Genomic DNA, 72,089 nt, shown 5'->3' with positions numbered 1-72,089 from the left:
GTTCTTTAAATTAACCTTTTACATGCCCAAATATGAATGTATTCACATTCAGGCTCCAGAGTAAATCTGAGTGTCAGTTTATCCTCCTTCACTTGATAAACTTCACATACTCTGTCTCCCACCAATACTACCTAACTCCCTGACTCCCAATTACTTTGATTCTATCACTTTTTAAATTTTATTTTATACTTTTCTATGGCTCTGTAGTCTTTACTCACTCTTGCACTCATTTTGGTTGCTTGCCCCAGAATAATCTTTTAGTTCCAAGTTTTAGCATTTGTCCTCCGACTTTTGGCAACCATGCAGAAGGAATGACATCCTCCCAGTTGGTTCTTCTCTGCCTATAAGTAATTAGCTCCAGCAGGGGAGAGGATTTGGATTCTGCTTTTAAACTGGTATACAATTTCACCACCATACTTCTTCTTATCCCAGGTTTCCAGCAGCACTGGAAAACCAGGCCTCACTTTTATCATCATCATCATCATCATCATTATTTTATTTATTTTAATTTTTTGCTTGGGTCTACTTAAATGTAGATTTTTCTTTTTTTAATTTAATTTTATTATTAGTTTCAAGTATACAGTACATTGGTTAGACATTTATATAGTTTATGGAACAATCCGCCTCATTTCTCTTTCCTCTGGCTCTACACATATCCATTACAATACTGCTGATTACATTCTCTATGCCATGCTTCCCATCTCCATGACCAGCTATCAGCTACTAATTTGTACTTCTTTAATTTTTCACCCTTATTTATTATGCTGACACTAGTTAACGAAATCCAATGTTTCAAGTGTACAATTCAACAGTATGTCATATACATATTGCATTGTGTGTTCACTGACCAGAGTTAGATTTTCTGTCATCACATATTTACCCCTTTTATCCCTATCTACCTCACCCCTCTACCCTCTTCCCTTATCCTCTAGTAACCACTAGTCTACTGTCCATGTCCATAAGTCTCTGTTTGTTTGTCATATTTGCTTGTTGCTTTTAGGTTTATATCTCACATATAAGTGATATCATGTGGTTTTTGATTTTTTCTGTCTGGCTTATTTCATTTAGCATGATTATCTTGAGGTCCATCTATGTTGTCACAAATAGCAACATTTCATCTCTTCTTATAGCTAAGTAATATTCCATTGTATATATGTACCATAGCTTCTTTATACAATAATCTATTGAAGTGTTGTTTGGGACAACACTCTTCTCTTGACCTCTTTGCATTAAATACTTTGACAGTTTAAAAGAGAACAGACATTTCCAGTCAATAGAGGTTCTGCTGCACTTAAAACCTTAGTTCTTTTTAACGTACTGCTCGGAAGTAACTCTGTCCCTGTCTAGTTGTCAATTGTTTTGTATCTCACTTTTCTCTTCTTTTATTGTTATTCCTGTTGTTGGCTATTGTAGTAGCTGTTTTTTAGTCCCTGGACTATACCAATGTCTTTTCTGAATCTAGACCTTTATAATAAATACTTCGCCTTCTTGAAATATGCTTTCTCCCACTATGTGCATGGCCATAGGTCTCAGTTCAGAGAAGATATCCTTAATTGTCCAATCTAAAGTAAACTCTCTTATTGTTCTCTTTCATAGAGCCCTGTTCTTGGATACATAAGACTAATAATAATATATATTGTTAGTTTATTTACTTAGTTAATGTTGCAACATTATTTTAAGCAACTTGGAGAAAAGACATCTGATTTGCTAATCATTTTATATCTAGCCTATTATACTTTAAATTTTTTTTTTTTAATTTTCAGTTACAGTTGACATTCAATATTGTTTTATATTAGTTTCAGATGTCCAGCATAGTGGTTAGACATTTATATAATTTACAAAGTGATCCTCCCCAATTACTCTAGTACCCACCTGGCACTATATATAGTAATTACAATATTATTTACTGTATTCCTTATGTTCAGTTGTGTATTCTCTTGACTATTTTATAACTACTGATTTGTAGTACATCATTTTTAGAACACTAAATAATTATTTGTGGAATAAAATATGAATTGTATTAATAATAAATTTTATGTTTTAAGAGGAGTTGGTACTTATTTACTTATGTATTTATCTGTAACAATGTCTTAAATTAAGAGCTTATTGCTCCAATCTGCCAAATTTTACACCAAAAAAGTCAATAAAAGATAAGAACCATTTTTTATGTTTTCAGTCAAATTTTTATGTTATCAGCCAATTTTGTTGTTTTCTACAAAATTCTTCCATTTTTGATTATACCTGGAAATGTAATGGACTAAAATTACAGTTTCTCTATATGCCTTAGTTATTGTACTTTCAAACTTCCATTATATGTTACCAAATCTATTCTATTTTCTTTAAATGGAAATCAAAAGTATAATAATTAATATGCTGTGTGAATAATATTATAAAATTATAATTCCCAGATGGTTTAAAATTACCTGAAGTTCTTAGTCCAGGGACAGCCATTTCCAACATTGGAACTTTAACAGTTATAAAATCTCTCTTACATTTTTCAACATCTCCATCATTTAGAACCATGTCCGCAATTTCACTTAGCCAAGTGGTACCTGTGGCAAAAGGCAACATTTTTTATAACTGTCACCTGGATCTGAGGGAAGAAGTACTCGTCGGAAGCCTGCCATCTTAATACATTCTGTTGGAAATTTAATTCTGCAGTTTCCCTGTCTATGCTCCAAATGCTCATTCTAATGTACTTGAAATAGATGGCTAGACTGGCTAATAGAAATACTAATTTTATTTAAGATGATAATGATTTTATAAAGGAGTTGATTTTAAGGAAACAAAGGTAGAAGTCAGAGCTGCATTTTCAGGCCACAAAACTCACCTGATTTGGGGTAAGTGGCTATCACAATGTCATCTGGTCTGCTGTGGAACTGTTCACACTTTTCCAAGTTGTTCGCAAAAGCATAGGTAATGGGATAACTGTGGACCATCTTCAAATTTTTTCTCAGCACGTCTTGTGGTGAAATCATTTTTGTATCAGATTGTGCAAGTAGTTAATAGAATATTTACTGACAATCAAATCATGGAGAAATAAAGAGAATAAAAATCAGAAGCTGAGTAGCTAATTTTATCCTTAAAATATTGTAACTTGACACAAAGTAAAATTAGCCTTTAACTGAGCACACAGAGATCTAAATACAAAGGGCGTTTTTGTGGTTGTAAAGCTGTAGATTGCAAGAGCAGCAACTGGCTCAGTGACAAGCAGAACAAAGGTCATTAGTGCAAGCTTTGGAAAGGAATGGAACTGCATATCCTACTTTGAATTAAAAATCACATGTCACAGAAATATGCTAAAAAGTATCTGGACTTAAAACAAAATAAATCCATCCTTCATTACATTTCAGTTTACCTCATTTTTCCTTTTAGGAAATCTATTATCTTTCTTCCATTGTTTTTCTGTACATCATGCACCTATTTTCTCTTTCTGCTTGTGAGATTTTTTTTTATCACTGATTTTGAGCAATTGAATTATGATGTGCCTTGGTGTGGTTATTTTCATGGGTGTGTGTATGTATGTGTGAGCTTCAGGTTTACCAAGCTTCTTAGATATGTGGGTTTATAGTCATTGTTCCTTCAAATGTATTTTCTGTCTCTCCTTCTTCCTTCTGAGATTCCAGGTCCCATGTAGTTGTCCATAGATCACTGATGCACTATTCATTTCTAAAAATCTTTTTTCTCTCTTTGTATTTCTTTATGGATAACATCTAATACTATGCTTTCTTATTCACTAATCTTTTCTTCTACAGTGTGTAATCTGATGTTAATCTCATTCAATAGCATTTTTTTTTTCCTCAGACGTTGTAGTTTTCATCTTTAGAAGATCATGATTATATTTTTTCTGTCTCAACTTTTTAAACATATTTAATACAGTTATAATGACTATATGCAGAGTCTGCTTAAAGACACAAAACAAATGAGTGGCAACTCAGAAACAGATTTAGTTCTCTCAGCTCTACTCACTTGGTCACAATGCAAGTGTACCATGAGTGGGCTTGACCCAGAGTCAAAAAGTGTCTCTAATTTATCTTAGTCACAGTTTATAATGAACTTTTTCTTTGAAAAAAAAAAACAAAAAACAAAACGAACTTCCTTCTGACAAAAAGCTCTCACACTGCAAAAATATCAGAAAAGAATGGCTATGAGTAACAATATGAAAATAAGGCAGCTGATTCTGAATACATACTAGTCACATCTGGGAAGTGGGTGTAACCAATTCAGCAACCTCGGAGGATTAGTCCTGAATTAGCATTGCTTCATTGTGACCAGTGGATGATGACAAGTTCAGAATTATAGGGGGAAATGGGTGTAAGGGGGAGAGCTGGAAGACATAACTAATGTCATTGAACTAGATATCTTGGAAGATGCTTTATAAATAATATTTACTTTCCAATATAGAATTAGTTCATAAAAATCTTTTAAATCCTACAAGGAAATAATAATTTATGTGGTTATATATTATAGCCTACCTGACACAGCAAGTCTTGCTATTTAAGTTAAGCCATAGACTGAAAGTTAAAATGTTGAAAACTTGATTTTAAATAAGATTAAATAAGATTTAAATAAGATTAATGGAAAAAGAGAGAAAAGTGAAATACAATGGCCCTCTTAGGGAAAACCAAGTCATCTGACATTAAAATTGAATGATTCTTCTAATGAGAAAAAATAATTCTTTCTTTTATTTCACCTTATACAATGTCCAGCTTTATTTGGTACATATCAAATCCCAGATACTTAAATAAATATAATAAACAATATAGTCTATATTCTCGAAAATGCCTTAAAGTAGTGTGCATGTGTGTGTGTGTGTGTGTGTATAGGGGTGCAGAGAAGATGGGAGCAGAGAAGCGTGGACTTGAAGTGGATTCCTTTCTTCCTTTTAAGGCTTAGTGTTTCACGAGAAGACAATCCTGGCATGCTTTAGAAAAATAAAAGTGGTCATTGAGAACTCTGAGAGATTCTGCATAGCATAAACAATATCTGAGTTTCCTGTGGGAAAATTGGAATTAGGCAAAAACATACAAATTATAAATATATTCAAAACAGAAATCATTCAAAGGGCATAATCCTTTGTAATGCAAGACAAAAACTTCAAGGAAAGAGATTTAAAAAGTAAATTTTATCTGACAATTTAATTCCCTTTTTAAATTTTTAGTCAGTGGTGCTGTCGCTTGCTGAAAGAAACCTGGGAGCTGGTGGTAGTGCTGGAAGAGCAGGGCTAGGGAGCCCAGGGAGGGGAAAAAAGTAAGTTCAAGGATATGATCTGAATGTAGTTAGTGACTTCACAGGCAGTTAAGATATCAAAAGTTTGAGCTTCACACACATATATACACATAAAGGCAAGCCCTGCTCAGAGCCAGGAAGCACTGAGAAGGAAATGGATCAGGGTAATAGCCACAAGGGAACAAAGTTAGTGATTGCCTAGATTTGAAAGTTCCCATGGGGCTTTCAAAAGATCTGAGAGAAATGTATAGAGAAAGAACATGAAAGGTCAGTGGATGGAAAACTGTTGCTTCTTTACAGTATAGAAGAATGTCTTCTATTAATTTTGATCATGATGAAAAGTCATGGTGTGTGTGTGTGTTTTCATCCGAAAGAACATGAGTTCTCAATATCATGGAAAGAGCAAACATATACTGATGATGAAATAAAAATTTTGGCAGCAGAAACAGAGAGGGTTGAACTAATGGTTTCGGAATGTACTTGTTTTCTATCACTCTAATCATTTCTACAACCTCTCGACTTTTTTTTTTTTTTTATGCTGAGTCACAGATACACAGAGAAGGAGTAAATAAAAAGTTTGTGTGTGGAAGAGAAGAAATATGCTTCTGTTCCTTTCACACACACACCTCAACCACCCTATAAGATTCTCTTATGATCTAGTTTCTGGTATTGAACCTTTTGTTAATGTCATTTGTCATAAACTCAGATACAGCTGCAATCATCAAGTCTTTGTTGTAGTGGTTATATCTGCGTAGGCCTGGGGAAGTCAGAAAACTCAGAAAGAAATGAGCACATTCTTAATTACATATTTTTAAGGAAATTTTAAAGACATATTTGTGTTTCTAAAAGACCTTGCAATTGCCAACAGATTTTTAATTTTTTTCTTTTTTTCTTTTTTGGCCAACTAGCATTTAATTTTTAATTTGTATGGAGGGTAGAAGTGTGTGAGAGAGAACACAAAGGAAAAATATTTACGTATACATGGTATAGTGGTATTTCATTTCAATTATGGGGATCCACAGTCCTCAGGATGTCTGGTACAATAATCTGGAGAGCATAAAAATCCATAATGTAAAAATCAGTCTGGCTCTCTTTGAGAATCTGGAACATTTGATTTTTCTGAGATATTCTCTAAGCTAGTTTGTTCATTTTTTGTATGATTTTGTGACTCTGTAGACTAAGGTAGTCTTTTTTCTTCCTTTTGATGACACTTAAAGGCATTGGTGCCCACAAATCACTTCACCTTCCTGCTACCCATACAATCAGATAAGATGTTCCAAAGACACAAGGTCAGTATAGTTCTATCACCTGTAGCAGTGGACCGCCAAAAACAAAAGTTCAGGAAATTATATTTTCAATTGGGTATACAAATCTATGATTGAAAATTATTTTTTTCAGTGTTAGTTAAAAACAAATTGAAATAGGCAAGGTATTAATGGACATCTAGACAACCTGATATCAGGCAGAGTTTGGAGACCTGTGGATTCTCTTAAACTTATCAGTATAACAGACAATGGTACTTTCCAGCCACTATTAGTGAAGCTATCCAAAACCACAGCAGGCACACCGAAAGTAGCAGGAAGGGCCTAGTGGGCAAGAGTACGGGCTCTAGAACCTTACTTTTTCGGCTTTATATCCAAACTCAATAATTTATCAGTTTTGTTCATTGGAATTGCAAATTTAACCTCTCTGTGAATGCACAAGAAAAAGCAAATTCTAACAAAAATATTTAAAAGTCACTTATCTTAGTTGAAGCCAACTTTAAAATTATCTTGTAATATGAGTTTATGCAGCTTAAGATCATAAGGAAAAAATGACAAGGCCCAATGTTGTAAATATGAGTCATGCTGTTTGGGCAACAAAGAGGAAGGTGTGTCCATTAACTCAATTTGTTGTGTCAGATATATGAAGGGTAAAGAAGCCCTGATAAGGAAATTTTCCATACAATAATTAGTTTCTTGTTATTCTTATTTGTTTATTTGTTTTCACAAAAGTGTACACACTGATAAATGTGTATGAGCTTATGTACTAATGTAATGATATTTTGTGCAGAAACCAAATACCATGAATAACAATTTATATCAAAGCGGCACACAAAATGTACCAGTATCCATTGTATAGCCTGCTTCTAAATATTGGTCTTATTATGTTTAACAGATTTGTTTAAAAAGAAATACCACTTTCTCTTCCTGACCCTGGCACTTCTGGAGCCATGGGCTTTGACCAGAGCAGCAAAGGTAGGCCTGGCCTACAAGCCCAGTTTAGTCTTCCACATGCAGACATGGCCATGTCCAAGAACCACACCACGCACAACCAGTCCCAAACACGGCACAGAAATGGCATCAAGAATCCTCAATCACAAACATATGAATCTCTTAAGGGGGTGAGTATGTGTGCTGAATCACATACAGTTATGTCTGTTTGGCTCCAGCTGCACCATTAGGCCTTTCATGCAGTCTTTCCAAGCTTCGCCATCTGCCTATGTACCATCCTTAACTGTCCTTTGTCAGTGTGGAATGGAAGGCTTATAGGTTCCTGACCTACCAAAGCCTGCAATTTTTTCTCTACCCAGCCAGCTTTTGCCTGGACTTCAGGCTTTGCCGGACCCATAATAAAGCTTTATTTGGCCTTTTCCAGCCTGGAATGCAAACCCCTGGTCAGGTGTAACCTGCCTCCTGAGGGCAGTTTGTCTGACTATCTCCCTTGCCCAACCATAGCACGTGAATGGAAGGAACGGCCTTGTCTGTGTATATCGGGGAACCTATAAGCCTTCCATTCCACACTGACCAGCCACAGGGTCTTGATTTTACCTGGGCTTGAGACAGCGTCCCCTTCCTAGTACCAGGCAATTGTAAAGATCATCTGGGAAAACCGAGGAGGAGAGTAGAACAACTGAGCTCTGTCTCCAGTCTACTCCTCCTCTGTACTTTTGATCTCTGATCTGTGGAGTGAATCATTAAATCGCTGATCCTTGGGAAAATAAATAAATAAAATAAAAAGAAATATGTCATAGAAAGGATTCTATTTTTTTTTTTTTTTTTTATAGTACAAATAGCCTTTACTGGTTGCAATAGGAAGTGGCGGAGAGAAAGGGACATGACAGCTACCCCTCTTGGGGCAGCTCCATAGATTGTCACATCCCTTCAAAAGCAAAACTCTTTTCTTAAGGAGAAAAATATTGAACATTCACTGTACTATACTGATATTAATTTGGTGAGATTTCTTTATTTGGATTGAATTGTCAGTTTTTTCCCATGAAGAAAAATAATGTTCCAAATAAAGAACAAATCTCTGAAATAATAAATTAATTAATCTTTAGAAAATATACTAATGACTTTTTATTTTTTTAAAAAATGAAATCTCAAGCAACTGCTTCAATATGAACTTAACTTTTTTTTTCCCCCATGGGAAAATTGCAGCAAAACAGATTAAATTAGTGGCTTGGAAGAAACTGTGGACATTATGAGAAGTTTAAGATTAAATTTAGAGTGTCGTGTAAAATAATAATAAAGATGTTATCATCAACAATATTCCCTCTCTAAAAAATCCTTATATTTATAAAGAAAATAAAAACTGACCCATGGACAATTTTTAGTACCATCACCAATTTATGCCCCCTTTTCTCTCCGCATACCAAGGGTCACGTTTACTTTCATCTCTTATTAGAGGATCTGCAATCATAACTTTAAGAAAGGTTGATGTGTGTCTGGAGTTGCAAAAGCAAATACCTATGAACAGGGTCACTTATAAGTCATCATCGAAACCAAGACACTTTGGAAATAAGCAAGGTGCTATGAATAATTATGTCCCAGACAAACTGGAAAAATGAATCAATCATGCATTAATAGACTGTTCATGAAACAGCTTGATATTAAGAAAGACAATACCACAAGCAAGATGATAAACTAATATGTAGTCTATTAAGAAAATAATGTGATGATGCTGCTGCAGGGGCTGAGGTCTAACGTATTCTTACCATGAAGAAAATCAGATAAACATTATTAGAGATCTAAATTCTTTTTGTGAAATGTCCAAATTCTAAATATTTAAGTACTAACAACCAACTGTAAGCCTCAAACAACATAAACACTTTTGTAAGGCACATGCCGAGAAATGTAATTTGCAAACTTTCACTACATTAATTAATTTCAGAAAAACCCTATTTAGATATTCATGAGTTGTCCAGCAAGCACATTATCAATGAACTTATCAAACTCCAATCAGCATATACTAATTGGAAACAACCTAAGAAAGAGATTCTTATATATTAGCATGCTTAAGAATCATTTGGAGGGCTTGATAAACACAGATTACTGGGCACCAGTTGGCCTGGGATGGAGCCTTAGAATTTATAATTCAAACAAGCACCCAGGTTGTGCTGATGCTACTGATTTGAGGACCATACTTAGAGAACTGCAAATGAAAATTTGCCCTTGCTTTAAGGGAGATACTAATATACTATGGTTAATTCATTTATTAATACATCTGTCCATTCATTATTTATTCAGTTATCTAAACTATCATGTCCCCGACACTACACTAGGAAAATAAAAAGGCATTATTTGCCTTGCTGATTATTTATTGAAGGGATTCTCAATCTGTTAATAGATCAAGTTTTGCCCATGAGATTCAGAAATTCTAAATGATTTGTTAAGATCTTATAATCTTATAAATATTAGGTAATGAATAAGAAAATCACTTGTGACTTCCAAGTCATGTAGCCTTAACAAAGAATAATAGAGATGGAAGAGAAACTAAGACTTAACAGAGAGATGCATTTTTTTTCCCCTGAAAAGTGTGCTGTATGCATATTAACCAGCATTTAAGAAGTTTGGATTCTTTCAGTGTCATTAAGCATATAGTAAAACAAACAAACAAACAAACAAACAAATAAATAGTTTCAATGAGGAGTTAAATAAAAAATACAAAATTATTTTGTAGTAGATGGAAAAGATAAAGTTTTAGAGGCATTCAAAATTTTTAAATATTTGCTTTTCCATTTATAAAAATCATATATGCATGGTACTAGATAATTCTAGAAAATCCAGAAGATATGGATTTAATTTTTTTCTAAATTTTACCCATAGAAACAACCACAATTAATAATTGAGAATTTACAAAATATTCTAAAAGATTTTACACATATTTTCCCCCAAAAGATATTTTATTATACATACTAGTTTTAAGCTGGATTTCACTATTAAGAAAACTTATTTCCTACTTCTGAAAAAAATTTTAGAAGCAGAATTGCTAAATCAAAAATATGTACTTTTTAAGTTTGTACCAATTTAAATTCTCATCAGCAGAATATCAATGCACCTTTTATCCATCCTAGTGACTAACATTTGATTTGGAAACTTTCGTGATGTTGCATAATCTTATAGGCAAAAATTGTCATCTCATTTTGGTTGGTATTTCTTTAATTATATCAGAGCTTGACATTTTTTATGCTATTCCACTTTAATAGTGGTTTATTTTTTTTAGAAGATAGGCAAACTGTTATTAATCTTTTGCTATTTTTGTATTGAAATATTTACATTCTTATGATTTTAAGCACTCTTTCTACATTAAGGACCGTTGTAATTTTTCTTCCATAAATGGGATAACTATTTCCCCAAGTTGCCATTTTAATTTTTTTTACTTTTGTCACAGGAATTGTGGCATGCAACTTAGCTTTGCATAATAGCCTAATATTTATAGGTGTATTTTAATTTTTTATTATTTATCTTACAAGAAGATAAATTCTTTGAAGACAGAAACCATGTCTTACGTTTTAAAATAATTCCATATTCAAAACAAATACAAAAAAAAGCTAAATTCATACTTTTTATAAATGCGTTGGTGAGGAAAAGGGCCTCTAAATTGTAGCCACACATGCTTATAATGAATACAGTACATATTATTTTCACTGCATTTTTATAAAAATAATACCCTCAAGTTGTGAATCTAGTACTACTGAATAAATGTTCTAAATTTTTTAAGAGCAAGTTGAAAAATGGAAAGTGAGAAGAAGGGTTGAAACTGGAAATGCTATTTTTGTCTATATTTAACTTAAGACAAAAGTGATGACAGTTTTTCTCAGATTATGATGCTTTTTCTAGTTCTCTTTTACATTTTGAGGACAATTTGTTTTTATTTTCCTTATCTAGGAGTATGCATTAACCAATGTTACTCCAATAAATTTAATAAAAAATATATCCTAATACATATTTATTTATGTTCTCCAAATTTTTTTGGTCTTCTGACAGAGGCTTCTGCACATATAACATTTTTCTGTTACCCTTTTTATGAGTCCAAGAAGAAACCAGTCTTCCTTGCAACTATTTACTTCCCTTCTTGAGCACTGGGCCATCTTTTTCCACCTGTGATAGAAATAATGGTAAGAGTCACTTCCCTGAAATTTTTTGTGTCATCATAACTCATCTACCTGAGAAGGCAGGAATTAAGATAGAGATGAATCTACTTCCCTCACTAAAGGAGGGATACACTGACAGTTGTCCCAGAATGCTTTTTCCTCACTTCCCCTTCAGAATTAGAGAAGTCCCTCATCCGAAGATTGACATCCCTGTACAAATTTAGTTATTTGTAATGAGGACAAAAGATGATAACAGTGGAGAGATATTATTAGATAAAGAAATATCCGTCAGAAATAAAAAAATATTGACTTTGGAAAATAGATGAAAATATCTAAAAGTAGCCTGACAGAATCTGATAGTCTTTCCTTAGATATCTTCAAAAGCAAAGAAATCCACTGTTCAACACTATTTCAAAGTCCCTTGATGGTGAAACTTGAGGCCTATTTCTTTTTATAAAGTAGTTGTCTTTCAAGGTTCAGTCATAACACTGGGTTGTGTAGTACAACATGAATGGTACCTCCTAGAATTGTGGAGTGCACAACATGCACAACTGTACTTGTTGGTGCTGTAGACTAGCATTAATCCTGACCCTTAGAACGCATTTGATAAATGTTTTGATGAACAAAAATCTTTAGCTTTATGTAATAATCTTGGAGTTACATAATATGTTAATAAGAATTTTTAGTCTTAGTATAGTAAATAAATTAATTTTATTTAGTCAAGTATGCTTGGTAAATATTAGGATACAATTAATCTCATATTGTTTTATTTCTAACTATTAATTTGACCCGAAGTCTAAGTAATCCACCTTCAAAGAAGAGATCATGAATTCTGTATCTGTGAGATAAACTTGAGTTCAAGTTTCTCCCAGTTGTTCCTTGTTGAGTAAACACTATTAAAACCAAAATGAGCGCAAATGTTAAGTTCTCATATACAATTGCCACCAACCAAATATAATTTCTTCTTCCTCAAGAAAGGGAGGATTGTTTGGTTAGGCAAGACAAGGTTCTTGAGATTGTGGATATGGATGTATAGTCTTATTTCTGTATTACTCACTAATAAAAGTGAGTTTATAGAACAATAGACACTGACTATCTCAGCACCAAAGTTGTAATCTTGGATGCTATAGGGGTGCTTATTTTTTTGGCTGTCAAAGACAAGAGCTGTGGTTTTTTTTATATATAGGTATTGCATATTTTTGAAAGTTTATTTTAGGCCACTTCGCTTTTATAAAACACCAGCATTAGTATCTGTTCTCGCTAACTGAAATAAATCCAAAGAAGAGTTTTGCTTTTGTGAAAAAAGATGAAAATAGTTTTAAACATTTGTTTTCAGCCTTTACAGAATCAGTAGGCATCCTGAGCAGCAAAAGTGGTCCCGCCAAGCTCCTTCCCTGTGAACTACACTCAGCATCTCAGTATCGAACCATCAGAACTTTGAAATGTGTCTGTGAGCATCTGTGCTCTGTCTTGGTTTATTTTGTGTATCTATTAACAAATTCCTCCTTTGCTTTATGTCATTTCAGTTTATGAAAGTTTTCATAGGAAGGTTCAACTTTAGCATAGCAGGGGAAACCTCTACTCTTGACTTTATCTTGCCCCTGGGGAAAGAAATAACAAAATCTGTAACCTTATGTCTAGTCTCCTTCCCATTTATACCTATCCCTCCCCAACACACACACAACAAACTATATACATATACTACACACACACACACACACACACACACACAAGCACACACACACACAAGCACACACACACACCCTTTCTAGGAAGGAAAACAGGACAAGAGTTACTTTCCTGAGAACCAGACCAACACGCACTCTGAATCACAAAAGTATAAGGAAGGTAACCCCATGCTTGTTCACCGTAGAGTCAAAGGGCTTGAATTAAAGACCTTCCCTTGTATTTTCCAAGATGAGGGAAGAAGCAAGTAGAAGCAGCAGAAACACAAGAAGGCTCTTTCTTTCCTTTAATAGCCTTGGGAAAAGTGAGCAGCTGCCTATACTACCTCTACTTCTGCCTGGCATCTCCATTTTCTGAAAACAAATAGACAAACGAAGAAACAAACAAAACCCTCCTCTCTTAAAAAAGTTGTCTTTGGTCTGAGACCTCACGAATTGCCTCAGCAAAACATAATAATGATATTTTCTATTATTGTGTAATTGCACATTACTGTCTCGACCTTTACCCCACCATTCCTCCCTCCCTGACCTTTACAGCTTTGCAGATACCCGCCCATATCTGAACTTCATCCAATCTCAGCTTGATAAAATGTATGGTTGGGCAAGAGCTCCTGTGGAATACATTGTTTGGAATAAGTCTTAAAAGATAATATTTAATGGTTTGTTTTTCCGATTGAGTAGTAGCTCTTTATACAGATATCAACAACGGAGTTAAAGAATAATATAACTAATTTTTTAAATATATCTTTAAAAATTGTGATTTTATAACTGAATTAGTCTTTAGAAGAGTTTTTTGCTATCTTTTAACTACCTACCTTCTAGACTTTTACCCAAATTGCTTTTGCAGTTAATTGCTATCATTTACTGTTTTAGAAGTTATGTTCTTAATGCTTTTGAGAATTTTGACATTTAGAGCTGGATAAGGTGAATACATATCAAAGAGCAACTAGTCGAAATGGTTGTTTTATGACTACTTGAAATATAAATAATTGCTTTGATTTTACCTGCATAAAATGAAATAGATTTTTTAAAGGAATAATAATATTTTAATTTTAGTTTTAGTAAAATTAAGGTGATATTATACTTTATAGTTATTGAACTTTCCAATATTTATATTAACTTGAGATCTGTGAGACCCTTTAAGGTTTTATATATTTTATATGTTGCAGAGTTTAGGATTTAAATTCATGTCACCTGGCTATACAATATTTTAATTGACATAGTTGGATGAGTGCACACCCTCTAAATATCTCAATATAATAAGAAATAATAAAGAACTTTAACCAGGAAATAAATACAGATTGTTGATTTAGAATTCTATAAATAACTTCCTGAAACAGGCTGAATGCACTGAAAATCCATAAGGGGTAAAGCTATAGAATGCACAGAATGATATATTACAATACACCCTTATCTCATGCACAGTGTTGCATGTCTTTTGTCCAGGATGTAGTTAATTCTGTTTTATTTTGTCATGATTTCACTTTTAAATCCCTTTCACTTTCTGGTTTGCATTTTCTAATTTATAAAGCACTGACTTTGGTCAGGATGAGAAAAGATTTTCTGACAAAGCAGAAGTGATTAGATCCAAAGTTCAATTTGTTTAACATTGATTAAACATTTATATAGTTTATGAAACGATCCCCCTGATTACTCCTTCTCTCCTCTGGCTCTATACATAGCCATTACATAACTGCTGACTACATTCCCTATGCCGTGCTCCCCATCTTGTATTTCAGTTTTATACTACATAAAATAGAGATAATTCTGTACCAAATTCATAAAGACAGTATGCACATTTAAAGAGGTGTCTGTGAAGCACTCAGTACAATGCTCCGTTGGTAGCACAATGCAGGTGTGAAATTTTATCATTATTATTCCTTCACTCCCTTTGTAATTTAACCACAGGATAGGCTAGAAAAATGGATATGGTTTATGCACAGTAATTAGGCAGAAATGGACTATTTAGTTAAATTTTTAATGAGCCAGATGCAGTTATGCCTACAAAGAGTTTTGCCCACAACAGTAGTGACTTTATCCCCCAGGAACTGCCATTGAGAGCTGGCTTCCCCCTCAACTAAACTAAATCTTTTCTTTAGAGGGCATCCCTAGAAAGAGTATTTGAGCTTTCCTTTCCATTTCCTCAGAAAGCTCCATTAGGATTCCCATTACTGCTACTGTATGCCTATATATGTATGTTGAAAACTCTCATGCATGTCTGCGATCCTTCTGTTCTTTAGCTGTCTTATTATCCTCTTTTTTTATAACACCTCAAAACCCAAAACTCAGACACCATAAACATCCACAGGCTCCATTGCTAACTACACTGTTTACATTTGCTTTTACCAAATTTGTTCTCAGGAATTTCTAAGCCATCATAGAGTCTTGGTCATAGAAGCTTTTACTACAGACACAGAAAATTGTAACTTCTGTTTTATTGAGAATTTATTTGCTTTCCAAAGAAAAGTATACCTTGGATTATTGAGTTAAGCCATGGTTTTGATTTATTAGGCCTCATTATTATAACCTTTAGCAGATACCTAACAAAGGGGTGTAAGTAGGACACACATATTGTTGCAAATTATTTGACTGTTAAAACCATAATGACACAAATGCTATTCTTTTCTGACAGTGTCTTAAATGAGGAATGTTGGTGGTCTGACAGTAAAGCAGAATGCATAGCTTCATAATTATTAGAAAGAAATGCACAATTATTTGAACTTGCTTGATATAAAACTGTTTCTTTTCTTTTCTGAATTTTGTTCCAGCTGAATACTAATTGAGTCCAGTTTCATGGGTACATTTGGGGGAGTTTTGCTTGCAATAAAATTCACCATAATCGATCAGTAAGTTCTGTAATGCTGAAGCCAGTGCTGTTTCATATTTTATTTCTAAAACTTTTGTGGTCTCTGCATTTTAATTTTTTGGTAAAATATGCATAAAATCTTTTGTGCCATTATGTAGTAACTTCCAGTCACCAGCAGTTCCTAGAAATCAGAAAGAAAAAGTGAAAACACAAAACAGATTTTTAAGTGTGACAAACAAAATGTTCAAAACATCTTTCCATGATAAAATAGAATTTATTACAACAACTATTGCAGAGCTCTTGAAATCAATAAAACCCCAGAATGAAAGTTTTCTCTCCCTGATGCTTCTGAGTTGACAATATTAATAATAACAATACATATGAAAAGATGTTTCTCACCATATGTCATCAGAGAAATGCAAGTTACAACATCAGTGAGATGCCACTACACATATATTTGAATGACCAAAATTCACAACACTAACAACATCAAATTCTAGCAAGCTATGGAGCTATAGGAACCCTCGTTCATTGCTGTTGAGAATGCAAAAGAGTGGAGCCACTTTGGAAGTCGGTTTGACAGCTACTTACAAAAGCAAACATACTTTTACCATATAATCTAGCAATCATACTCCTTGATATTTAACTTATTACTAAGTGAACGAAGAAAATCTGGAAAGGCTACATACTATATGATTACAACTATATGATATTGCCTGAGATTAGGGAACTAAGGGATAAATAGGCAAAACACACAGAATTTTTAGGGCAGTGAAATTATTCTATATGATACATAATGGATATATTATATATAAGAATATATATAATATACATAATATATAAGTATATATATACTAAAATGCTTATATACATTACATATATACATAATATACGTATACATTACATACAAATAGTGTGTATAAGTTTTATATATATAAATGTCATTATGTTAGGTAGTTAGGTAGGCATGAGCAACAGGAGCAAAGGCCTGGCTCTGTAACCATAGTAATGACAACACTGATAGCTCAACCCAAGAGACTACCCCTTGGCCCTACTAGAGAAAAACTCATTTTCAAATAACAATACCCATACATCCTGGAGTACAAGGAAATGGATGACCATAGCATAGCAACCAGTTTTGGCCAGCAACAAACGCTTGTAGAGTAAGTAGTACTCTGACCTTTTTTTCACTTCAGCTTCATTATACCATCATTATATTGTCACGCATATTCCCGGAAGTTCATGAATCTAGTTATAACAGACTGAATTCTGGTAAGGAACATGCACAGTTAACAATAGGTCATATAACAATCAACTGTCAAACAAAATGACTTCACACATCAATCAGCTAGCAACATCCTTGTAACCACCCATCACTGCCCGAATACGATAGACCTCCCCACCTCTACAAGGCTATAGACCTCTCTGGTGTAGCTAGTTTCTTTCTTGAAACATACTTCAATAAATCTTGTTTTTCCTATTTTTCACTGATCCATAATTCTTTACTGTGTTGGTGGAAAGTACCGAGGTCCCCAGCACCACTGGGGGAACAATCGACTTAGATCACCCCCAATGGTGACAATTATACCAAGTTTATATATAAAATACAATCCATTGTTTCTTAAATTATCTTAAATAATAAATTTGACCATGTCTATGTACTGTTTAAAATTTTTCAGAGATCCCCCATAACTTTTGGTTGAAGTTATGAACCCTTATATATACATAAATAGGGTCTTTCTTAAAGTCCTAGGTTGAGATTAAAAAAAAAGTAAAACATTTTATTTCTTCAGCATAGTATTCTTAAGTTAATTCCACTTTAAAAAATAGAAACATAGACCATACTAATGAGCAGGATTCATAAAGTTAGTTTATTTGGGGTTTAAACTGCTCAAGGAATGACATATAATTTCAAACTTTTTAAGAAGGCTTTATTTTGATTTCTAGTATAATAAATTTTATCTCCCTAAAAAAGATAAGGAATAGGAAGAAATGGGATATAAGTTTCACCTTCCCACTTTCCATGCAGGAGTCCTGAGGGACACAGACCACATATATAAAATAAAATGAAATCTCTTTCATATCTCTCTCTCTGTCCCCTCTTTCTCTCCTTCCTTCCTCTTTGCCTCTTACTAATTCTTTAAAATTATTTTTAAAATATTTCTTTCATTTCTGCTACTTAACATTTAATATAGAAATCTTGATCTATATTTAATTATTGTTTTGATTTTAATAATTTTCCCCAATTTTTTCCGGTCCTTATCTTTTGACATAAAGAGCAATGAGAGTTTAATGTTTTAGAAAATTAATTTATAAAATCCTAAAGAAAATGTCCCTCTCTCTCCTTATAGAGACAAAAGGTAATGTCAACAGGCAATACGTACTCTGTCTCTTCCAGTTGAAATAAATAACATATCAGAATCCCAGAGATATTTAATGTCTAAAGAAGACAATTAAATACGTAATTTTATGTATTAAATTAAATGCAGTCCCACATTTCTCTTTGATTTATTCATTTGTAAGCTCTCCAAAGACAGAAAGGAGCCATGTTTTTTTTTTTAATTTGTTTCTAACTTTGACTAGTATAGTAATAGAATATAGATCCATACGTTCATTAATTGGTTGATAGAAACAAGGAACCAACTCTAGGAAAGTACAGTTTAGCAAAACAGTCTCTTTTAATGATTTCTTAAGAATTCTGTTTACTTATATGGCTTTAATTTTTCAAATGTTGCCATTATAAACAGAATATGTATGGATTTAAATCGTACGTATTTATATATATATATTTTTTTCCCTAGAAACAACTTCAATTATTCTCTTTCTTTCCTTGGATTCTGTAAAAACAATAAATATTCTAAGATATATCACCTAGGGTTGCTGTACTTGTGTATGTGTGAACAAATATATATATTTACAATATTGTATCATTACTGAATTTGTGAAAAATTATACACATTTTATAAAGTTATTTAATCACTATAAATGGGACATTTAAAATTATGTATCAGTAGGTTATTGATTTGCTAAATTAATATCACAAGAAAAATGACTATACATCATTCACTGTAACATGAGACCACTGTTGCTTTGAGCAACCGTTTAGTCTTAATCTTGAATATCTATTCCTTATATCTGCATTTTAGCTTTAAAAATGTCATGTGGCTGTATTTAGAATGGTATCTGACTACTGTCTTATAATTTGTTTTAAGTGAATGTGAGACACGCAAAGTAAAACTATCACGTTTCTTGATAAATATCAGAAACATGCCATGCTCAACTATTCAATGGTTAATTTCAATAAATTGAGATTTCTTATCCTTGATGGTTATTATAAAATTAAAATAGCTGGGAGATAAAAGGACCTGTGGTCAAAATCACATGAGAATATAGTGTTTACCAATATCCTTCACATCATCTGTACATCAAATGTACATTTTAGATAAGTCCATTTGGATTCTTCCATTTCAATTGAGTGCTGTAAATAGACAACATACTTTTAAACTTAAAGTGTTATTTTTATGCTGATTAAATCAAGAATTACAAGTGCAGTGTCAATGTTTTCTGAGTCAAAATACTGGCAACGTGATCTGAAAATTACTTGCCTGTATATGAGAAAAAGAAGGCAAATATCTGAAATTAGAGCTATTATAGAAAATTCAGTGTATGTGATTATTGTTGTTGATGGCATCGCTTTTCTTATCAGCACATGTGTTTGCAGTTGCAGCACTAATATTGAATGGGAGTTATGTTTTGTCCACAGCTGCATGTTGGTTATATTTTCTATATATTTGAATGTGTTTGATTCTTCATTATTGTTGTATAAAAGCAAAACAAAACAAATAAACTTGAAAGTTAGCATATTTTAATCCAAAAATAATATCTTGATGTATTCAAAACACAATTTTAAATCTTAATTGAATAAAAGAAGGAACAGGGCATAGAAGATATTGATAGAAAATTTAGGATGACCTCTAGTTCGATTCAATGACTTGAATTGGAAAAGCAGGTGTCAGTTATTTGTATTATAGAACAAATCTCATTGCTTTCTAAATATTTAATTTTGAAAAATCATTTACATTTTTTTGTGATACATTTTCTCTATCGGTAAAATACTAATTGTTAAGAATATCGATAGTGTGAAGAAAAGTGAAGGATTCTTCAAGATGTAAGATAAGCCAAAAAAGGAAATAAACATGGATTAAAAGAAGTTTGAAGACTCACTTTTAACACTTAATATGGATTCCGTTATTATTAAATTTCTACTATGTATATCTATCAAAGAGAAGAAAAAATAAAATCAAGAATAATATTTATTCTGACTTGAAAAATTATAAAACAAATTAATTTTTTCTTATTGTTTCAAGATTTGTGTGTTCCACAAGAGATCCATTTTCTTAGTAGCAAAGCTCTGCAGTGCAAATGGTATCCTTCTTATCTGTCAATATATAAAGTGTAGTGCTGGCTCATTACCAATTATGTCTTAAAAACAAGAACAAAAGTTACGGCTCAGTATCAAAGAAAGTTCTTTCAGAGAAACAATATGCTGGCATTTTCACATATTTAAATGAAGATTTTCATTAAGTAATCATTAAGTAAACCTTAGATTTTATTAAATCATTGTAAAATAAGCATATTAAATTACTCATTAATTGGTTGTGAAATTTTCTTATTTCCAGTAAACACAAAGATAGCTTTCTCACTTCAAAACATTTTTTTCTATATTGAAAGATTTAATTTCTTATTTGCATATTTCATTTGAATAGATGAACACAGTTGAACAAATCAAAGACAGTAAAAAAATACAATGAATATAACTAAACTAAGGTAGATAGAGAACTAGTCTAAATTATTTTTGAAATATCATTTTTAAAATGTGGCATTCTAAAATTTTAGAAGTTGATGCAAAAACAGCACTTTTGAAATAGGTAGAATATTTGATTTCACTTTGTAGAATGCCTTGGGAACCTGAAAAGCATTTATCTAACGTGTGACAAAAGTGTAGGTAATTGAGAAGAACAAGTAAACAATGAAACTTCCCCCAGGAAAGGAAAGATTGACCCTCTGATTTAAAAGACTCAGTCTCAAATCTACAGCATGGATATATTTCTTCTCCTTTTTGAATAGTCTGAGTGTAGATTTTTTTTCTTCCTGGAAACTCAATCTCTTTAATCGGCTTGCATTACACTGACTTCCTGTTACGAGATTAACAGATAAATTATTGGATCACTACTTTGCATATAATTAAGTACCATGGGGCCATTATTTAAAAACCACCAGAATGCCAATTGATATCATTTTTCTATATTTGTTAGTCTACAACAATAACTGAAGAGTCAAACTATAAAGAAAAATATTTGACCCAACCTTACTTCAGTCAAGGTCATCATAGCAGTTTTAACAAATTTCAATGTTTATTCTTTAATACATGTCTGTTAATATCAAAAGACTATTAATCTTCTATGTAGAGGGCATATTCATCTCTGTATCCCAGAGCTCAGAGCTAAGGGAGCCCTGTGAAGAGGTAGCCAAGTGCCCAGTAACTAGCAGATGACTTCCTTTTTGAAGATTCTCTTCATTGCTGCTTAATCAAACCTTAGAATCTTCTTAAACTGCACAATAATTGGTTTACTATAACTAAGTTTTATATCAGGCTGTATTTCCCACAATTTTCTTAAAACTGTTCTTTTATTAATTATTATATTTAAACTTTAAGATAATTGTAGAATCACATGAAGTTAAAAGAAATAAACAATCCTAAACGCCCTTTACCTAGTTCTCCCCAATGGTAACATCTTGCAAAACTGTGATATAATATCAACACTAGGATATTAATAAGATACAGAATATTTTTATCACCACAAGTTCCCTCAGGTCGCCCTTTTATAGCTTCATCTACTTCACTGCAGTCCCTTCCTTAAATTCTGTCAACCACTAATCAGGTCTCCATTTCAGAAATTTTGTCATTTCAAGAATTTTATATTGTTAACTTTAAAATAAAAAGCCAAAGTGAGAGACAATAAACATTTATTTGAAATTAAAGGATTGCAATCCTGAAAACACTAATTCAGGCAGGAAACTAAATAGGGTTCTGATTTCAGAGTGAAAGCAAAGAGTTTTTATGAGAAAAGGGAAGGGAAATAATTGAATGAATAAAAGAAAGGAATTTCTGTTTATGTTAACAAGCTAAGTTACTCTTGAGCTATGTATGTCGGGTTACTGATTCTAAAAAACGTCCATAATCATTTTACCTTGCGGTCAGAATGTTTGCTTCTTGTTAGCTCTACAAACAGTTGTTTATAAGATAATGCTTGTTTGACCCTGTCCAAAGATTATTTTGCCCCAAACATTCCTAAGGTTTCAAGGAATAAGACATGCAAGGCAGTTCCTCTGGGATAGTGGCTCCAACTCCATTTTGACATGGCTTTGTTTATGTCATCCTCCACAATATAAATAAAATCATGTAGTCTTTGATCTTCAGAGATTAGCTGTTTTTACTCCACATAAATCTCTGAAGATTCTTCCAAGTTGTTTCATGTATCATCAGCTATTTGCTTCTATTGTTCAGTAATGAATCTTGAATAAAAGGTTTTGTACTACGACTAAGAACGGTTAATGTGAGAGGGAGAAATGTTGTAGCTGAGTACTCTGATGTAGACCAGAAGCCAGGTAAAGAAGAGAAGCAGTCTGACTGAAAGCTGATTCACTGTACATGAAAATCCTGACAGAAGTGATCCAAATGTGACTAAATATTGCAACAAAATGTTGGTCATTGCCAGGAATATTTCGAGCAAATATCACCAGTTGCAGCAGCAGAATTTCACAATAGCTTCAATATGAGACATGAAAAATAAAAATGATCGGATCATCCTAAACTTCCTTGCTTTAGATGCTACAGGATTAGTAGTGTTGGCCCATTCTTTTGAAATGTAATTGAACTATCCATAAAGGGAAAGTGAAGCATTCTGACATCATGACCTTGATAAAATTGCTTATGTCAAAGTCATGATGTCTTAAGATACTAAATAACCTCAGAATAAATCAGTGAGTTAATTGTAACCTTTGTCTAGATGGTGACCTAAATTCTGGAGTCAAAAGAGCATCCTTAAGAAACATGAGTTCTAAGAGCATGAGAGACTAAGTATAGAGTTATGGGAAATTCTCAGTTTGTGAAAGATAGTTTTATGTGGAGCCTCTGAAAATAATATATTGATGGTAAAGAAGTGTGGAAGAAATTAGTTAACAATTCTTCTTCTAAGACAGTGAACAAGTAGAGGATTATTATCTGTGAATTATAAGAATGATCTCCAAAGTAGCATGTATGAACTACCAAAGTCAATGAAATGTGATTCAAGAAAAAATATTCGTATATATATTTTTACTTCATATATGTGGTATATATATAAATAGTGATTATATATGTATATATTATTTATAATTATATAAGGACAAAATTTTAAAATATTGAGCTTTAATCCATTACAATTTTTGATTCACATTGGCATCCTTACTTTGTCCTTATATCAGATAACCATGATATGTTAGTACCACAAATATTCTTAGGAAACAGGAATTCTAGGAAGACAGAGGAGTTGACAATGGTACTCTCAATTGTTGTTTTTAAAATTGAGATATAATTGACATATATTATATTAGTTTCAGGTACAACATAATGATTTGATGTGTGTATATATTGTGAAATCATCACCATAATGAGTCAAGTTAGCATCCACCACCACACATAGTTATCATTCTAAGCATATAAAAAATAGAAATTAAAGCCTTTTTAGGGGATATTTTGGTTCTAATTGATTAATCTTGAATATCCCCTAAACATCTTCATTGCAAGTCCAAAGACCCAGAACTTGAATTTAAAAAATAAAGCAGGTAAATTTATAGCTTTTAAACTTTATTTTATTACTTAGTCTTAAGAATAGTAAAAACATTGTGGATAGTAGATAAAAATCATAAAGATAGTATTGATTTTTCATACATAGACTTTGAAAATCTTTAAATATTCTATTACAAACCACTAATATTAGTAAATAAGGAAATATTACACAGAGAGTTTTCTTTTATAAATGTTTGAAGAGATTTCTTTCTTTAAATTTAAGCGCCAGTTAAAGGAGTTGGATAGAGCAGGTATTTCTTAGATCTCTGAATGAAACTGCAGTACAGACTCTCTCATTTTCTTTTCATAATCTTCTTCAAATCTCTCATACTGGGCTACAGTGAAATGATTCTTCCAGTTTTTTAAAATACCTGAAAAGAAAGATAAAATGGTAAATTTGAGTCTACTATAAATTTCCTTCTAAAATTAGTTTTTATTTGAATCATCATTGTTATATTTTAAGCCTTTAACTTTAGAAAATCTACTCTATAACTTCATTCCTTACCCCTATTACCATTCCCAGACTCCTAGATCTTCTTAGATTTTCAAAAATTTTCATTTGTATATAAAGAAATAATTTTTTAAGTAGCTTCAAGAAATGTCACAGGGGAAAAATCCAATGTCTCAAAATATTTACTCTTTGGTTTTAAAAGCTTTGTTAACAAAGGAAACAGAATTTTTCTGTCCTTTTAAAACTATATTTTCCAATACCAAATGATAATTTATGAAAAATGTTCTATGATCAAGTAAGATTTGGAAATTACTGGGTTAAATGTAATTAAATATATGTCTTAATTATAAGATTAATCAATCTTCAAAATAGTAACCATATTTAATATCTTGAAAGAAGGATACAAGACACAGCATTTGCAATGCATATGTGATAAAAATGCCATTTTTATAGAACATCTCACAGGGTAACTTAGAAGGCACATCTGGAAGCCCAATCTTCAAGGAAAAAAGAGAAGAAAACATGCCAAAATAATTGTCAATCTGGCCCAGGAGTTTTTAACTTTGTCATTTTATTTTATTTATATCTCCACTGTTGACATTTGAAGCCAGACAATTGTTTGCTGGCAGGCGATGGAGGGGTTGCATCCTTGGCCTTTACATATTAGATACCAGAGCATACTCCTATCGTGACTGTCAAAAATGTCTCTGGATGTTGTCAAATGTTTTCTGGGAGGTGAAATTATAACTGGATGAGATCCAGATGTGCCAAGAAAGACTTATCAATGGCATACTTCCAAGCTTTCTTTAAAAGAATCCTCTAGAATACACAAAAATACATTATAATTAAAATTACCATCAATAGTTTCTTTACAGGCTCTTAACAAAACATTTATTTCTCTAGAATCATCTCAGATTGTATTTCACTCTCTCCTTCACTGTAAGATTTTACATCTCTGCCAATTGTCATGTGCTATGTGATTCCTCCTAGCCTCATTAACTTTGGGCTTAGATTTTTGATATGTATTGGCCAACGGAATTTGAAGAAAATATCTCATTAGAAGACTTACATGTTAGGCTTACAACAATGATAGAGTTTCTTTGTACAAATTATTTCCTCTAATGTTTTTTTGTTTTCCTAAATTTTTCTCTACCAGCATACTCAATTTTTTTCATTTCTTATAATATTGCTCTTATTTACCCACCTACACTCACCAAAATGTGACTAGCAAACTGTACAGAAACTATTATATGATATTCTCACTCTTTCTCATGAAGGGAGACACAGAATGATCTATTTCTATTTTTTGTTGAGTAGTATACTTTGCATTAGGATTCTGCTTCATCACATCAAAAGAGCAATGATGGAAGATTTTATCCAGTTTCTTCTGACAGGTCTTTACCTAGAAATTTTAACAACATCTGAATTTCACACTTTGGATCATAAATAAACTATAAAGAAAAGGAATTAGTTCAGGTAGATATAGTCATGAAGTAAGCAATATATTTAATAAAGTTCTACATATGTCAGTGTAGTGAAGGAAATTATTGCACTTTTAATTTCCTTTCCCAAATACTTGTCCTACTCTTGGTTATATCAGGTAACCATCTGCTAGAAGAAAGATTAAAATTTGTTTCAACAGTACTTTAAAAGGATCATACACCAGGATCAGGTGTGATTTATTCCAGCAATGCAGGACGGATCAAAATCTGTAAATTGAAGTAATATACCACATTAACAAAATGAAGAAGAAAAATCATATGATCATTTCAATAGATGAAGAAAAAGCATTTAACAAAACTCAACATCCATCTATGATAAAAGCTCTCAACAAAGTAGGTATAGAGGGAACATGCCTCAAAACAATAAAGATCATATGTGACAGGACTACAGTTTAACAAACTCGATGATGAAAAGCTGAAAGTGTTACCGCTAAGATCAGGAAACACTTAACTATAGTTAGTAATACCTGTATTGGATATTTGAAAATTGTTAAGAGAATAGATCTTAAAACTTTTCATCACAAGGAAAAAATTTGTAATTATGTGTGATGATGGATGTCAGCTACACTTATTCTGGTGATTGTTTCACAATATATACATATATTAAATCATTATGTTGTATACCTGAAACTAATATTATGTTATACGTCAATTAAAAAAAGAATAGGTTATACCTAACTCAGAAAGTTCTTACAATGTAAAGATCACCTTGAAGAGATGGTTGGTAGAGGACTCAAAAAAAAAAAAAAAGAGAGCTGTAGACAAAGTTCCTATTATCTTATGATACATATATCAATATGAGCAGAATATCGACAGAGATATAAACATTAAAGGCATTTCTGGTGACACCTCAGTGGAAATGAGGAACATGTTATTAGAAACTGGAGGAAAGGTTATTTTTGTTATAAAATATCAAAGAACTTGACAAAATTATGTTCTAGTGTTTTGGTGGAAAGTAGAACTTATAAATAATAAACTTGAATATTTAGCTGGGGAGATTTCTAAGCAAAGTGTTGAAGGCATGGCCTGGTTTCTCCTTGCTGCTTATTGTAAATATAAGACAAGAGAGATACATTGAAGAAGAAATTATTAAGTAAAAAGAAGCCAGGACCTGAACATTTAAAAAATTCTCAGTGTATTCATATTGAAAGAAGGAAAGAAAGAAAGAAAGAAAGAAAGAAAGAGAGAGAGAGAGAGAGAGAAGGGTTAGACAAATACATACACATAATGAGAGAGAGAGAGAAAGAGAAAGAGAGGGAGAGAGGAAGGAAGGAAGGAAAAAGAAAGAGAGAGAAGAAAGGAGGGATGGTGAGTGAGAAAGAGGGAGAGAGAGAGACAGAAAGTATAAATGTCTAACCGTTACGCTGTATGTCTGAAACTAATACCAAATAATATTGAATGTCAACTATAATTGAAAAAAAATGAAATGAGAAACTCCAAGCTTTAGTAACGTTCCTAGATCACACAGCTAGTCAAATAGAAAGAAAGAAAGAAAAAGAAAGAAAAGAAGGAAGGAAGGAAGGAAGGAAGGAAGCAAGGAAGGAAGGAAGGAAGGAAGGAAGGAAGGAAGGAAGGAAAGAAGGAAGAAAAAAGAAAGAAGGAGAAGGAAGGAAGGACGGTGGATGGGAGGGAGGGAAGGAGAGAGAGAGAGAGACAGAAAGAAGAAAGAAAGAAAAAAGAGAGAAAGAAAAAAGAAAAAATATGCCTAGAAAAAACACCAAGGGTGTGGCTGGACAACATTTATGAAAAAGATTAGATGTGTGACTGTGGATCCAATCCATCATCTCAGCATCTCAGTCAGTTTGGACTGAAGGGGATAAATGGCTGGAGGAAATGCAAGAAGATTGTCAGAATTCTGAGGTTCTACCAGCAAGAAATGGCCCAAAAGAGGTATCTGGTTTCAAACATGCTTTGTCCTTTAAGGAAAAGGACATTAGATCTTGAAGAGGTTCAGAGGTTGGCAGGGCTGCCACTGCCTGCACGGACCCAGAGAACATGGATCTGGGGTCACGGCCATGCCATTGGGCCCAGAGGACAGAGCATCCAGCCAAAGACAACTATTCTCAAGCCTTAAAATCTAATGGAATCTGCCCTGCTGGGTTTCAGGCTTTTTTCTTTCTGATTTCTCTTTTTCATAAGGGAATGTCTATCCTATGCCTGTCCCACCCTTATATTTTGGAAGGAGATTATCTGGTTTCACAGGATCACAGATGAAGAGGAATTTTGTCTCAGGATAAATCATACTTTAACTCTCATCTATATCTGATTCACATGATATTCAGATGAGATTTTAGATTCAGAATTGATGCTGAAATATTTTAAGACTTTAGGGGCTGTTGAGATGGAATGAATGTATTTTGCATGTTGAAGACATGAATTTTGGGAGGTACAGAAAGCAGAGTGTTATAGCTAAATTGTGTCCACCCTAAAATCCATGTGTTAAAGTCCTAAGATCAGAATGCAACCATATTTGAAGATAGTGTCTTTAAAGAGATAATTAAGTTAAAATGAGATCATTAAGATAGGTCCATGGGTGTTCAGAATGAATATCCCCAAGATGTGCCACTCAGGCATGAAGAGTATTCAAGCTCAAAACAATCAAAGCTCAAGAAGAAATTTTGGTCTTCCTCTTTACTGCTAAAAATACTTAAGACAATGGACCTGTTCAAGGAAGAGAGATAGTGTAGATAACTACGGTTTAATCTGAATTGGGTATGGTAGACAGGAAGGAACCTAACAAAGCCCATTCATCCAAGTACTCCCTCTGTCCCATTGTTTCAAGATGGCCTATAAACATTTATTTACTAAACATTAACTCTTTTCATCCCTTTGAACATTTGCCTTACTTCCTTTTTCCACCTTCTTGATTCAGAATGACATATATACCTCATTTTGCCTTACTGCCTTTGGAATTTTCATTCTTATGTGAATCCCTCCATGTGCACATGTAAAAAGTTGATTTTCTCTTGTTAATCTGCCTTATGTCATTTTAATAATTCTACCAGCCAGAGTTAAGAGAAAAAGGGGTTAGTTTTCCTACTCCAAACAGGTCCTAATCCAATATGATTGGTTTTATAAGAAGTAATTACAACCCAGACATTCACAGAGAGAAGACCATGTGAAAACAGAGAGAAGATGGCCATCTACAAGCCAAGGAAAAAGGCCTCAGAAGAAATAGACCCTAAGGACACCTTGATCTTGGACTTTTAACTTCCAAAACTGTGAGAAAATAAATTTGTTGTTTAAGCCACTTAGTTTGTGGTACTTTGTTGTGGCAGCCTTAATAAATGAATACAACTTCCAATAAACAAAACTAAAACTACAAGAGCAAGATGACAGATAGCAATGCAGACAACGAGTGGTACAGAAGTTCCTAGGAGAGAGAAAGAGGGAGAGAAAACAATAGGGATGTTGAGGTTAGAAAGGGCCGTGGAGGAAGTAAGTTCTGAGAAGAGTTAGGTTTTGATAACAATGAGTAGACATTGTATGGACAGAGAGTAAGTGACAGGAGTAAAAATTTGTAAGATACTATTAAGATGTATTTGTCTTGAAAAGAGACTTTTTATAGGGGAGTGTTTATATGAGAATTTTAAATACTGTTACTACTATAGGTATGAGTATGTTTCCCTGAAAGAGAAGATGCACAGATAGAGAAATAGATCCTTGAGAATAAAATCTTCATTCAAGAATTTTCAGTTAATGGAATAAAAATGAAGAAATGGTAGAGAAAAGAGAGTATAAGAAATATGTATAAAATCAAACAATATAATGACATAGAGAGCATGAGAAGAAAGAACCTAGTAGTAGTCACCAAGAACTAATGAAACAATGGGACCAAGGGCTGAAAAATCTGTGTGTCACATAATCCCCAAAAGTCCTTAAAGTAAGAGATGACTATGTATTCTGCTTCTCCTATTGTCTTCCCAATGCATTAGTAGAGTGCTGGGTGCATACTAGGTTTATTATAAATATAGAATTTATATCCAGACTTTATACTCCTTGCAAAAAAAGACTTTTCGTTATGGAACTCCATGATTAAAATAAGAGTTGTACTCACCCTTCTCTGTCATGAATTTATCCGGGAACTCTTCCCAGGTACCAGGCTCCGGGTGCATTTTTACCATTTAGTAGAAAAAATAGTAAGAAACAGCCACATCTTTAGCATTCCATGCCACATAAACCATCTGTGGGGAGATATTGGAAATCAAAATTTGTTTCTATTTTTTAATAGTTTGTGAACTTTTGCTTGCCTTGACAGAATGCTTATTTTCTTTCTTATTTCCTAATCTAGGTGTTTATATCTATATCCTGACATAGGATATTCAGAACTATATATTATTTTAACACAAAAACTTCTCATCTCTCACACCCTTGTGTTCTCTTTAGCCTTTGAAAAGAACATCTTTTGAAACATGGAAAAGCTAGTATAATAAAAATTACAGTAAATATTAAATTAATAAAAATGAATACTATTCTCAAATTTAAATGCTTTTCTGTATTAACACTTATTAAAACTAATAAAAAGAAACAGCACTTTTTAAAGCTGAAAAAATGTCTTATTTTTTATTGAAAATAAATTATTTATTATAAATAAATAAATTTATTAAAAATTATTATTTGGGTAAATTTAGTCAATAAAGATTAAATATTCTGTCTGTGATCATGACTATGTAACAATTATTGTGATTATAATGATTGATGTGAGAATAAAATTTATTTTATGTTAAAGCCTTCAAGTCTGCACAAAGGCAGAAATTTCGAACATATTTTCCAATAGAAATAACATTGTTATTCCTCATTGGTAATTAGGTCTTTAGTCAAGTCCACTGAAATCCATTAAGCTTTCTTCTCCACTGAAGCACACCTAATAATACTGAAGTTCCAATCACCCATGCAGTAAATACATTTCTAAGGCAAAATGCATTCAGGAAGAAATCTCCTTTTAAATAGAATCAGAGTTTCCTTTTTCCTTCCAACTGATGGGAAAGGGAAATGAGAACTTTTATATTCCTAAGTTACTGGTAATAGTTCTCACATACTGGGACAAGAATGGAGGGAGGAAAGGAATGACTGGAAAGGGGTTTTTCAAAAGATTGATTAGAGTTCCAAGAATTGAGTCTCAACTCTTATTACTAATTACAAAAAAAGAAGTAATTGGTAATAATAGCATACCAATTACTTCTTATTTTAATACCGAGGCTATATAATAAACCAACTGTTTTCTTTTCCTTTTATCATCACCTCTAAATTCCTTAGTGTGGTCTGCTGCCACTTGCCTCAGTGTGGACAGAAGGCTATACTGAAGATATCTCCCAGTTCTCTTAATAGAAAGGCCATGTGTTTCTGGAGGCATCCATGAATTTTTATTTCTGGAATTAAGATGAAGCTTATTAATTAGACTTTGAATGAAAAAGGAAGTCACACACAAACACATAGACTTTTTGAATAACAAGTTTGAAAGTATAATCAATCAATTTTTCAAAAAGAAAACAACAGCTGTTTTGGTCATTCCATTAAAGGTGCTGTGGTAAAGGCATACTAACAAACATCTTTCTCAGATCTAGTGTTGGTGACTGCCTACCTTCCAGATTCATTTTTAACTATAGTGAGCCACTTGTAAAATTTGACACAATCTTGCTGTTTCACATGTTAGCCTATGTACATGTAATTTTCTCTCTGTAAAATGCCCTTGCGCATCTGAAAAAACCCCTATGCTTTTTTTAGGATGCTGATTTAATTTTTCTTTACCTATGAGATGTCGTCCCATGGAATCTTTTTACTTCATGTATAGCACTTATCTTACTAATATGTAATTATTTTTTTATATATATATATTTCACATATGTATTTTTCCTGCTACTTAGGGCAATGTTTTTTATTTCATATATTAGCACTTATCTTACTAATATGTAATTATTTTTCATATATGTATATTTTTCCCCCTGCTACTTGAGGTATTCTACAGGGTCATATGCTGTATAGGGCAGAGGTCCCTGACTATTTAAACCACTGCATAATATAGCATAGAAAAGTGATTAGCAAGCAGACAAAGCTTAAAGTATTTGTAGAAATTAAATATAATGACATGTTTTAGATGACAGATAATATCTTATTTGTATTCGCTTTTATAATGAAAATCATAATATCTGGTACATATATGGCAGAACTTCCAAAAATGTTACTGATTATATAATTGTTGAATGATTTTACTTATAAAAAAACTAAAACAAAATTCCAAGGAGAAATAAAAAAATTATAGTCAGACTTCAATTCTTTCTCTTAATAACTGATAGAAAAATATGAAGAATGAGAAAGATGACACAGTACAGTCTACAAACATTAAAAGTATATTAAAGAACTAGCATGAACATCTTTATTATAAAAATTTGACAATTTAAATTAAACGAACCAATTTTTTGAAAGACATACATTACCAAAGAGCACACAAAGAAAAATATATAATCAGAATAATGCTATTTCTATTAAGTACATTGAATTTGCAGTAAAATTTCCTTTCATATAAAAAAGTTCCAGGCCTAAATAGCTTTAATGGTGAATTGTACAAAACATTTAAAAATGATATAATACCAGTTCCAATAAAACTTACAGAAAATTGAAAAAGAGTAAATACCTCTTAACTCTTCTTATGAAGTCAGCATTATGGTAATACCAAAGGGATTATACCCTAATGATGAATACAATTTAAAAAAAAAAAAAACTACAGACCAATATTTCTCATGATCAAAGATGTATTTTTTTTTAAAATTAGTAAATTGAAACCTATAATATATAAGAGGTAATACATCATAACTAAATATAAGGTATGCAAGGTTATTTTAACATTCGAAAATCAATTGATGTAATTAATCATATTAACAGACTAAAATAATAGAATGTAATATGATAAGTCTTAAAAGACGTAGAAAGAAACAATCCAAAATGCATTCCTGATGAAAATTCAACAAATTGAACTTCCTCAGCTGGATAAATGATACATACAAAAAACATATAGGCAACATCATACTTAATAGTGGTATACTCATGTACTTTACCTAAAGTCAATAGCAAGGTGAAGACTTCTACTCTTACTATTTCTTTTCAGTGTTATTTATAGTAAAGGTTATGTCCAGTTCAATAAATCAAGAAAAAGAAGTAAAAGCCATTCAAATTGGGGAAAAGGAATATTTTTTTCATTTACTGACAGCATGACCATCTGTATAGAAAAATGAATGGGGTCTGCAAAAAAAAAAAAGGTACTAAATCTATTAAGTGAATTTAGCAAGGTGTTAGGATAAAAAAATTACGTCCATATACTAGCAACGAACACTGAAAAACTAATGTGGGTGTGGTTGTGTATGTGTGTAGGCGTGTGTGAGGAGAGAGTGAGAGAGAATGTGAATTACTATTATATCAGAAATTTAAAAAATATATATCCACTTATAAACACTAAACAGATATTTAGATGTAAATGTGATAAATGAAACAATAAAGCCTATAACAGTAAACAGAAGAGAGATTATCTTCATGATTTTAGGGGTGACTTTTTTTTTAATGAATACAAAAGGCTATAACCATAAAGAAAAAAATGACATATTTACCAGCCTCAAAATTAATAACTTTAAAAGGTATTATTAAGAAATTGAAAAAGGAAAAAACAGTGAATTAAGATATAAAGAAATTGAATTATATAATTAAAGGACTTGTATTCAGAGTATATGGAGAATTTCTACTTTAATAATAAAAAGAAAGAAGCCCCCATAGGAACAAAAGCAAAAGACTTGAATTGATACCTCAGAAAAGAAGATATCTAAGCTATGTAAAGTTTCTCCACCTAATTAGTCGTTAGGGAAATACAATGTAAAACCTTAATGAGATGTCACCAGACATCTAGGATGGCTAAAATTAAATATTTTTAACCAAATTTTGGGTTGAGGAGCATGTGGAGTAACTTTGACACTTACATACTGCTGGTCAAAAGTGTAAATTGGTGTATATGATTTGAAAAGATGTTTGAAAATATATATTAAAGGTGAACAAATTTACACCCTAAGATCAAGCAATTCCATCCCAAGATATCTAACCAAGAAAAAATTTTGCATATATATGTATATACAATGAAAGACTTGTATAAGAATGTGCATTACTGCACTATTTTAATTACTGACAACTAGCAACAACTCAACTGTCCACCAATAATAGTACCATGGATTATTAAGCTGTGAAATATTCACCTACACATCATGAAATGCCTTACATCAGTGGTTCTCAAACACTAGTATAAATCAAATTCTCCTGGAGGTTTAATTAAAACTCAGATGGCTTGACCCTAACCCCATGTTTTCTGGTTCAGTAGGTTCTGAATTGGGCCTGAGAATTTGCATCTTTAACGAGCTATTTTTGCTCATGGTACCACATTTTGTGATCCAGAAGGCTATATTAAATAAAACAGAAACAAAATAACAAACATGATAAGAATTGATCTCACAAACATTATGTTAAATGAAATAAGTTAACTTTATGATTATAGACCAAACGGGCAAACTAATTTATGGTGAAAACATTCAAGAGAGCGGTTATCTTTGGAAATAGGGATTCTTGCCTGAAAATAAGTGGGAGCAGAGCTTTTACACTGAATTCATGAAGAAGCAGTTCTGGGGTTATTTAGATATCTATTGTTTATAAGTAGACAGTGAGTAAAGTGATGGACAGGAAGACAGGCATTTTAGAGAACATAAAACCTGCGAGAATCTCAGGGATTGGGCATTGGTATAATTCCTTATCTACAACACTGGCTTCCATTGGTATTATTTTGATCCTTAGGATACAGGGACCACATTATTATTTTTGTGATGATTTATCAAGGTGTTGCAGTGTCTCTCCTTAATATCTGCATAATTAGTAAAAGAAATTATAACAAAAATAGAGATTTTTTTTCTTTAAAATTTACTACCTTGCAGTTATTCTTCCAAAATGAAGAAGGGAGAAATTGAACAGGTAGGTGTGTTTTCACTAATCGAGAAGACTGCTTGTTTTTCAAACTTTCAATACCTAAAAGCACAAAAGTTAAACTACATTATAAATGTAGAATCATAAAGGTCAACTACCGTATAATCTAAGACTTTGTAAACTTTAACCCCACTATATGGCTTGAAATGATCATATGGCTATATGACCTCATAAACTTCTAAAATCTACAATGAGATTTTAAAAATGATAAATTCTGATTAGTTAGGCTACTTTGTTGCCTATGAATAGCAGGGTTTATTATCTTTATAAGTGTCTGTAAAACCCTCAGATATTATACCTTATTGAGGCAGAAACAGCAGTAGGTCAATTGTCAAGGTATCCAAATTTTTCCTTCATCTATCTTCCTTTTTGTCTCATTTACAGTGTGATGAAATGGAACTAGAAGATTTCAAAATCCCTTTCCAACTTTTTTGTTTTGGGCATTTTTATATATTTAAATTTTTTTCAATTACCATTGACATACAATGTTATCTTAGTTTCAGGTGTACAACAAAGTGATTAGACACTTATATACCATCCAAAGTGATCACCCCGATAAGTCTAGTACTCTTTATGTCCCCATGAATATTATTATAGCTGACAATTTGTACTTTTTGATCTTTTTCCAGCTTTCTTATATTAAAATTCTGAGATCAAATAAGCTGTGAGTTTTATAGCTAATTTAAGAAATTTTAATAATGTAAGACCATATATTCCCCTAATTCTTTTCCTTGAGTCTGTGAACATATGCTAACTAGCGGTAGATATAATTCTAAATTGGCTCAAACCCCGAACTTTTGATAAATAATGATCACACAATGTTTAAATGTTAAAGACGTCTATCTGTCCTATTTAGAAGAAATATACTCATCTAAATTTCTTCTTATGTAGATATCATCATTGGGTGGAAGAGGATTATGATACAGTTATTGGAATAACCAAATTTTTACTCATCTATTATAGGCACTTATGACTCAACTGTCCAAGCTCTGCTTGTATCTTTTTCCATCATGACACTTCCAGACACTAAAAAAGACAGGGGAATTTACTCCTGTGGTGAAAAGGACATTAACAGAAAATACCATTTGAGAGTTCAGAATTTATAAGTTCCATAAATGGCACTCTGTTGTATATTGGATTCTGTTTACATTTCTCCACATCCCATTGTTATAGATCAAATTTAACACTTTGCTGACTCAGGTTCCTGAAAAAGACAAAGAAAGGAACTCAAAACTTTTCTGCCAAAAAGAGTGTTGAGAGGGTCACAAGAAGTTGTGAAACATCAAAAACAAAAATTCACTCTTCATTTTCATATCCTTTTTCTCTTCTCTCTTTTGATCTGAAGTGAGTCTCTTATAGGCAGCATATGTAAGGATCTTGTGTTATTATTCATTCAGCTACCCTATCTTTTGATTGAAGCATTTAATTCTTTTTCATTTAAAGTAATTGTTGATAAATAATTATTGCCATTTTATTATTCATATTTTTGATACATATTTTTTTTTTCTTCTTCAAGAAGTCTTTCTAATACTTCTTACAATACTAGTTTGGTGTTGATGGTCTCTTTTAACTTTTTCTTCTCTGGGAAACTCTTTATCTGTCCTCAATTCTAAATAATAATGTTCTGTTCTTTTATTTGGGACATGTTTCTTTGTTTTCCCATTTTGACTGCCTCCTTGTGTTTCTATGTATTAGGTAGGACTACTACATCTCCTGTTTTTTATATCTATGAAGTGCTGTATGGTGCATTTATTTACTCTCTAGTAGAAGCCCTTTGCTGTCATGCAATGTTTTTTAAAGTTGGTGCGTTAGAATTCTCCATATTCAGGGATTTCTTCTCAGAACTTGTTACATATTCCTTTGATGTTATTTTAATATTTGTAATCTAAAAAAGATCAGTGATCTGTATACTTACTAAAAATGACTTTTCCTCACATCCTTTATGCAATCAGGCAGTAATATAAAAGAAAGTCAACTTTAGAGAGCTTAGTGATTAGAACAGTTGATTGATTATAGGCTCAAGTAAATTAATTGAACAAAAAAAAGAGAGATCCTCATCTCTCTGATATTTCTCTGTACATCTGTCACTGGATAAATTGGAAGACATTAAAAGATGTGGAGAAATAAAAGTTATCAATTCTTATAGAGTCATCTTAAATTCTCTTCTCTGAGACCATATACTGAAGTCAGAAGTTGTTTAACTTTATAATAATTTTTAAACATGTAATAAAATATTTAATAAAATATTAATGTTTTACAAAATATTTTTAAAATATTAAAATGAGCAAAAATAATTAAACATTAAAATTATAGCAGGTATATATATATGGACACACATGTTCATATTCTAATGTAACCAAATCATTTATATATCAGTTTTAATTTTTTTTTTAATATAAAAAGGGAAACAAGACAATACCTTTAATTTTCCTTCAGATAGAGCCTCCATTCAATTGTGGCACTTTCAGAATAGCAAGTGAGTTTGTTCAATTTGAGAGAAAACTATTCCAGCAATTGCTACAGTGTTCCCTTGACTGGTGATCTGCAGCTCAGTAAGCTTACACATATGGATCAATAACTAATCAGCAAGTACAGTTGACCTTTGAATAATACAGAGGTTAGGGATGCCAACCCTAACTTGTGACTCTCAAAAATCTTAACTATATACCCAGTATTACCCCCCAGTATTCATAGGAAATTGGTTCTAAGACCCCACGAATTCCAAAATTTGTGGATGTTCTTGTCACTTACATAAAATGATGCAAAACAATGAATACAGTCAGTCCTCTATACTCACAAATTCCCATCTGGGGATTAAAAGTACTATTTTTTTGTCTGAGGTTGGTTGAATCTGAGGATGCGAAATCTGATGATATAGATGGTTAACTGTATATTGAAAAAAAAAAGCGTAAATGAGAGGACCTGTGCAATTCAAACTCATGTTGTTCAAAAGACAACTGTACAAATAAATGAAAATATCTTACCAGATTTGGAGTAAGTGGTGACCAAAAGGTCATCTGGTTGGGCTTCAAATGACTCCACCTGGGATCACTCCTCAGCAATGTTCCAGAAGAGAAGGACATCTTGAACATCCATTAACTCCCTTCTGAAGATATCCAGTTTGTCATCCATTTTTGAGATACTAGATTTTATACAAAGGAGAGCATGTTAAAATAAGTCTTTGTTTTAATATATATATTTATTTAATAAATTAATATATTTTCACTCTAGATCCAGCAGCATCAGATCATAGTACTGTGCATTATAAATCAGTGGAAGAAAAAGTATTATAAAAACAAATGAAGTCTTGCACAATTTATTTCACATGTGCTTTTTATATGTTAAATATCATCGATATTTTACATCTGTGTACTGAATTGTGTACAGCATTTCCTCAGGCAAAGATTTCTGAGGTATGTAATAAAGTCACTGGAATTTAGAGTCAGGAGAAAGTGTCTCTTAAAATCACAGTGCTGCCAATTCATTGCAGTAGGAATCTGAACAAGCCCTATATGCGCAGTGAATCTTCATATCTGTAAAATCAGGAGTGCCTAACTTATTACCTCTCTCCCTTATATTACTGAGTGGATTGGTAAATTATTCTATCTAAGTTAACTACAACAGATCATAAGAATGAAAGTGTGTGTGTGGTAGGGATGGGGATCAAGAAGGAAAACTAAATGACGAAAAAGATAGGGTAAAAGAAAAGAAATTGAGGCAAGTGTAACATTGGAAATACATTGATCTGATGACGTTTTTAGCACTTATTATATCACATGTCATTTTATATTCTGTGCAGGCCTTTAATGAAGGTACTCTCATTCTCCTTTAGCTGTCATATATAAAATGGAGGAGCTGGAAATACATCCTACTATTGCAAAACATGTTGTTTCCCAATTTAACATGACCTGTGTTTTTTTGCTTTCTCTAAAATTCTAGAAAAATGAAGCCAACCTAACAAACTCAGGTCTAAAAGGCTTCCTGAGGCTCTCTAGCAGCTGCTGAATCTTTTTTCAAGAATTAAAATCAGGAGTCTCTGGAGTCGATAGATATAATTTAACCTGTAACTTTTCTGAAGTGTAATTTCTTATCTCTTTTTTATTTCTATTGTTTTCAAGTCCTTCCAATTCCATTCCTACCCTACCTCATCCAAATACCCATTTCAAAATATTATGAATTTGCAGAATATAAAATCAATACATAAAAATTTGTTGCATACCTATAAAAACAAACTATTTGAAAGAGAAATTAAGTAAAAATTCCCATTTGCAATTGCAACAAAAAGAATAAAAAACCTAGGAATAAATTTAGCCAAAGAGGTAAAAGACCTATACACTAAAAACCATAAGACATTAATGAAAGAAATTGAAGAAGACACATATAAATGGAATATATTCTGTGCTCATAGATTGGAAGAATTAGTATTGCGAAAATGTCTATACTACCCAAAGTAATCTACAGATTCAATGCAATCCCTATCAAAATTCCAATGGCATTTTTCACAGAAATAAATAATCCTAAAATGTGTATGGAACCACAAAAAACCCTCAAATAGCCAAAGCAATATTGAGAAAGAAGAACAAAACTGTAGGCATCAATTTCCTGATTTCAAACTATATTACAAAGCTATAGTAATCAAAACAGCATATTGACATAAAATAGGCACATAGATCAATGGAATAGAATAGAGAGCCCAAAGTAAATCTATACATATAAGGTTGATTAATTGATGATAAAGGAATCAAGAATATACACTGGGGAAAGGACAGTCTCTTCAATAAATGATATTGGGAAAACTGGACAATTATGTGCAAAAGAATGAATCTGGACCACTATCTTACACCAACATAAAAATTTACTCAAAATAGATTAAAGCCTTGAATGTAAGACCTGAAACCATAAAAATCCTAGAAGGAAACATACGATTGTTTCTTAATTTCTCTGACATCAATCTTGGCAATGATTTTCTGGATCTGATACCAAAAGCAAAGGCAACAAAAGTAAAAATAAACAAGTGGGACTTTATCAAACTAAAAAGCTTCTAGAAAGCAAAGGAAACCATCAACAAAATGAAAATACGACCTGCTGAATGGGACAAAATATTTTTAAATCAAAAATCTGATAAGGGGTTAATATCCAAAATATGTAAAGAACTCATACAACTCAATAGTAAAGCAAAAAACAAAACAAACAACAAAAAAACAAAGTGATTTAAAAATGGGCATTTTTCCAAAGAGAATATAGAAATGGCTAACAAGTACATGACAAAATACTCAATATCACTAATCATCAGGGAAACGCTAATCAAAACCACAATGAGATATTATCTCACATTTTTAGAACAGCTATTATCAACAAGAAATAATAAATATTGATGAGGATGTGGAGAAAAGAAAACCCTTGTGCACTGTTGGTGGGGGTATAAGTTGGTACTACCATTATGGAAAAAAAGTATGGAGTTTTCTCAAAAAGTTAAAAATATAACTATCAAATGATTCAGAAATTCTGCTTGTGATATTTATCTGAGGAAAATAAAAACACTAATTTGAAAAGATATATGCACTTCGTGTTTATTGCAGCATTATTTAAAATAGCCAACATATGGAGATAACCTAAGTGTCCATCAACAAATGAATGGATAAAAAAGATGTGGTATATATAAATAATGGAGTACTATTTAGCCATAAAAAATAATGCAATTTTGCCATTTGTGACGACATGGTTGGATCTTGAGGGCGTTATGCTATGTGAAATAAATCAGAGAATGACAAATATCATATGATTTCACTTACATGTGGAATCTAAAAAACAAAACAAAACAAAGCAAAAATTTAGCTCGTAGATACTGAGAATGAATTGGTGATTGCCAGAGTTGGGATTGGTGAAGTATGCAAAATAGACGAAGAGTTTCAAAAGGTACAAACTTCCAGTTATTAAATAAATCAAGGGAATGTAATGTACAGCCTGGTGACTATAGTTAATTATACTGTATTGCATATTTAAAAGTTATTAAGAGTAAATTTTGACAGTTCTCATCACAAGAAATACAAATTTTATAACTATGTATGGTGGCAGATGTTAACTAGACTTATTGTGGTTATCATTTCACAATATACACAAATATCAGATGATTACGTTGTACACCTGAAACTAGTATATGTCAACTGTATATCAATAAAAAATTGTCTAATTCTTCAAATTAAATGAATTTACTTCTATTTATAAAATATTATGGTTTAAACTACTTAACAATTATTTTCTGATTAAAATCCAATTCATTTTACTTCACAAGAATGTCATAAAAGAGCTACAACTTTAACCTAAGTAACTCAGTCTCATAACACAGAAAGCCTATAAATTTATATGATAGCCCTCAGATATTTTTATGTTCCTCTATCCTCTTTATCTCCCCCATCCCAACTTAAGATTTTGGTGAGAAAATATAAAAACAGGAAAAATTAATTTTAATATTGTTAAATTTAATTCACAATCTGATTGTTTCCCTGTAGATTAATTTTTCAAAGTAGCTAAGGATTTTGCCACTACTTTATATTTCTTAAGTCATTACCATGTTCTTTTCTTTTTTTATATTTCTACTGTTCATGCCTCAGCTTTCTAAGTACCTTGCTTTATTTCTTCCTAGTTACTCTAGTTACTCACAGCTTCTTTCACAAGAAACATTTGGCGGGCTGATACTACAACTCAGGCTTCTTTATTCAGAATCAAGTTTTTAAATTTTTTCTTCTCTAGTACATTAAAAACCATCAAAATGAGAAACATTTTAGGGCATTATTGCTATATAGTATATAATTAGCACTTCTGAAACCAATATGTAAAAGCTCAGTGCAAGTTGACCATTCCTTCTCAATCCAGCCCCCGTCACAGCCCCATTAAAGCTGACCTCTTTTGCAATACAACCCATGAGTTACAGGCTTTTTGTACTTTGTAATATGACTTATATTAAATGCACCTATGCTGTAGGATTTCTAGAAGAAATTTTATAATCTTGGAAAAACGTTTCTAGAAATTCCTTCACTATATATTCAGTTCATTAATGTTTATCAGATTTTCTCTTTGCTATGAAGTAAGGGTGTATCCATAAATAGAGGGAAATTGACAGAGCAAAGCTGCTTAGAAATGTTTCTCCTGTAGAATGAGCAAGAGTTAATTTAGAAAAAAAGGAGAATTTCCCAGCCCGGAAATAGCATGTACAAACACCTTGTGATGGGAGAGAGAAAAAAGGCCTGTGGGCTTGGAGTGCAGAAAGTGAGGCGTAGTGAATACTTTGTCAAATTATGTGGTAAAAAATTAGAGATTTCAGGTTTATTTCTGGTTCGTTAAGTATGTCTGAGAGAAATTGGGTTTCTGACTAGTCTTCCAGAGTATGGGGTGTCCACTGCTTTGCACAGTTTCAACAGTTTCAACAGTAACTCTGTCTTAATATGAGAGGCTGGTGACATGTAACTGATCCTGAGATGTTCCTGAGTATCACAGGGGTAGGAGTATTTAATTAGATATTAGTTGTTTTTTTTGTTTGTTTTTGTTTTACCAAATGTCTTGAGATTTATAAATAACATGAAGTTTCAATACCAGTAGGTAATAATAAATTGATTCTAGTGTTTCTTACACCTCAAAAGTAAATTAACGACAGCATTAGGCTGTAATTTAATTGTGTTGATATGGCACTGTTTCCTAAATATTTGCTAAATTTCATGGATATCCACCAGAAAAATAGAAAGCTAAGAATTAAAAAATTCAGAGGTTGTTTTTTCCCCTTCTCTCTTTTTAAATAACAAATACCAACATATTTACTTAATAACGTTTTCTGGGAACCACTAGGTAGGAAAGGGTATTCTGGGCCCTGGTGATAGAGCAGGGGCTAGGGCAGAGAAAATGCTGTGCATTCACAACCCCTTTACCTCTTTCTAAGCACAAAGACTGTATTTTTCACTTTTTCTTGCCGTTAAATTGTGAGCATGTGACTGAGTTCTGGCTGATTAGCTGTGAGTGTTGTTAACCCTTCCTTTCACCCTCCAGGCCTTTCTCCACTGCAATGGAACCATTGGAGTTTATGTGTTCATATGCCTAGATACAAGATTGAGGAGATCTCTCCACCATTGATATGTTAGTGTTTGTATTTTTTTATTGCTGTATAGCTGATCATATTGTGGATAGTACAGGAAAATCTTGGAAAAAATGTCTATTCTTATAGAGCTTACAGTCAATAGGAAGTTAAATAAACAAAGAATAGGTATTATATTACATAAATATAAGTACCAGGGGGAAAAAATGTAGTGAAGTGTAAAGAATGAAGAGTTAAATGGTAAGGAAAAAATAGCTAGAATTCATACATGAAGGGCAGATAAATAAGTGTCCACACTGTAAATATAATAAGCCTTACAGGTACCTTTAGCGTTCTTATCTACTCTGTAAGTTTTCTTCAGTGATTTCCTCCAATTCAAAGCTTTGATCCACACATATAAATGTCAGTATAACCATCCTGACAAAGACTTACATACTTTCTAAACATTTCCATGAATGTCTAGACTATTCTGCAAATTCAAAAAGTTTAATTCTGTGATCACCCTTTGCCAACCGAATCTGCTCTTCCTACTGTTATCCAGGCTAACTTAACTATAAACCTCTTTAGAAAACACACTAGCAACAGCATAAAACCATTCCCTCTGAATTTTAATATATTTTCTGATAATTTAAATTAAATTAAATTATGAGAAATGAAAAGCAATTTTCTGAAATGAGATCTGCTCTTCTAAATAGTAAATACTACTTCTGTCTCAAATATCTCAAATAGATATGTTATTTTTTATTTAATATTTTAATTTTCAATCACACTTGACATACAACATTATATTTGCTTCAGGTATACAACATAGTGATTAGACGTTTATATAAATTATGAAGTGATCACCCGATAAATTTACTACCCATCTGACACTATATATCCATAGTTATTATAATATTATTGACTATATTTCTTATGCTATACTTTACATTTCTATAACTATTTTGTAACTACCAATTTGTACTTCTTACTCACTCCCATTTTCACTCACTCCCAACCCCGCTCCCATCTGGTAACCATCAGTTTGTTCTCTGTACCTATGAGTTTGTTTCTGTTTTGTTTGTTTATTTTATTCTTTAGATTCCATAAGTAAATGAAATCACATGAAATTTGTCCTTCTCTGTCTGACTTACTCCACTCAGCACAATACTCTCTAGGTCCATCCATGTTTTGCAAATGACAAGATTTCATATTTTTATTATTTATTTGTTTATAATTATGACTGAGTAATAGTCCATTGTATATGTGTACCATCTCTTCTTCATCCATTCAACCATAGATGGACACACTGGTTGCCTCCATATCTTGACTATTGCAAATAATGCTGCATTGAACATATGGATGCACATGTCTCTTCAAAGTAGATTTTGGATTTTTTCGAATAAATACCAAGAAGTGGGATTACTGGGTCCTTCTTTGTCTCTTGTTATAATCTTTGTTTTAAAGTCTATTTTGTCTGGTATAAGTATTGCTACCTCAGCTGTTTTTTTCATTGCCATTTTCGACATATATTTTTCCATCTTTTTATTTTCAGTTTGTGTGTGTCTTTCCATCTGAAGTGAGTCTCTTGTAGGTGGTATATGTGTCTTATGTTCTTATCCATTCAGACAGCATTTCTTTTCATTGGAGCATTTAATTCCTTTTCATTTAAAGTAATTGTTCATAGATATGTAGTTATTTCCATTTTATTATTCATATTTTTGATATATATATTTTTTCTTCTTAAGTCCCTTCAACATTTCCTGTAATACTGGCTTAGTGGTGATAAACTCCTTTAGATTTTCTCGTCTGGAAAGCCCTTTTTTCTGTCCTTCGATTCTGTTGTAACTTAGCTGGGTAGAGTAATCTTGATTGTCGGTCCTTGCTTTTTATCACTTTGAATATTTTGTGCCAATGTCTTCTGGCCTACAAAGTTTCTGTTGAGAAATCAACTGACAGTATTATGGGAGCTCCCTTGGAGTTAACTAATTGCTTTCCTCTTACTGCTCTTAAGATTCTGTTTGTCTTTAAGCTTTGGCATTTTAATTATGATGTGTCTTGGCATTGGCCTCTTTAAATTCATCTTGTTTGAGACTCTCTGAGTTTCCTGATTGTATGTCTATTTCATTCACCAGGTTAAGAATGTTTTTCATCATTATCTCTTCAAATAGGTTGTCAATTTCTTGCTCTCTCTCTTCTTCTGGTACTCTTATGATATGAATGTTGTTACTCTTGTTATTGTTCCAAAGGCCCCTTACACTATCCTCATTTTTTTTGGATTCTTTTTTCTTGTTCCTGTCCTAATTGGGTGTTTTCTGCTACCTTATATTCTAAATCACTGATTAAATCCTCTGTTTTATTTAATCTGTTGATTACTCCTAAGGTGTTATTTATTTCAGTTACTGTATTCTTTATTTTTGACTGGTTCTTGTTAATGTTTTCTATCTCTATCTTTATGCTTTCTATCTTTTTGTTAAAATTCTCACTGAGATCATCTGCTAGTCCCCTAAATTCATTGAAGATCCTTATAACCAGTGTTTTGAACTCTGCGTCCGTTAGATTGCTTGTCTCCATTTCATTCAGTTCTTTTTCTGGAAATTATTCTGTTTTACATTTGAGACATGTTTCTTTGTCTCCCTATTTTGGCTGCCTCCCTGTGTTTGTTTCTATGCATTAGGTAGGACTCCTAAGTCTTCCAGTCTTAGTAGGGTGATTTTATGTCCTATATAGACATAAGTTTTTTATAGGTTGCTAAGTATTTCAGTTCACCTCTCTGACCTTCCACTTTTCATCTATAAAATAGAGAATTGAAATATATTATGTCTGAGAATGCTTCCAAATCTATCCTTCTATGAATTTGTGAGTATTCTTGGATACTGAATTGTGGAGTACCTAGCATGGGAATTGGGTTATGGTCTGCATTACCACACTGAACAAAATTGAACCCAACAGATGAAATATACTCAAATGCATCAGGTGATTTTTCAAGAAATCACATGACAGTACATTTACATTGCAATTACATATTTCAACATGTATATATACATATGAGACAAATCAATGAATACATTTATATTATTACAAGCTTTAAAATATATTTTATATGTATTATGGGCAATAGTTATTGAAGTACTTGCTAAATGCAATGCAATAATATATACACAGACATTACTCACTTTTGTAAACTCATATTAATAAATATACAATTCTTGAAGATATAAATGTTTATATAACAAAGCTAAATGAAAATAAGTATCATAAAATAGAATCTTTGATCAAGATTCAAAGAAGGAAGACATCTAATTAGAGATATTAGAAAAGATGTGAAGAATGATGATAGTATTTGAGATCAGATGTGAGGGGTGGGTAGTATTTTAACAAAAATAAACATCATGATTATTTGTGAGAGTGTGCAATGTATGAACATAGGTAAAGGAGAAGAAATGTATGGGACATGGTTGGGAGAGAGTGAGTGGATCACAGTGACTGAAAGTTTCTTCATTTTTAGGAGAATTTCTCATTTATTCATTGATTGCTTCAACAATATTGATTACCTATCAACTATGTGTCAACATTGGCAAGGCAAAAGACAGAAAAATCTTTTGCTGTCTAGTGGGTAATGACAGACATGGCTGAAAAAATTGTTCTTATTGTGGACAGTTGTGAATGCTGTGTTCCAAAGTTTGTATTCGATTAATAAGGAAATGAAGGGCCATTTATGATTTTGAACAGAGAAATGACATGACATAATTGAACTAATATGGAAATGTGAGGAAGAGTTAAGAAGGGGTGAATGTAAGTAAAGAAACATATATAATTATCCTCATAACTTCCTAATGCTCTTATAATGTTAAATACAATGTAAATGCTTAAATCCATGTTGAATCTTACATATGGTATTTGACATTTTTAACCTTATTTTCTCTTGAAACTCTCTTCTCTTGATTTATGTTAACACTTTCTGACTGATCTTTGATCTCTTTATTAATTCTCAATTTTCAAAAGGAATATATAGACCAAAGTGTCCTCTCCCCTTCCCGGAGTCCCATAGTTGATAATTGTCTCTCTTATCTTATTGCACACACTTTCCCATGGTTTAACAACCACCTGTAAGCCTGTCCTCCAGAAGGTAGATTTATCTTTAGTTTGTTCTGAGCTCCAGACATATTTCCAACTGCTATTGCCCACCTTCACTCAGATATGCCTCAGTGATCTCAAATTTAATAATCACAAAGTTAATCCATGAGCCTTGCTCTCTAGTGAATAGTTCTTGTCCTAGAGTCCTTAAGTATCTTTTATTTTGGTGATATCACATTCACCTCACCACTCAAGTTGGAAATCTGAAAGTCACCTTAGGTTCTGTTTTATCTTTGACTCTTCTAAATCCAATTGGTTCATAAATCTAATTATTTTTGTCTTTCAAGTATCCTTGGGGAAAGCAGCTTCTCTTCATGAATTAGCTTATTAGTTGAGACTGTAAGGACTCTAGATTCAAAATTCATATGCCAGATGTGTCATTTACTACTAATGTGATTCTGGACAAACAAAAACTTAAGTTCCATTTTCTAATCTTAAAATGGAGGTAACTCTAACCCTAACCCTAACCTTACTTGCTTCATGCAGCTGTTGTAGTGGAGAAAGAAGGTAGATATGATGTACATGTTGATAATACATGGTGTATATTTAGCAGATATTAGTCATTACTAATGTTATCATTATTATTACTGCTTCCCCAAAGCCTTAATTTATGTTCTTATCATCATACACCCTATATTACAGCAATAGTCTTAAAATTAGTCCCCTTATCCCCAAACTCAGCTCCTTCCTTCTGCCTTCCAGAAAACTCTCAGTATGATATCTCTAAAACCTGATTACAACCCCATAACTGAAAGGATAAAGTTTAATGAGCTTTACTATGGTTTTTACTTTTAAACTTCTCTGATACTCCCTCCGTTTACCTCTACCACACTATGACTTAAGCCTCCAGCAACAAAGCAATTTAAAAAAGTAGACCCACCCCTTCACATCTAGCTGTTGCAATGGCTTGTTTCTGTCTTTGAGCTGACACTCTTACTTCTCTGTCTATCCGGAAATTTTCTATTCATTTCTTAAAAGCTTGTACAAATTTCAGATTCTCTGAAAAGCCTTCCTTGTGACCTAAAGACAAAATTAATTTACTCTCTCTTCTCCATTTCCATATCTTGAATACACTGATATTATTTTATACATTTTAGTGTGTTGTTATTATTTCTTTACAATGTCTATTTCCTTAATTAGAATTTAGATTCCTTGTCCCAGGATTGGAACATGTACTTGAATTTGTAATTCAAGGCTTTTACTTTATTTAGATTTATAAATGTATATTGAAATGAAATGAAGCTTCTTTAGTATTCTAGGTGTAATAATCAGGGATTGAATTATTTTATGTTACCACTATAATTTTGATTATCAAGCTAGCACTTTGGGATACACTGGGAAGTATCAGTAGGTCATAGTTCCAATCAATAAAGAGTTTACATTCTGAATCATTTTTCAAAATACACACACACTCGCACACAAACACACATACCCACAATCCTGCTTTCAGTACATGTATTATGTTACTTAATCTTCATAAAAAGTTGCCGGAGCCAGCCGGCTGAGATGAACAGCACCTGAGAGGGAGAGTGAGGATTAAAGAAAAGACAGAGACAAGAGATAGAGTTGGGAGGGCGTACAGTGAATACTGCAGCCCCGAGTTTATTTAGAACACACTACTTATAGCATTGCAATGAGAAAACAGCAGTCAAGACCCAAGGTCAGCCAAATTACTTATCCTGCAAAACAATGAAGTTCTCACAACTCAGAGCTCTCTGCTCCACAATCAAACTCCCTTCTTGGAAAATACTGAGTGCTTAAAATAGTTTAGTGCCATTTATCTCAGAGCTCGCCAAGTTAGCTCAGCTCCCAACAAAAAGTCTTCTAATTTAAGTCTTGTTATCCCCATTTGATCAAGTAGGAAATTAACATAGAGAAAGCTTAAGTCATCTGCCCAGGTTACATTGTCAGTAAGTGGCAGGACTGGGTTTGAATCCAGATAGTCTGACTATAGGGCCAGCAATATTCATTACTATTCTACATTCCCTTCTAAATATAAACATTTAAGAACTAAATCTTAATACAAAGCAACATAATAGAACAAGTGCCAAATTATGCTAAAATGGTCATCAGCTCTATAGTATAGGTATTGATTTTGACCACAAAGTTTGATTAATTAGATATACAAATAATATTCTAGGTAGAAAAGGTAAAGTATTCCTTTTTGCTCAATATTGCACACTAAGGTGCTTCATAAATATATGGAGATTTAATCTACCACAGTGTATATGAAGTGACTTTTAGAAAACCTAAATATCAGTAATGATTTGTTTTAATAATATTTGTCTTCCTTCAATACTCATATTTTACCTTATTATAAAAACTTTTATTTGGAGCCACTTCTAAAAGATTAAATTGTACATTTTAACCTCATTTTATGTATGAACACTGTATAATAATTTATATACAGTTTTTTGTAACTTTTGTAATATCTGTATTTTAGCCAATATCTGGTTATAGTAGATTATCCATTGATGATGAACTAATCACATCAGTATGTTTTAACATTTCCTGGATCCTATTCAAATTTCATATGAGTTCAATATTCCAAATTAGCATTATTACTCCTAAAAAAACCCAAAATATTCATAGAATAAATGCAGTCAAATTTAACTTACTTTTAAACTCCTGAGAGCTTTAAATGAATACCCTTAAGGTAAGAATCAGAGCCAAAAAATCATTACAAGGATGATACCCTTGAGTGGTATATAACACCATATGAAAGAAATTGAGTTGGTAGAAGCTCAAGAAATGTAGAAGATGATCATTTCTCTTAGGCCTCTTTTGTTTACTTCTCTAAAAATGTTCCTTGAAGTATAACTTCCTTTGGAGGATAATTGTAAGACCTTAGAAAAAATTTAATATCTTTCAGACTTTTAAAGTCAATATTAATCCATGTTTACTTCAACAAAACTATTGACCCCCAGGCCCATTAGTGAGTTAAAATAAGCAAATATTATACCTAAGAATATGATGTGCTTTAATCATTAAGAAAAAGTGAATATTAAATTGATAATAATCAATCAATACATCATTCTCCTAGTAAGCGATATTTTAATATTCAACAGATTCTTGACCTAAACAGAACAGATTTTATTAGCTCCTTTTAAAATATGTAAAAATTAAAATGTTTTAATTATAGGAATGTTTGTGGGTTTTTCCTAAGCTTGGTATCGAGAACTGAAAGAGGTATATGAGTCCAGTTTTTCCACAAACCAGCAGTGTGACGCTAAGCTACCTACCTCATATTTCTGAGCCTTATTTTATCTATCTAAAAATATTGGGAAACACGCAAAATGGTCACTCCAGTTTGTTTTATATCTAACATTTTACAATTTTAAGTGAAATTAATATCGTTCGATTATCAAACTATATTCTTTTAAGTCACAACAGTAGAAACAAAAAAGAAATAAGCACTTTTTTTTTTTAAGGCAAGGCAACCTTTGGTTGACCTCACAGATTGCAAAGACCTTGTCAGCTTTCAATCCCTTATTTTTTATTTTTTATGCCTACAGCACCTGGTCTTCCTATATGGTCTCCCATAGAAGTACTAACCAGGCCCAACCCTGCTTAGCTTCCGAGATCAGACAGGATCAAGCTTGTTCAGGGTAGCATGGCTGTAGACTTCTGAAATGAGCACTTTTATGGAACATTCTTTTATTGCTAAAAAACCCCATTAGGATACTACTAATTAAAATGCTGTTTCACATTTATAAAAACTCAAAGTACATATTTATAAAAGCTTCTCATATATAAAAACTCAAAAGAAATACAAATACTATTGTGTACCTGTGACAGTTTACCTGTGCAATAAATGATCTAATTACATGGATTTTGATTGTTGTATTTTGTTTGCTGTATACCTAGAAATGAAGCGATGTTCTTTTCCCACAAACTGTATCTTATAAACAATCTTAGTTTATATTATAATTATCAAATTTAATTACTTAAAATGACATGGGGCAATATGAAAATTAATATTTATTGATCACTTATAGGCACTATAATTTCCATATCATATATTTTCACTTCAATTTAATAGTAATAATAGCTTTGGAATTCATATTATCATTAGAAATTTTCAGAGTTTATGTAACTTGCTCAACTACAAAAAAAACTGTAAATGGTAAAATCAGGTTTCAGATCCTAGGAAGTAACACACCTAACTATGAAACCATTTAGCTTTATTGCTGGAAAGACCACTGTTAGAAATATCTAGGACTTACCATCTATGTAGCTGTGGGCAAATAAACATATTTTTGAGCACAGAATTCTTCGGCTTAGCAGATAGTATCCAATTCATAGAATCTTTGTCATTGCGTGATCGTCAGTTTTATAATCTCATAAATGAAATGATTTAATGTGTATAAAGATGCAGCTGCTGTATGGCATATAAAAATTGCTTGATATAATGCTTAATGTTAGTAAATTATTAAGTATTACTAAAATTACTAAAATTGTGATAGTAAAAAACCATTTATATTATCATAATTTCAAAGTTCATGCTTTTTAAAAATTTAAACACTGCTTCAAATTAAAAGAAAAATGCATTCTCTTTTACCTACAAAACTATTTTCCATCCTTCACTCAGTCCCACACAAAAAGAGAAAATGGGTCTAAATTTTTATATTTATTCTTTGCCTTGTAATCAGTCTTGAGCAAGTCATCAGCCCCATAAGTACTTGGCAAGTTTATTCTTTAAGACGAGAAAATTATATTTTCCATCTCGTACAGAAATTCTAAGGTTAAATAATACCCTATTCTCTGATATCCTCAGATAATTCATTTACATAGTCAGCACATATTAGATACCATTTGCTATTAGGTACTCTTTTATTGTCAGAGTATTTTAACATGAGAATTTGATAGTGAAAAATTAATTATGTTCTTCTTCATTTGAGATCCCTTGGGCCTAATAGAATCCAGAAAACAGCGTTCCAGTACCATACCAATGGAAGATATTGGTGAGCTCATCATCTCTGCTCCTGAGAGCATAAACAACTCTGCCTTACAATGAGCTTTGCTTGTTTGTCAGCTTAATGAAATATATATTAGAAATGAAATAACAAACTTGTATTTTCATTAAAAACATAGTGCATGTGTGTTTGTACATGTCATTATTTTTTTAACTTTATTTTCTTTGTTTATTTCTTTAATGATTTGTTTTCTTGTCACCATGGTGTTATATAATTTTACCTGAAATTTTAAGTAGGAGATTAACAGATAATATCCTGTGGAGATGGCTGGAAGACAGGTTGAGTGAAAGTTTCCTGTTTTATAAAACCAAAGTAGGCAAGAGTAGACAGGTCGAGAAATAAAATTTATAGAGCATCTACTATGGATTGAGCTAAGTTTTTAAAAAGATCTTTCAAGTGTGATTTTAAATAATTTATGTATTTTTTTTTGCCATAATATCCTCATCTGTAAAATGGGGATTTTATGTTTCATGGCATTTTATGAGAATAAAATTAATACAGTGTGTAGAGCAATGCTTGATTCAGAGTAAAGATAAATCAAATAGTAACAACAAAAATAACTATAATAATAATTTGGCCTTATAACAATTTTTGAGATAGATATTATTTATCCTTATTTTACAGAAAAAAGAAACTGAGGCTTGTTTATATATGTATATACATACATACACATTTACATATATAAGTATATCTAGTTTTGATTTTTAAAACAAAATAAGAGTACTTTTATTAACAGAGATATTTCATTATTCTCTTTTAAAATGTTTCCTTCTCCCTTGCCCATCTATGACATCTATGAATACGGTAACTTTCATAGCATGAGTTTCTTTTGAGAATAGGCTACAAAATGAACTGTCTTTAAGAAATAGTGGTATTTATATAGGCTAAAAGCACTGAAAATTTCTGCTAACTTGAGGAGACTAGAGTTAGGGTTAGTTTTAAATCCACATTTCCAAGGGCAAAGTGACCCATGGTGGGCTGAATAAGACCTAAAGAAAATTAGCTGGGCAATGTCAGATCCCTTTGTCTCCAAATCTTTTCTCTAACAGTGAATTTCTCTTCTCTATGAAATAAAATGTTATCTTTACTCTTCTGCCTCTTTAAAATCTATTCTCAAGATGTAGTGAGGAGAAATAGGATGAGATGTATACATTGTGAAGCTTGATAAAGCTGCTCTCCAGTTCTTTATAGAAGTAGATAACTGCCTGCTTTAACCCACTGGTGTATCTCAGACAGTAATATTTTAGATTCTGCCTGGCCACAGGTCGGTGAAAGTATTCTGTAAATTTATAAAGACTTCTGAAAGCTACTTCCTGTCAACTTTTGAAATCAGTTTCATAGATTCTTTCGCGGTTTTTGTATCAAGTTTCAGCACACAAGAGGAAGTTGCTCTTAGATACAATGAATAAAGCTATAAATTTACTAACATTCCAGAGAGAACAAAGAATCGATTGATATTGAAAACCACCCTCTAAATAATGTGGGCCATCATGAAATACTAAATGAATCATGTGACCAAAAATGAACTTTTTTTAATTACGTAAAAACTTGTTTTAGTATATCTGAAAATTTAGCTATATAAACAGTATAAGGCTTCAACTATATTATCCTCATTTAAATTGAGGATGTAGTAATTTTAAAGTCTAATATTACTATATACATGTTGATAGCTAACAAATCTACATACTATTAAAAATAATAAGATTCCACCAAAAACTCCTAGAACTGATCATTGAATTCAATAAAGTAGCAGGATACAAAATTAATATTCAGAAACTGGTTGCATATTTATATATCGATAACAATCTATCAGAAAGAGAAATTAAGAAAACAATTCCATTTTCAATTGCATCAAAAGGAATAAAATACCTAGGAATGAATTTAACCAAGAGGGTAAAAGACTTGTACTTGGAAAATTGTGATATTGAAGAAGGAAATTGAAGAGGATACAAATAAATAGAAGTATATATGGTGCTCATGGATAGAAAGAATTAACATCTTTAAAATGTCTATACTAAACACACAATGTGATACATATATGACTTACTATTGAATTGTACACTTGAAACTTATTGGATTTTATTAATCAATGTCACCATAATAAATAAAATAATGATTATTATTAAAAAATAAAATAAAATAAAGTACTGTTGAAAGTTTTTTTAAAAAGTCTATACTACCTAAAACAATCTATATTACCTATGGATTCAATGCAAACTTTATCAAAATACCAATGGCATTTACCACAGAACTAAAACAAATAATCCTAAAGTTATATGGAACTACAAAAGACCCCAAATAGTTAATGCAATCTTGAGAAAGAAGAGCAAAGTCAGAGTTATCATGCTACCTGGTTGAACTATACTACAAGGTTACGGTAATCAAAACAGCATGGTGCTGGCATAAACAGACACATAGATCAATGGAACAGAATAGAGAGACCAGAAATAAATCCATACCTATATGGTCAATTAATCTATGACAATGCTAATTTGAAAAGCTATACGTACCCCTATATTCATTGCTACATTGTTTACAATTGCCAAGATATGGAAGTGATCTAAGTGTCCATCAGTAGACAAATGGATAAAGAAGATGTGGTATATATATATGCAGTGGAATACTACTTGGCAATAAAAAATGAAATTTTACCTTTTGTGACAACATGGATGGACCTAGAGGGTATTATACTAAGTGAAGTAACTCATACAGAGAAAGACAAATACCATATAATCTCCCTTACGTGTGGAATCTAAAGAACAAAATAAATGAACAAACAAAACAGAAACAAACTTGTAGATACAGAGGACAAACAGGTGATTGTCAGATAGGGGTTGGGGGTTTAAATTGAGGGTGAAAAGAGTGAAGGGATTAAGAAATACGAATTGGTAGTCACAAAATAGTCACGGGGACATAAAATACAGCATAGATAATATAGTTGATAATATTATATAATAATAACTATGTATGGTGTCAGGTGGGTACTAGACTTAGCGGGGAGATCACTTTGTAAATTATGTAAATGTCTATCCACTATGCTGTACACCTGAAACTAATATAATATTGAATGTCAGCTGTAATTGAAAATTAACAAAAATAAATAATATAACTTTGGAACTTTTTCAGAACACTGGCTTATAAATTTCAAATCTATAACTTTTCATGTATCTGAGGAAACTAAAAACTAAAAACTAAACTGAAACTAAAAAAATAATAATTGTGAAGCATTTATCCATTGGAAAAAGAACTTGTAATGACTGGTAACAAGTATTAGCCTAAATATTCGCTTACACAAGAGAATTGTTTTAATTTAAAATATTTGGATTTAAAATATATTAAGCCTTTTTCATTAGTTGTTAAAATATAATTTTAATATTTTCATTACTATGATAGACAATTAATGATATCACATGACTTTTCATTTATGAAGTTGTTTTTTTTTTTTTTTTTTACTGATGTGAGGTCCTTAACATATTGCTTTTAATACAGGCCATTATTTACAAAATGTGCTCACAGGACTTTTAATTGTGCTTTTCAAAGTATTTTTTGATACTATTAAGTTTTGCTGAAGTTTTTATTTTCTTTCTCTGGGAAAAAGTCCCTCCCCCTCTAATTTAGATAATTACCCTAAAACTTGTAACTCAGGTCCTCTGATTATTGATTAAGTAACTCAGGTCCTCTGGTTACTGATGAAGGATCACTGAAGCTTAACCTGTGGTTCACTGTAAAGAGAAATTACCTTAGGCAAGGCAGGGCCGTTGTAGTAACGGAGAGGAGGGGACCCTTAACCCAGAGCTTGCTTTCTTTAAGTAATGTATTAACCAAGTCTGTCTTTCTTTGTTAAGCTTATTCTGTCATTTAATAAGAAAATTAATAATAATAATGTTAATAGATATGTGAATTAAATAACAAGTTTGCATTTTCCTTTCTTCCTTGTCTAGGGACTGGGCAGCATTTTGGCAGGATACATCCTCTGGCAGGAGAACGCAAGATCCATCCTGACTGAGACAGAAAGGGACAGACCTCCGTGAAACCGCAATAGACAGAAACGATGACCCTTCTCATCAGGAAGCAGATACAGAAGAAGAGACTTCCAGTCCCTCAACATTCATACCGTTAAGTAATTAGTCAGGCACGAGCTACAGGAGCGAAGGCCCAGCTCTATATCCATAGAAACTTCCCTTGAAGACTTTCTTTAAGGACCTCCCAGAAATACCTCCCTTTTAAGGTTATAAATTATCCCAAATCCAGAACACAAAGGCCATAACAGCTGCTGGCTAAACCAGGTACAAACGCCTCTGCAGAAGATACTATCCTAATTTGCCCACAATCTAATGCTCATTATACTATCATTATAATACTATGTTTATGCCTGGAAGTTCACGAATCTAATTATAACAGATTGAATTCTGGGTAAGCACATGAGCAGTAGGCAAAAAGTTATATAGCAGTTAACTGTCAGTCAAAGTGACCTCACATATGGATCATCTTGGACTTCCAATCATGGCCCAAATATAAACAGACTTTCCCACTTCTTTATTGTTACAGTGCTCCTTGCTAAAAAACCACTCCTCCTTTTAGGATATATTGTCTTATCTCTTCACCTCCCAAATTCCACAGGGCTGCAGCCTCCTTCTAAAATGTACCTTCACCAAATCTTACTTTTTCTAAACCTTGCCAATCTGTAATTCTTTGCTGCATCAACAGAGAAGAACCGAGGGACAATACACTATGCCACTGTCCATTGTCTTCCTCTTCCTTCTCCAACTCCAGATTTCACCTCACCCCAGTGGAGACAATATTAATAAGAAGGGGTTCATAGCTCTTAGAAAGAAGTTAGGTAGGGAAGATATAGAGGGTTTTGGATCTGCCTGCAAAACGTTGAGGCCATTCTGTTCTAGAAAAGGCCTACCCCAGTCTGCCCCAAATTAAGTAATCCAAAAGGCATTTTTAGGCTAAAAGATAATTTCCACAAAGAAACAGGAAGGCAGAGAATCAGGTACCGGTTTAAGCAGGTCACTCACACCTGAGCAACTGAGACCATAAAGACTTCCAACTCACTTCGGTCTCATTATGCCCAGAAGTTCATTATAACAGACTGAATTCTGGGAACAAACATGAGCAGAAAGTAAATGATGAGTCACTGAGTCCCATTCATTTTAAATATCCATTAAGAAAGCCCACTCCTCTAAGAAAAGTAACCACCCACAGTAAGTAGGGATAAAAACCCCAAAGCCTTTGCTAATAGGCCCTTGAGCTACCCTTCTCTTTCTTGGGCCACTTCTGTGTCTGAAGGTGTACAGTTGCTTTACTCTCCCTTCCAATAAAGCTATTCTTTTGCTGCTGTACTTCAGTGTCTCGCTCAATTCTTTGTTCGAGACATCAAGAGTCTGGATAAAGTGTCAAGGGGAACAGAACACCACTCTTGCGTAATACTTTGGTAATAAATCCAAAGGAAAAGACAAAACGATGTATAAGAGATCATACTGAAGTGGTTATTTATTAAAGTGACAACAAGAGAGTATATGTGAAAAAATAAAATAGCTAAAATCCTGTTTCAAACTCCTTTAAGAAGAATGAATTTCTAGAAATTTGAAGAACACAACACTGTAGTGGTTCTCTGATTTAATGATTAAAAAGATTGACTACATATCGTAGTGAAAAACATTTCGTATAGTCAAAATATTTCTGAAATAGGAAATAAAGCAGTCATCAGTGGGAAATGTATTTATCTAGTATCCATATAATACATTGTCTTTGGGGATCTTGAGAAGTACACAAAAGCAGATTATGAAAACAGTATTTTTCTCATGATCTGATTTTCATATTCCCACATTCAGAATTTTTAAGAACTCATCCTAGCAGTGAACCATGCAAGAATATTCCTTTGAATTAAATTCAAATACTGAGAAGATAGATGACTAATAGCCTTTAAAATTATTTTAGCTTAATAAACCTAAAATTAGTAGAGCAGACTACCTCAACACACTTTTAAATATGAAACATAATCATAAATTTATGACAAGAAATCTGGACCTAACAATTCCCAAATATTTTCCCTTTTATGGCAAAACACCCATACTACAATTTTCCATTTCTTATTCCCTAAGTCTTCAATTGTTGAATTTAGTTTTATATAAAATATGGGCACTTTAAAGAGAGTTGATAAATCACTTACCAGATGCCTGTCTTGAGGAGCTGGAGATCTGGATTTTGTTTCTACAGTATTTGGTTAATGGAAGTTTCAGTAATATGTTGTTTCAGTTAACCAAGGTAATCTGTTTTGTACATTAGGAAGGAAAAGGATAAAGTCTGTAGAGTTGCATAATATTAATGATTACCTGGTACAAGTCTGTAGTTGTTTTAAACATTACAGGCTTAAGAGAAAGCTTTTTGTATTCGCTTGTGGGAAGAAATAGAATAAAACAAAAAGCCCATGGAAAGCATCTGGAATTAACTGCTACCACATAATGTATTGCAAATAAAGGCTTTTTACATTTATTTTTAATTTTGCTTTTGATTTCAACTATAAAGTCAAGTAAAACATAGGTGGCTATAAAACACACGGCTCCAGTGCTCCTATTAGAAACCTTCACTTAACAGTTACTGTACTGGCAAGTTTGACAATCAAGAGCGTGCTTCTTGGGTAGAGCAAAGAGAAAAAGAAATGCAGCCAAGAAAAAGTGGAGTACATTCTATACCTTAAATTATGCCTGTACCATCCTGAGGCAAATCTGTATATCACCTTTCCTAGTCACCTGGTAATAGTGATGAATGTAGTAAAAAGGCCTGTTTCAACATAGAAAAACTGGTTTGAGACTTTTGTCATTATTCATGTTATCAAAATACTTTCTCTGACATGGTTCCTTTTTGTCTTCTTTTTTTAACTTTTATTTTAATTAATTTATTTTTTAAATTTAATTTTATTATTTGTTTCAAGTATACCATGTATTGATTAGACATTTATATAGTTTATAAAACGATCCCCCTAATTGCTCTTTCTCTTCTCTGGCTCTCCACCTAGCCATTACATTAATGCTAACTGCATTTCCTATGCCGTACTCTTCATCCCCATAGATGACCATCTATCATTTGCTAATTTGTACTTCTGAGATCATGATGCTGAAAAGGGGCAGTTTTTAAAATCTATGAGCTCATAGATCTGTACAATAATGGAATTTGAAGTTGAAACCTTTCATTCGACAAAATATGAAGATGTAAATATTTTATACTATCATCCTCTATGAATGTCCTAAACATATTTTCTTTGAATCCAATGGAAAAATTTAGATTAAAATTTTTTCTTGTAGTCTGCTTCATGGAAGAAACCAAGAAACAACCAGAACATCACATTGCTGCAGAATTATAGGAAGGCAAAACAACTGGAAGCAATTAGATGCTTTTACAGATTAGCCTGAAAAACAAGAGAAGAGTATTTCTAGTTTGCTTCTGCACATGCCTTGCAAACAGAAAATTATCCTCAGGCTCTCAGCATGCCTCATTTCTGCTCTTTGCAGGAAATTAGAGATTTATGTTCTAGAAAAATTGTAATAGAGGGATATAGCTTTAGGGTCACTAGATATAGTGGAGAAAAGTATGTCATAATGAAAACAAGGAAATTAAGTGATAAGATCCTTTCATCTGATTTGATTGAATTTTGCCCAGAATCCTGTTAATGTAACCCATACACATCAGCCTCCCAGGGCATAGACCAGAATGGAAAAAGGTGGAGAATAAATCTGAAGGAGTAATCTAATAATATCCAGCACTTGTTCCATGTTTCAGAGGGCACACCCTAACCAAACCCTGAGTATTAATTTTCTAAAAAGCATTGCCAATTTGATAGCTGAAACAATATTTTAAATATTTTTCTGTAGGGTTACATTTTATAAATAAACATTCTCTTAGTAATAAATACAAATTTGCAGAACCTACGAATGTGTAGGCATATATATATAGATAGATAGATAGATAGATAGATAGATAGATAGATAGATAGATAGATATAGATATAGATATAGATATATTACATGTTTGATTATACACAGAGAAATCAGAAACATAAATCAAGATTGAAACAAATGGAAAGACATGCTTTAGTCTAAAGATGGATTTACATAGCATGAGACTATGAGTTTTTGAGGGAGGATATCACATCAGTGTTTCAGAACACTATCCTGGTTCTGAAAAGACTGAACCCATGGGCAAGATATCTCAAAGCATAAATTTCTAGTTTCTCATAACTACACTAGCTTCGGCGGTATGTACTATGGATAATCATTAAGGTATGGAACAATTTCATGTTTTCACCATGGCCCAGGAGTCTCAAATGTTTCAATACTTTGGGCCAAACACTGGGAATCTCAGAGGACTTCAAGTGGGTACTATGTGATGAATTCATAAGCATTTTCATTAGAAGAAAATGAATAACTCTGAGTTTTAGGTGTAGCAGGGGGTTAAGAGTGAAACTGGGAAGCGCTTAAACTCTTGATAATGTAATTTTCCTGCAATTTTTCAGCAGTTCTGATTATGAAAAGCTATAAAAAGGTAAGAGAAGACCATGGGAGTTGATTATATCGATGTTGGAAAATTCACTAAGTGTTTTCCACTTTGAAAGAAGTATACTTTTCTGCTCAACGATTTTGAACTTAGCTATGTCTTTGGTTCATTAAATGTAACAGAAGTGAGAATACACCAATTATGCTTTAAGAAACACTGAATCTTACAATGGATCTCTTGTTTTTTACTCCTATCCTATTCTGTTCTGTTCTGTTCTACTCCTATTCTATTCTATTCTATTCTATTCTATTCTATTCTATTCTATTCTATTCTATTCTATTCTATTCTATTCCATTCCATTCCATTCCATTCCATTCCATTCCATTCCATTCCATTCCATTCCATTCTATTCTATTCTATTCTATCTTTTTATTGTCTATTTTTAGAATAAACATGTCTCACAAAGGAACTGCTCTTTAAGCCTGCAACTCAGAATGAAAAACATATGCATTCATTCATCTATGGATAGACACCTTGGGTGCATACATCTTATCAAATTAGTGTTTTCATTTTCTTTCAATAAATACTCAGAAGTGGAATTTTTGGGTCATATACTATATCCATTTTAAGTCTTTTGAGGAACTTCCATACTGTTTTGCATTGAGGCTGCACCAGTTTGCAGTCCCACCAGTAGTGTGCAAGGATTCCCTTTTCTCCACATATCACCAACACATGTTATTTGTTGACTTTTTGATAATAGCCATTCTGACTGGTGTGAGGTAATATCTCATCATGGTTTTAATTTGTATTTCCCTGATGATTAGTAATGTTGATCTTTTCATATGTCTGTTGGCCATCTGCATGTGTCTTCTTTGGAGAAATGTCTTTTCATGTCCTCTGCCCATTTTTCAATCAGAATGTTTATTTTTTATTATTGAGTTATATGAGTTTCTTACACATTTTGAATATCAATCCATTATTGGATATGCCATTTGCAAATATATTCTCCCATTTAGTGGATCGTCTTTTTGTTTTGTTGGTTTCCTTTGCTGTGCAGAAGATTTATTAGTTTGATATAGTCCCATGTGTTTATTTTTGCTTTTGTTTTCCTTGCTTGAGAGGATGCGTCCAAAAAGATACTAACTTAATGTCAGATACTTTATTTCCTATGTTTTCTCCTAGATGTTTTATGGTTTTAGGCCTTACATTTAAGTCTTTAACCCATTTTGAGTTATTTTTGGTGTATATGGTATAAGAGAGTGGTTCAGTTTCATTTTTTTGCAAGTAGCTGTCTGGTTTTCTGAATACCACTTGTTGAAGAGACTGTCATTACTTTAGAGTATATTTTTACATCTTTTCTTATAGTTAGTTGACCATGTAATTTGTTCCATTGATCTCTGTATGTGTTTTTATGCCAGTGCTATACTGTTTTTGTTATTATAGCTTTGTAGTATACTTGGAGGTCCATTCATAGATGAATGGATAAAGATGTATTGTGTGCATAGAATATTATTCAGCAATAAAAAATAATGAAATATTGTCATATGCAACAACATGGATGGATCTAGAGGATATTATGCTAAGTGAAATACCATATGGTTTCACTTATATGTGGAATGTAAAACCAAAATAGACTCATAGAAACAGAGACCAAAGTGATGGTTATCAGAAGGGAGGTGATGTGGGGATGAGTGAAAAGGGAAAGTGGAATATATTTATATAATATTGTGATAAATTTACATAGTGACAGATGATTACTGGAGTTGGTGGGGTGATCACATTTTATGATATGGAGGTGTAAGATCACTGTATTGTACACATGAAACTAATATAAATCAATATAGGATTATATGCAACTACATTTAAAAAATAAATTAAAAAAAAAAACTTGCTTCCAACAATGTGGCCGTCTAGATATTCTGAAAGACAATCAAAAAAGAACAACTAAGTTCCGGATAAAAGATAACTTTTGGTACATTCCTAGGCTTTCTAAAAATAAACATCTTACATTTCTAAAAATAGAAGAAAAATTATTATCTAGAGGAGGGGCTGGCAAACTACAACCCTTAGGCCAACTCCACATTTCCATTTGTTTTTGTAAATAAATTTTTATTTTAACAAAGTGTCATACTCATTTATTTATGTGTTGTTTCCTGTGACTGCTTTCAAGTTAATGACAGAGTTGAATTGTTGCAACAGCGAGCATATAGTCTGTAAAACTGGAAATACTTTCTATCTGATTCTTTACAAGAAAACAACAGTTTCAGGAATATTATAGTGTTTCTGTATATTCAGCATTCATTTTCCCCTATTATTCACCACTTACACTACTATGGTACATTTTTTACACATTAATGTATTAATATTGATACATTATTCTTAACTAAATTTCATACTTTATTAGAATCTTTTGAGTTTTTACTTAATGTCCTTTCTTTGTATCGAGATCTCATCCAGATATCATGTTACATTTATGAGTTGTGTATCTTTAGATTCCTCTAGACTGTGATGGTTTCTCAGATTTTCCTTTTTTTTTTTTTTTTTTTTGATGATGTTGACAAAACAGGTATGCTGGTCATATAGCTTGTATATTTTCTTTCAGTTTGGGTTTATCTGATGTTTTCATCCATGATTTTACAATGATTATAGGTTTTGGGGAGAAAGGCCAGCAAGATAAAGAGCCATTTTCGTCATATATCAAGGATCTCTATTATCAACCTGTCTGATCATTGATGATATTAACTGGCTGGGGTAGCATTTGCCCAGTTTCTCTACTGTAAAGTTTCTCTTTCATCCTTACCCTACCCATAACCCCTTTCATACTTTTTAGAAGGAAGTCACAATGCAAATCCCACAATTAAGGGATGTGATAGAAGTTACACATAATTAGTTGAAATTCTTCTGTATAGGATATTTATCTATTTTCCTCCATTTAATTATTTATTCAATCATTTACTCATATCGGCGTGGATTTGTGGGTATTTATTTTATACTGTTGGTTATAATTCAGTACAATTTTATTTATTTTGTTGCCCAAATTGAATTCTCAGGTATTTTAGTCATATAAAAAATTCTATTGCATTGGTTCAAATTATGTGCAATTATAACCCTCATAAATAAATGCTGAGCACTTCCTAGTTCTAACATGGTATCAATTAATTAGTTAGTTAACAAGCATTTATTAAGTGCTTCTAAGTATCTAACATTTGGCCTGAAAGCATTATTCAGGAGATTTAATGATTTGGAAATCTTAAACACTAAGGAACCAGAAATCTCTAGCTTTCTTAGAAGCATGGAACATAAGCTACACTGGCTATCCTTGTGTACCTCACCATATGGTACTATCCTAGTTCTTCATTTCTAGCCCACACACACTTTAAAACCACTTTGAGAAAGATTCCAAAAAATATCAAGAGGGTTAAAGAGTTTATTTGAATTTTAAGCTAGATCTCAACTCCCTTCCTTCTCCAAGGAAGTTACAGAAATGTATGGACAAGCTGTGGGGGGGGAATGTGATTGGTCCAAACTTCAGTCAGGCCAATTTGGAATATGTTGGTTTACCAAGAACTAAAGTTAGAAAGATAAGTGAGTTTATTCTTATTTAGTTACATGTGGGTGACACCAACTATGAGTTTTATAAATTATGAAATTAAAAAGCTTTTATTATATAATTTAAGGTTAAATTTAAAAAATCATGACAAAATGGTTATTTAAGAGATAAATAACAATTGTTGCCTTCAATGATTTAGATTCTGTTTCTTATTCCACCACAACTAATCTTAACATTTTTCAAGACTCTTCATTTTTCTATAAACTGTTATACTTTTTTTAGAAAAATTAGCTTTGATTCTTAAAGATTCTTGAAGAGGGTGTTCAGAAATTCCTAGACTTTTCTCAGAAAAGTAAGAAAACAAACCTTTTTTATTTCTCCTTAGAGCTGACCTTCTAGGTTAGGAATTAAGGATATAATATTCTACTAAAAGCCCATAGTAATATTTTCATTATCTTGTGTGTCATCTGATTTAGATAAAGGAAGCACTGACATTTAAAAATAAATGTAGTATAGGAAAAAAGTTATCAATAGAATGAATATAGAAGAATAGAAGAGATAAGCCAAAACAATTTTATGTAAAAAATAATTTTTTCCTTTTGTTGTTGTTTTATTTTATTGGCAAATATCACGTTATTTAAAACTTTAATTTATAGAGCTTACATTAACTGCATTATGTGTAAGACAGAAGAAACTCTAAAGTATAATTATTTTAAATTAGCTGAAGACACTCAAACATAAATAACACTCGGGAGTATTCATAGACATCTGGAGATCAGTTCAGTTATGGCCAAAATTTACATTAGATTAAGGTAAACTCCAAATTAAACTATTTTCTAAAAAGTGAAAAAATTCAGGAAGGAAATAATAGGTATAATTATGTTCCCAAATTTACTCATTTATTTTTGTTCTTTTTCCCACTGTTTTCAAAGTTCATATATATAATAAAGGTACTAGTAAATGAGAAAAAAGCTAACATAACAATAAAGAATTTGAAATGCTTGATTATTTTTAATGAGTCTCTGACAAGTCAAACTATCTCTGTATTACTATATCATTCTATAGATTATAGCTTTGTGTAATATTTGTAAAAATAAGGAAAAAGAGGAGAAGTAGAAAGAGCAGGAGGAGGAGATAGAGAACATGAAAGAGAAGGAAAGGAAGAAGATAAAGAAAAAGAAAAAGAAAACACAAAATGAAAAGATAATAGCAGAAAAAAATCCTTTAGGTTTCTTTATATGAAGATCTCAATAATCATGTGAACTTGACTTTCAGATGACTCCTTCTCTACCAATCTCATATAAGAAACTTTGATGAATGATGAGAAGAAAGCTTTAATCTAAGATATTTAAGAAAACTCTCCTTAGATCTCAGTCCTTAATTTCAGTGTAGACCCCTTCATTTGCTGCTCATAGTGCCTGTCAAATTTCTCATTCAGGGCTACTGTAAAGTGATTCTTCCAGTCCCCTGTTATCCCTGTAACAAAAGAGAAAAACAATGCATATCAGGTCTTCAAGCCAGAATCATGAAGTTTTCTAATATTCATCATTGTCATTAATATCTAATCAAATTTTATTCTTGTGACTATCAATTATAAGAACAAAATGTATACCATAACTAACATACATATTTGAGCTTGCACAGAAGTATTTGTTGTGATTGTTAAAACAACAACAAACAGCATTTTTTTTTCTTTGACTCTTCCCTCTAATGTTACTTCACTGAATTTTCTTCTCCAATTTCCTCTCAAATGTTGGGGCTTCTAAGATGAGATCCATGTTTTACCCATTTCCAAAGTATTAAATATTATCTTCATGTTGATAACACTCAAATCCAGATTTTTGTTTCCATATCCAAATGTCTACATGATATTGTCACGTGGATTCCATACAAGTATCCCAAATTCAACTAGTTCAAAAATTAATTCATTTTCTTCCCCATCAAATTGTGTTTTATTTATAATAGTCTGATTAATGGTAACACTAGGTATCTAGGGCATAAACTTGGAAGCTGTCCCCTCGACCCTTACATCTATTCTTTATTTATATTCAGACTTCGTTCGTACTCATTACCTTCACTCCATTTCTGCTGCACTGGCAGAGAAACTTCTCAGTGTTTTCCACCTGGTTTATTACAGTAGTCTAGCAGGCCCTTCTCTTTTGCTTTTCATCACATCCAACCCTCCCCTGGCAGAAGGAAGTCACTTGTATTTTAAATTAGTCAATAATTCACTTACCCCTTCCGGTCAAGAAGCTCTAAACTTTCCCAGTGAAATAATCCAAAAAAGCAAAAGAGAGAAAATTTGTGTCCTGGGTAGGGCCTCAGGGTATAGCAGTAAGTAGCCCTTAAGAAGCATGACAATTAAATTCTAATGTTTTATCTTAAAAATATATGTGCACGGTATGGGAAAAAAGACTGAGATAATCTAAGAAATGGATCATTAAAATGTAATCTGTGTGTTAACTCTCTTTTCAGGGGTTCCCTGTTTTTACCCAGTGGTAGGTTTGTTATTCCTATTATTTTAAAAATTCCCTAGCCTTCTCACTTACAATTTAATTCAAAGAGCAAGATTTTATCTATTCTGTTTCTAAAAAAAAAAAAAAAAGATATTTTCTCACTTTTTCACTTTTTTCCTCAGTACATAACAGTATCAGTAAGACCAGATGTCCTAATACTCTACATATCCTACATGCCTTTGGATTTATAAACTGACTATATCTCATCAGACTATGCCTTTTCTCAATAGAATGTCATTTCATTGCATTTTGATTTTTTGCTAAACAGAGCCATATTTGCTACTATGGGCTTTGAAACTTAGTATTTTTTATCAGTTTTATTGTATAATTGACATATAAAGAACTGTACATATTTAATATATATATAATTTGATGAATATGGACATTTGCCACTTAGTCTTAAAAAATGCCTGCCACTTGGTCAAGGAAAAACTGACTAATTATTCAAAGCTTTTTTCCTCATCTCAGATAATAATAAAAGCTCATTTCTGAGTCTCTGATTAAAATGTAAAGATAATTTGAATTTTTAAATTATATATGTTTATATAACATACATGGTAGAGCATCAAGGCACACAGGCTTAATAAATGATAGTAGAATGTGCTATTAGTGCTGGGGTTGAGGCTGTAGTGACTGTTGGTTACTTTAAATATAATATGCTGCATATTCTAAGTAATCATCAGTAATAGCAAGTTATTATTAGTGTTAGTAATAGTATTAGAGTTTTATGCCTCTGAAAAACTGGTAACTCAATAGAGTACTCAAATGTGAAATAGCTCTGAAGAAAACAGAATCCACAGGAATAAATAATCTTCAATAGGTGTTTGCCTATAGCTATTTCAACTTGTGACTTTTTATAGCAATAGAGGCTAATCGCATGATTAAATCACCTTTTCTCATGAAAGGCGATATTTTTTGGTTCATGACTTCATCCGGTAATGTTGTGTAATTGGTAAATGGATTGTTTTTCATCTCTTGGAATGAAGTATGTTGTACAATTTTGTCCACAAGCTCCTCTGATGCTTCCTTTCCAAGGAATTGTATCAATTTTATCACCTCTCTTCTGATATCCTAGAGAGAAAAAATAATTGTTTTGAAGACTCAATTAATAAAAATTGGATACATTACTATTTGAATTAAAAAAGGGAGAGAGAGAAAGATTTATCATTTTTCCCTCCACTGGTATTGGAATTGGGCTTCTATTGAGGAAAAATACTTCTCGGGGAAGTGGTATTTTTTTTAACTTCTCTAAGCATAATTTTCCTCATTCATAAAAGACATAAAAGACACTTCACACCATATAATTTCTTACACCATATACAAAATACCACTTTCTTACACCATATACAAAAACCACTTTCTTGTATCATATATAAAAAATAAACTTAAAAAAGAACAAATACTTAAATGTAAGATTTGAAATAATAAAACTTTTACAAGAAGCTATTAAACTCTTTGACATGAGTGCTAGCAATACTTTTTTGGATATGTCATCTGTTAGGCAAGGGGAACAAAAGTAAAAATAAACAAATGGGACTACATTAAACTAAAAAGCTTCTGTGCAGTGAAGGAAACTATCAACAAAATGAAAAGACTGAATGGATGAAGATATTTCTAAATAATATAGTCAATAAGAGGTTAATATACAAAATATATAAAGAACTCATGCAACTCAACATTGAATACGAACAATCTGATTAAAAACTGGGAGAAGACATGAATGAATAGACATTTCTACAAAAAAGACATACAGATAGCCATAGACATCAAAAGATTCTAAATATTATTAATGATCAGAGAAATGCAAATCAAAACCACAGTGAGACATCATCTCATACTTGTCAGAATGGCTATTACCAAAAAGTCAACAAATAACAAGTGTTGGCAACTATGTGGAGTAAAGGGAACCCTCATGCACTGTTGGCGGGAATGTAAATTGGGATACCCATTAAGGAGAACAGTATGGAGACTTCTCGAAAAATTAAAAATAAAACTACCATACAACCAGTGATTTCACTTTTAGGTATATATCTGATGAAAATGAAAACACTAATTCAAAAACATATATGCACCTCTATGTTCATTGTAGCATTATTTACAATAGCCAAGATATGGAAACAATATGAGTGTCCTTTGATAGACAAATGGATAAAGATGTGGTACACATACACACACAAGAATATTACTCAGCAATGAAACAAGGAAATCTCACCATTTGTGACAGCATGAATGAAACTAGAGGGTATTATATTAAGTGAAATAAGTCAGAGAAAGACAAATACTGTATAATTTCACTTACATGTGGAATCTAAAAAAAAAATGAACAAATAAAAGAAACAGATATAGATGCAGAGAACAAACTGATGGATACTAGAGGTGAGGAGAGTGGGGAGATGGGTGAAAAAGGTGAAGATGAGTAAGAGGTACAAACTTCCAGTTATAAAACAAATAAGCCATGGGGATGTAGTGCACAGCACAGGGAATATAGTCCATAACTTTGCATATTGATAGATGGTTATTAAACTTCATAGTGTTCATATTGTAAGGTATATAAATGTCGAATCACTGTATTGTACACCTGAAACTCATATCATACAGTATGCCAACTATACTTTAATAAAATTTTTTAAAAAGATACTTCAAAGATTATTGGAACACTAAATGAGATGATGTTTGTAAAATACTTATTGCAGACTTTGATGCATAGTACATGCTTAATAAATAAATACCTATGAATATTTATATACACTCTCAAAGACTACAGTCCCCTGTGATAGATCAAGTTTTGAGTTGAAAATATGCAGGCAAATTCAATTTTTCTCCTAATTTATTGGTGTAACTAGTGAAAAATGAAATAGAAAGATTAAGAAAATGTGTAAAAAGTCAAATATTCAACATGTAAAATCATCTGTAATATATGAACTATAGCTACAAATATCTCCATCTCTATCTATGTCATTCCTACAGTGTACTCTATTATCTAGATTAATCACTCGAGGCAATTATTTATAATACAAGCTATAATGCTAATTCTGGTGTGTAGTTTCCTCTACATAGAATGCTGTTCTCAAATTCTCTGTCTTACCATTATAGCTTGCCTATTAAACTTCAGCATAAGTATCACCTTCTTTGGGATGATTTCTTTGACTATTCCAATTTGAGTTAGATAACTGTTTTCACTCCCATAAATTTTCATATAAGTCTATTGTGCTATATCATTATTCTCATAATATTTTATTTACTTGTCCATCTTCCACAAAAAAAAGGTTGTGTCTCTATGTATAATGCTTACATGTCCTATTCTGTTTCTGTTTGATATATTGTAGAAACAAGAGAACATTTGCTTATTTATTCTTAGGCTCCTTATTGATTCAGATATAAAGCAAATCTAAACCTGGTAATTATTAACCAAAATGGGGAGTGAATTGACTTAAACAATTTTTTTTCCTTTGAGGTGGGGCACAGGTTGAGATGATTGGATTAACTAATAAATTTTGTTTGTGTGCCTTTTAAATTTACTGTCTTCAATACTCTAATTACAGAACATGGTATTAGATAACAATAACTACAGATGATGGCTGTTTCTCATTCAAATGTGTTCTAGTGTTAAATTCTATAAAGAAATTATAATTCAACTTCTAAAATATTACAATTTTATTTTAAATGTGTTTATCAAAACAGCTCTGGGATTACAGCAACATGGGTTTTAATAATTGTACAAAGATGTGAACAAAATGTGGATATCAATTGCTTTCTTGATGCTAATGAAGGAAAGAAGACATTTCTCGTCTTTTAATAAAGAGATTCAGTATTTTGTCGGTCTTTTAAAAAGTTATTTATATCTGTGCTTTAAAGAATAAAAATGAATACAGCACCCATTACTTACTACCCAATTTATGGAACAGAACATTCAAAATTTATTGAATTTTTCCATTTGCAAGTTCTCAACTGCCTTCCTCTCAAGTTCTAGTTCCATTCCCACAAACGAGATCAACAAAAGACCTACTGGCCTAAATTGACCTAATCAATTTTGTGCTTTACTTTATAGTTTTGATATTTATGTGTATATCTCTAGACAACATTGTATATGCTTTTATTTTACCCAATTGATGTATATATTTTAAGTTCATTCCTCTACTGCAATATAATATTTAATAGGAGTACACTAATATACACCATGTATTTATTCTTCAGTTATTTTTGTATTGGAATTATTTTTAATGTTTAAATTTATGGAGAACAGTGCTATGAAGATTTTTGTACATATAACCTAATGTATATAAGTCAGTTTCTCAAGAGTATATATCTCCTAATGAAATTTCTGAGTCTTAAGTTATGTATGCTCTTTGTAGTAATAAGTTGTTTCCATAATGTTTGTATCTTTTTACATTACTATCAGCAGTGTGTTACTTCTTACTAACCCACATCCCTAATGTTTATTATTGTTAGACTTTTTAATTGTTGTCAGTCTAGTGGGTGTGAAATGGCATCTCATAGCAATTTTTATTTTGAATTATCCTGATTACTAATGAAGCTAGAGAAAAACTAGATTATAAAGACATTTTGAGGCCATCGGACTTTTGCATATTACTGTTCCAAGCATTCTTTTTTCTCATTTTTGAAAATTTGAGTTGATATATGTGAGACCTTATCATTCTATCCTACATAGCCATTATTCTTTTTCTAAAGTATTCTATTTATCTCAGTGTGGTAACTTCTATGGAATTACCTTAGCTTCATCTTCCACATTACTAATCCATGATTTAGCCATGTCTTATTTGTTATTTAAACCATCTCTTAATTTCCAATTTTAATTTTTTATGATTTTAGAAATTACTTTGCTATTTTTTCCAATCTGACTTCTTAATTTTAGTAGCCTCTTGATTTTTTTGTAAAATTTTTAATTTTTTCTTTTATTTCTTTAACATATTAAGCACAGTTATTTTGAAGGTCTTATCTAATAATTCCAAGATCTCTTTGAATTTGGAGACCAGTTGACTTTTCTTTTCCATTATGATTCCTTGTGTATATGTGTCTGTGTGTGTGTGTGTACGTGTTTGTTGTTGTTTTACTTTGTTTTATAAACTCAAGTTCTTTCAAATTTTAGCTTTGGTAATTTTGTAAGGCGTGGCTTTAAACATTTATTCACAGAAGATTTTTACTTACTAGCTTTAAATTTGTGCTAAAATATTTGAATTGTAACTTTTGAAGGTGGCTACATCATTTATTTAAAGGAAGATTTTGTATTTAGAGTGTTGTCAAATTCTAACATTTAGAAATTACTAAGTTGCCCATATGTTTTCAGTTTCTCACCTCTTTCATGTTTTCATAGAAAAGAAATAGCACATGTGGATTCTTTCTCAATTCCCACCAAGATTTTGCATGTTCATACCAGGACCCATAAGGAACTAAAATTAAAGATAA

General features: G+C 32.0%; 2 protein-coding genes and 2 pseudogenes across 2 annotated transcripts in view; all 4 read right to left on the bottom strand.

Annotated features, from left to right (window-relative positions):
* Positions 1-2,995, bottom strand: part of LOC102898447 (sulfotransferase family cytosolic 1B member 1) — a 17,170-nt gene extending 14,175 nt beyond the window's left edge. Inside the window, exons 1-2 of the mRNA XM_006916500.1 lie at positions 2,831-2,995; positions 2,424-2,552 (exon numbers count right to left, since the gene is read on the bottom strand). Of these exons, the coding sequence (XP_006916562.1) occupies positions 2,424-2,552; positions 2,831-2,978 (277 nt within the window). The 5' untranslated portion in view covers positions 2,979-2,995. The remainder of the gene's footprint in view (positions 1-2,423; positions 2,553-2,830) is intronic.
* Positions 2,996-24,224: 21,229 nt separating this feature from the next.
* Positions 24,225-38,057, bottom strand: LOC102898198 (annotated as a pseudogene).
* A 12,573-nt stretch (positions 38,058-50,630) lies between these two features.
* Positions 50,631-50,749, bottom strand: LOC112483545 (annotated as a pseudogene).
* Positions 50,750-65,508: 14,759 nt separating this feature from the next.
* LOC102897942 (estrogen sulfotransferase) overlaps positions 65,509-72,089 on the bottom strand; it is a 15,068-nt gene continuing 8,487 nt past the window's right edge. Inside the window, exons 5-7 of the mRNA XM_006916498.1 lie at positions 71,979-72,073; positions 67,556-67,736; positions 65,509-65,625 (exon numbers count right to left, since the gene is read on the bottom strand). Of these exons, the coding sequence (XP_006916560.1) occupies positions 65,513-65,625; positions 67,556-67,736; positions 71,979-72,073 (389 nt within the window). The 3' untranslated portion in view covers positions 65,509-65,512. The remainder of the gene's footprint in view (positions 65,626-67,555; positions 67,737-71,978; positions 72,074-72,089) is intronic.

The sequence above is a fragment of the Pteropus alecto genome, unplaced genomic scaffold, assembly GCF_000325575.1.
Source record: "Pteropus alecto unplaced genomic scaffold, ASM32557v1 scaffold46, whole genome shotgun sequence".
Lineage (NCBI taxonomy): Eukaryota > Metazoa > Chordata > Mammalia > Chiroptera > Pteropodidae > Pteropus > Pteropus alecto.
This window is presented reverse-complemented; position numbering and strand designations above follow the sequence as displayed.